The 72,089-nt window shown below is 40.3% G+C and overlaps 2 protein-coding genes across 2 annotated transcripts; one reads left to right on the forward strand and one right to left on the reverse strand.

The window, feature by feature from the left end:
• Positions 1-11,079: 11,079 nt before the first annotated feature.
• Positions 11,080-24,837, reverse strand: LOC149300272 (U2 snRNP-associated SURP motif-containing protein-like). Its single transcript, XM_089485378.1, has 16 exons — positions 24,791-24,837; positions 21,846-21,950; positions 20,987-21,053; positions 18,871-19,034; positions 18,322-18,484; positions 18,011-18,090; positions 17,562-17,649; positions 17,196-17,315; positions 16,329-16,485; positions 16,101-16,196; positions 15,924-15,990; positions 15,191-15,350; positions 14,727-14,837; positions 13,211-13,323; positions 12,354-12,530; positions 11,080-11,218 (listed from the first exon to the last, which is right to left on the reverse strand). Exons 1-16 carry the CDS (start codon positions 24,835-24,837, stop codon positions 11,080-11,082), a joined length of 1,854 nt encoding a protein of 617 aa, XP_089341504.1.
• Positions 24,838-49,617: 24,780 nt separating this feature from the next.
• On the forward strand, positions 49,618-50,670 carry LOC149300273 (membrane progesterone receptor epsilon-like). Its single transcript, XM_089485271.1, has one exon. It carries the CDS (start codon positions 49,618-49,620, stop codon positions 50,668-50,670), a length of 1,053 nt encoding a protein of 350 aa, XP_089341397.1.
• Positions 50,671-72,089: the final 21,419 nt, after the last annotated feature.

Here is a 72,089-nt window from a genome sequence, read left to right on the forward strand (position 1 = left end):
TGTTAAAAATAAAAAATAAAAAATTACTGCAATATTTAGGACAGACTGGCACTCAAATAGTAAAATAAAAAGTGTTAAATTGCCCCAAGTAAAATATTTTGGGATGTCAACTTTCAAAAAATATATACTTTTGTTGAGCAGTTTTTCTTTTTCTGGCCGCTATTGGGGCCCAACTCCCAGGATACCACATTTAAAAAAATTCTTGTTTAGAAAAAGAGATGCTCGTCATTCATATTTAACCCTGTAAGTAACAAAATAAATGAAAATACAAGGCATATGAGGTGTTTCCAAAAACAGGACAAATACCCAAATACATTTTTGGAGGTCTTTTTTTCCCATTTGCACTGGTTATATATAGTTTTATAATTTTGAGATATTTTTTATACTAAATGATGGTATATATATATATATATATATATATATATATATATATTATTTCAAAAGAAAGCCCTACTGAAAAAAAACAATGTATAATGTGTGGGATGCACTAAATGGGTTAGTGGGCAATCAGAGTCGTATAAAGACATAGAAAAAGCACAAAAACAAAAAAAAACAGGACAAATACCCAAATACATTTTTGGAGGTCTTTTTTTTCCCATTTGCACCGGTTATATATAGTTTTATAATTCTGAGATATTTTTTATACTAAATGATGGTATATATATATATATATATATATATTATTTCAAAAGAAAGCCCTACTGAAAAAAAACAATGTATAATGTGTGGGATGCACTAAATGGGTTAGTGGGCAATCAGAGTTGTATAAAGACATAGAAAAAGCACAAAAACAAAAAAAAAAATGCAAAAAAACCCCCCGGTCCTGAAGGGGTTAACTGGATCAAAAAACTTGACACACCTAGGGTATCCCTGACATTGCCAAGTATCTGCCCCCAGGCAAGAGCCCAGCCGACTCTTTAAAAGCTTGGGAATTCCGTGTGACAATGACAATTTCGAAATACTATATGCAGGCGTGCTAGCATTTACAATACGGGGTGTTATAGATTCAAGGTACGCTTGAAATGCTATCTGTAGTTGTGACGTAGGACCCAGTTATGAAAAGCTTCTATGAACAGGCAAAGAGAGAGTACAAAGAGTATGAATAACAAGCGATGATCCTATTCTAGACCTTGTCTTTTTCTGCTTCTTCCAGTTCCATTGATGGTTAATATAATAGCATAGAAAGATTGGTACACAGAGACAGGCAGGCGGACATGGATATAATATCTGAAGGCCTTTTTCCTATATGTGTGTGTATGAAAAAAGGGAGATGAGCATTTAGGTAGCCTTTACCCAGCCAGAATAGGGCTGTTTACCAAGAAGCCGTAATAACAGGAGCGAGGTGGCCCAGGCAATTGCCCCCCCTAGGTTAATCCTTGCCCCCCCTGTTGCCCCCTGCCGAATTTGGAATAAAGTCGCAATGCGGCTTTAAATCCCGTCTTTTTTTTTTTTTTCTTATGCGGAGGAGAGAGAGGGGCGCCAAGCAACCGCTCGGCGCCCCCCATTCTCCTCCACGAAGCCTCTACCTCCGTCGCGGTGCCGGCATTTCATCCTGAGCGCCGAAATATGACTTCATATTTCGGTGCTCAGCGGTGAAGCAGCGGCCACCGCAGCAGAGAACGAAGACAGAAGCCTCGTGCTCCCGTCGCAGGACCTAAAGGTGAGACAACTACAAAGGGGGAGGGTAGATAGTGAGTAGGGAGAAGGGGTTAGAAAGTGATAAAGGAGGGAGAGGGGGTTAGAAAGTGATAAGGGAGGGAGAGGGGGTTAGAAAGTGATAAGGGAGGGAGAGGGGGTTAGAAAGTGATAAGTTAGGGAGAGGGGGTTAGAAAGTAATAAGGCAGGGGCGTCCAACATGCGGGCCAAATGCGGCCCGCGAGACCTCGAGGTGCGGCCCGCGTAAGATCGGCAGCCAGGGCAACCGATCTTACGCGGGCCGCACCTCGAGCATGTACGGGCTGACTTGGCATGATAGGAGTGTGATTGCTAACAGCAATCAAAGTCCCATCATGCCTAGGTTCCAGCATTTACTGGTTGGATTTGTAAGTGCTGGAACCTAGGCATGATGGGACTTTGATTGCTGTTAAAAATCACACTCCTATCATGCCAAGTCAGCCAGTGCATGCCGAAACCTAGGTAGCTGCCCCCCTTGTGTATTGATGCTGCCAGCAGTATGGGGTCTACACATCACTTACAGCCACCCTGTACCAGCATGTACTGGCTGACTTGGCATGATAGGAGTGTGATTGCTAACAGCAATCACAGTCCCATCATGCCTAGGTTCCAGCATTTACTGGTTGGATGTGTAAGTGCTGGAACCTAGGCATGATGGGACTTTGATTGCTGTTAGCAATCACACTCCTATCATGCCAAGTCAGCCAGTGCATGCCGAAACCTAGCTAGCTGCCCCCCTTGTGTATTGATGCTGCCAGCAGTATGGGGTCTACACATCGCTTACAGCCACCCTGTACCAGCATGTACTGGCTGACTTGGCATGATAGGAGTGTGATTGCTAACAGCAACCACAGCAATCACAGTCCCATCATGCCTAGGTACCAGCATTTACTGGTTGCCTGGGTATGATAGCAGTGTGATTGCTGTGTGGGCAGTGTGGACGCCAGGGCTGGCTTTGGGGTGTGCAACCTGTGATCTATGCGTGTAATTTAGGGGGTTTTAAATATACCTTTTAATGACGTGTTTTCATGTGAATTACAATTGATCTATACCTGCAAAGCTGGGTTTGTGTGTTATTCTGTAGATCCATATCTGCTATGCTATGTTTCCATACATTATTTATGTATACCTGCAAATACAGGGTTAATATGTCTTATTCAGTTAATTAATACCTGCAATGCTGTTTCCATGTATTTATTTGATCTATACCTGCAATGCTACGTTTCATATACTATTGTATACCTGCAAATACAGGATTTGTATGTCTGATTCTGTTTATTTGAGATCACAAGTGAATTTCAGTTGATCTATACATGCAAAGCTTGGTTTGTGTGTTAATGTGTTGATCTATACCTGCTATCGGCAACTGGGGCTAATGTTAATAAATATGGGCAGCAGGGGCATCAATACACAAGGGAAAAAAACACTAAGGGGGGTATATATGACAATGCAGTGTGAAAAATCCATTCTGATGTAGACGTCTGTGACGTAGATTGTGTCCTGCTGTTTGTGTGTTTTGGTTATCAGTGTAGCAGAGCCTGTCCTCGGGTGTGTGTGTATAGGTGTTGGTGTGGCAGAGCCTGTCCTGGTGTGTGTTTGGGTGTTTGTGTGGCAGAGCCTGTCCTAGTGTGTGTGTTCGGTTGTCAGTGTGGCAGAGCCTGTCCTAGGGTGTGTGTTTGGGTGTCAGTGTGTCAGATTCTGTCCTGGTGTGTGTTTGGATGTGGGTGTGGCAGAGCCTGTCCTGATGTGTGTGGGTGTCTGTGTAGCAGAGCCTGTCCTGGTGTGTGTGTGTGTGTGTTTGGTTGTCGGTGTGGCAGAGCCTGTCCTGGTGTGTGTGTCTGGGTGTCTGTGTGACAGAGCCTGTCCTGGTGTGTGTGTCTGGGTGTCGGTGTGACAGAGCCTGCCCTGGTGTGTGTGTGTTTGGTTGTCGGTGTGGCAGAGCCTGTCCTGGTGTGTGTATCTGGGTGTTGGTGTGACAGAGCCTGTGTTTGTGTGTGTGTTTGGTCATCTGTTTCCTGGCACTTAACTTACAGTAGGAATTATTTAATTTATATTTATCCAGAGATAAAATGCCCTCTTGAAGTTGTAGTGACTTCAGGGGACAAAACATTCAAGGCCCTGAAATCACTTAGTGGAAAAGTTATTTATTGTGTTATAATATTTATTTCAAGGATTAGTCGCACTCAATTGTGGCTTCAGGCTTCCCATGTTATCATGTTGAATGATAATATTTTAGCCCAATAACAAAAGTATAATTCCATAGCACATTACTTTTGGAAATTATTAATGCCCCCCCAGTTTGACTGTGGTATCTTGTGTGCCCCCCCTATATATTGTTTATAGAGTCGCCACTGGGCCCAGGGAACAATTGGCCACTCCAAACTTCTTACAAACTTGCGAAGGCAGGAACTCGGCGGGATCACGTACAATATTCATACCTGTTCACCTAGCATTTCATTGTCTTCAATACTTTTGCAGTCAAAGCAGTGATCTGCAGGTGGGATGTTGACAAATCTTGCCTGATATAAAGTCACTCGTGAAAACAGGGCTTTGAAGTTACTTATCTTTCAGCTCCAGCTTTCATCTAGTCCTTATAAACCACGTCTTTAAATTTTATACGTCTCCTGCTAGCATCTTGACATATTATAAGCACAAAATAAATATAATAGCTCAAGACCATTACTGTGTCTGTAAAAAGACAATTATTTTAGAATCCACCCAGGGGAAAGATTTTACAAAAAATGTAGTGTTTTTCTAAAACACATATTTTTGTTAATCTGGATAAATTGTAAATAATTGTGATTTTAAAATATAACATTTTTGACAGTGTTATTAACAGCACAGATAGTCTTAAAAAAGTTACATTTTGTAAAATCAGAATTAATTTTAAATATTTATACTTCATATTGGTTTATAGTTAACATATGTATGTATGCTCAAAACCAGGACATTACATGGGATATTTGTGGCGTCAACATAGCATTTTGTCCCAACCAATTGTAAGCTGACGAAAAATACCTTACGCCAGCAAACTTGTTCACATCACGAAATAGCATAACACCAGCACGCGCTCTTCAAGAAGAAATGCAGTTTATTAAATCAAAGACAAGAAAAGGTCATATACTTAGCTTCAGGTTACTTGAGTAATGTGGGGAAGCTCGCCTCAGCCGACACCACATATACACAATAACTGGACTCAACGATGTTCAAGCAGAGCTTAACTGTACAACCGGTCTTTTATTACTCTGACAGGGCTAGCAACAAGGAGCCATAGAAAACCAACTCCCATCACACCAATGTTGACAAAGCATTGGCAGTTATGCCTATGGGCGCTCTTAGGTATGGTGGTAAGAATATAAGAAGATTAAGTAGCTGCTTGGCCCCTTCAGAAATGAAAGGAAGGGACCTGTACAAATGCATACCCCCAATATTACAGGTGGGATACCTTTGTTGGGGATGTCACTAGAAGTGGGAGGTGGTGAGGTCTGAGGCATGAGATGGGAACAGGACCAGAAGTGGGGACAGGACCAGAAGTGGGACCGCCTGACCTTACCAGTGCTCAGCTGCAGGGTGTCATGAGGAGGCCAAGCAGGAGCTGCAAAAGCACAGACCTCCATTGACTTTACAGCTCCCTGGGCGGGTAAGGGACAATGTGGCAACCATTATAGTGCTGTACAGTATTTTTCTTTGAAACTACTTTGGGGTTAAAATGTGTTTGTGTACAATTATTCCTTTTTGGGGCGGCTAGGGACTTAAAATTATTATTTTGTGTAGGACTCCTAAGAGATGCTCCTTTAACTTAAAGCACATTAAAGCTGAATAGGAGATATAACACCAGGCAATGATTCATATGCACCATGGGAAATCAGATAAAGTAAAGTCCAATCACAAAGCATAAGCACTTCTCTTCTCCATACCAAGAAGTTCCAAGGAAATGAAATCAGTCAGAAGGAAAATAGTTTAATATAGACTTCGTACATTCTTAAACAAGATCCATAAACAAAAGTGCAAGAATTCAGGCATAAATGGGACTGGGCAGCAGACCTGACTAATGCATCTAATCATCAAGTCACATACAGAGCCCAGGGGGGTTATGGATAAGTTTTCTCAAATAACATGTGAATCATATTGCTGAAATAGATGCCATGCTGCACGTCAATCTATCATCTACCTCTACTTGCTTTATCCTTGTCTTGAAGAACCTGTTGCTTACACTAGGCCACCTTGCTTCCCAGAGTACTTACACTAAAGGGTTGGAGCCTCCGCATAACCCTCTCCCCCGGTTGAAGTAATATCTATTGGATAGGTTTACTAAATAGGAACAAGAATCTTTGGTCTCCATTGCTTATATGGGGTATCATATACTGGGAAATACTAGAGAAAAGTTTTATTGTTTTCCACATGTCTGCACAGGCCACTTGAGTTCCTCCACACCAGACTGGTCATTATGGACCCTGCTTTGTGCACCGTCATGCTGGAATAGGAGACAGAAAAATTGGAAATATACAATTATCTAAAATGATGGCTGAATTCAATAATTGGGATGGGTGTCCACATACTTTTGCTCATATAGTATAGTTTACCGCATTTCCCCATGTATAAGACCCACCCTTTTTCGAAAAATGTGGGGTCTACAAACTTCTTATAAAGTGGTTGATTTTTTTTCTTTTCTTTTTTTCTCCACAGGGGCCCTGCTGCCTACCTCTGCGTTGCTCAGCAACGTCTCTTGTTCCGTCGAGGCGACACAGGAACCCAGTGGAGTCACGTGAATGTACATTACATCACATGACTCCGCTCCGTTCCTGTTCCCCTGGGCGGGACAAGAGAAGTTCACTCAGATTTCGAATAACGCAGAGGGAAAACGTGGCCCCCACAGAAGTCTGTGAGCGGCACCAGAATTTCTGCAGTTCAGGTAAGGGTGGGGAAGGATGTATGAATGAGTATGCGTGAATGAATGAGTAAATTAATGAATATTTGTGTGTGTGATAGCATGGATATGTAAGTAGGGGGCAGGGCACAGGGAGGCTGAAAGTCATGTGCATGATCTGGATGCCTGAGCATGATAGGAGTGTGATTGCTAACAATTGCTAGCAGCCAACATTAATCACACTCATATCATGCCCAGGCAGCAAGTACAATAATGTTATGTAATACATTTTTTTTCAAACGTAGGTCCCCAAAATTAAGGTGCGTCTTATACATGGGATAATACGGTAACTTGTCCTAGAAAAAATAAAATAAAGGTGTATGCTGTTTTATGAGGTGACAACCTAAATATACCTGTAGAAACACTAAGAAAACCAGCTTGTGGGAAAATGTGTCAGGACCCATACCATCAAACTGGTTAAAGTGAAGTAGGGTATTGGGACAAAAAAACATGAGTCATTTTTTTCTAAAGATCTGAAGCATTATTCTTGCATGATAGAACAAGACAATTGACTGAAATGTTCACATTCTTGTTGTTGACTTTTGGTTTAAAATCGCATTATTTCAAATTGTTTGAAGCTCCGCTGACACTAGCTAATAGTGACAGTGTATGTTCAGGTGTTTCTGTGATGTAGAAGGATCAAAAGTATAAAACAGAAGCATGCTGATCCATTCCATGTCTGAAATACCTGAAAAAATATCATGGGGACTCACTCACACCATATACTAGATGTCAAAAATCTACCTCCTGTCCCTAGCATTATTTCCAACGGATGAATTTGTAAAGGAAATTCAAACTCTTTGCAGATGTCAGGTTCCATATACTTAAGCATCTGTGCCTGTTGTATTAGGTTTCAAGTAAGGGGTGGTGTCTGATAAGGATAGGGGGGTGGTAGCTGTACCTGCTAATTTCATGAAATATTTTTTTTTTTTATCAGATATGCAATATGTAGGGCTCTGCTGGAAACTGTTTGAGAAGTAGTGTAGCCTGGATATGGTTTTAACATGTTCTAAAAGAGACAAATGAAAACAGTTTAGTTGCTTAATATATACATAATAAATCTGTATATACAATACAATCAAAGCTGGCAGTAATGGTCATCATGAAATATGACTATGATTTTATTGTGCTTACTGCTTATAACATGTCACCCGAAACCCGTTATGTTCACTTGACACTGTGCTCCAGCCATCCAGGATTCCTTCATCTCCAAACTGCATATTTAATATGACGAAGTATACCGGGCCACATTTTCAGCCAGGTAAAAAGGGGCAGCTTACATACCTGAGAACTTCCCAAAGCTCTCCCTTCTCTGGGAGTGTGGCTTAGTGCGGTTTACATTTATATTCGAGTGTGATGGGTGTTGGGCAGTGGGTGTAGCTAAACAAAACTCATGTGTACTCGGAGAAAGAGCAAAGTGACCCCCAGGGATGCTGCCCTTCAGCAGGATAGTTCCCAGCTATGGCAGCTGCACAGTACCCAAAGCTGACCATTTCTGCACGGAGTACCTTTTAATGACCTGAGAGTCATGGTGTGATAAGGGTCAAAGAAGCTGCATGGAAAGTTGGGTAAAACGGAGAATACAGTCAATATCCATCATTTCTCAAGTGCTTTCTCCCATGGACACTTCCTTTCTTGAATTGGAACAAAACAGGTTATCATATGAACTTAACAAAAACTAACACAATAGAAAATCGCAGCAGTTTGCAGCAACCCACCTATCCTGGCTGAGAACGGGGAACTAGACCAGCCTAGTGCTTTTTATAATAAATAAAAAAACACCCCCCACCCCTCAACAGGCCGTTTGAACTTGCATGATAGGGGCAAATAGAATTTACCTTTCATCCAATCCAACACTATTCTACTTATGTTATCGCCAAAGTTTGCACATTTTTGTGTGTGTTTTTTACCACACATTCTACTTTATGTATAAACCAACAGCGCTTAGTATCTGTCTGAGCCACATCTCCTGAGTACCGTGACACTCCCCTTGCGTGGTTGTCAGGTTATTTGGGAGGTGTGCATTTTTTTCTGAGAATTGACAGTCCGTGTCCTATTTTCCGCAAATCTTGAACCCGACCAATTTGATTAACCCCATCAAATTATATATATATATATATATATATATATATATTTTTTTTTTAAACTAGACACCCAATGCCAGTATTTTAACTCTTCATCTGAGAATGCTTGGGAAGATATAGCGACATCAGTGCAGAATTATTTTTACGTCTTTTTTTAAGTTACCAAGTTTTTCTTTTTAACCATTTTTATTTTACTTGGGATTCAAGAACCGGAGCCTGCCACCTACAGGTAGACTTGTGGCATCATGCTGAGTTCTTAGGGCCTTGTTATGTTTTGGGGAAGGAGAAGTGATCTTCTTTCCCTCCAAATCCCAGCGTTGATCCATTCCCCCTGATGCCACAAAAGCGCCAACAGTGCCCCTGGATACATTGCCCACCCTGTCACAACACACGCTTTAGTGGGATGATGGGCACAACCTCCGGGTGGAGCTGGAAAGTGTCTGGAGACCAGACAAGGACCCTGGGCGCATGAGGTGTCATTGATTGTTAGGCAGGCAGAACAACCAACTTAACCGACGTGAGATCAAGACCTGCCCTGGGGGCTTAGGCCACCCTAGAGCCAAAAAAAACCCAAAAAACAACGATGAGTCCTTCCTTCCTGAGGTAGGACAGAGACTAAAAGGTAACCATGAAGGGAGGAGTTTAATTCTTTACAGAGTTCTGCCCTATCTCAGGTACAAAGGAGGACCCTTTCATGTGTCACCAGGGACTGCAGGTAATACAATAGAAACGCCACTTCCTACACACAAATCACCCCTAGTGTGCAGAGGGATGGAATCCACTATCCACAGACAGGACGATCAATAGGAATGACAGTGCTAGTTTCATCTGACCATTAACAAAGCTCACTGCTTTGAAATATGATTACTATTATTCATCTTTTATTTACCGTATTGGCTCGGATATAGGCCGCCCCCGTATATAGGCCGCACCCTAAAAGTTTCCCACCCCTCGAGATATGCTGCCACTCTGCCCCCCCCCCGAGATATGCTGCCACTCTGCCCCCCCGACTTACCAGAGGAGACTCCCGGGTGTCTGGCGGGGGACATCTACACAATACGCGTACACAACTTCCGGTGCCGGTACTCAGCTGATGTGCCGGCCCCGCATGACACCCAGGAGTCTCCTCTGGTAAGTCTTGGGGGCAGAGGTAAAACGCATCGTGCGGACGGTCACCGGCTGCGGCGATGCGGGTAAACAACCTCCGCAGCCGGTGACCATCCGCACGATGCGCTTAGACAACCTCCCGTGCCGGCACCCCCCCCCGTGGAAAGTGCTGGCAGGGGAGGCTGTCTGAGCGTATCGGAGAGTAGGATGCAGGTCCCCTGCACCGCTGCGGGGGATCTGTATCCTAACCCTGCCCGGCGCCCGGGACTGCATGTCCTGGGCGTCGGGCGCTAGACTTAAAGTGGGGGAAAAAAGTGCGGCCTATATTCGAGCCAATACGGTATATAGCGCCAACAATCTATGCAGCGCTTAATACATAAATTCAAGGGGTATGATAAGACAAGAATTGGAAGACTAAGACAAACTGATACATTAGGTGGAGAGAGCCCTGCTGGCAAGCTTACAATGTTGAGGGAATGGAGTGACAAACATAAGGACCAGAGAAAGGGTGAGAGGTAGTGTGGTGGTTGTATCAACGACAAGGAGGATCTAGCAGCTAAGCTGGTGCGGCTTCTCTGAAGAAGTGGGTTTTGAGATGTTTCTTGAATGTTGGAAGGGAGGGTGAATGCTGAAGGTTCGGTGATGAACATTAAACTGCAACTGGTTTTAAAGTCACTTTAGGGTTACTAAACCCTGTAATAATCCAATACTGGGGTGCTGATGTTTCGGTATTTGTGTGCCCTGTATGAAAAGGATGTTTGCTTGATTTTTGGGAGACAAATTGTCAAAATCCAGTCCTTAATAATCCGTTCAGATTTTATTTGAAATCTAACGCAAATTTCAAAGCTACAAAAAAAAAAAACCCCAAAAATTAAAACAAAAAAAAAAAAACACGACTTCGTCACATCATAAAAACCAAAGCCATGTGAAAGGAAAAAAATAAAAATACATTACGGTCAGCAGATCAGACACAGCCGTGATGGTCTCCCAGCACAAAATTGTTTGGAAAAGGAGATAAGCCACACTGGACAAGTTTGTATTTTGTACAATATAAAACAGACAGCTCTACAGTTACTGTTATGTATACACATGCATTCACAGAAAAAAAAAAAAAAAAAATGTTGGAATGCTGTTTTTTAGGATTTTTTTAAACTTTTACTTATTTTTTTTTCCATTTTTTTTTTTTTAAACATTGTTCAGGCACGGAAAGAAAAAAAAAAAAATACATTTTCAGGAAATGACAATTAAAATAGCAAAAAAAAAAAAAAAAAAAAATGGAACGTTCTGTCAGTGTTTGTTTTTCTTTGACTTCTTGTGAGACCTGTGAGGGGATCTGGACTGTGACCTTGATTTTTTCACCGACTTTTTTGGAGACCTAGACCGTGACCTTCGAGATCTTTTAGGTGTTCTTGACCCAGATGGCGACCTAATTGAAAAAATAAATCCCAGTTCAGATTTATGCAACTGAATATTTCAGCCTGATAAATATAAGCATATTACAGCTGCACTTAGGTTCTGATTTGTTTCCCTTTCTACAAAGAGCAATGACACTGAAAGCATTGATTACTGTTCTGTTGACTGGCATATCAAGATAAGAAAATGGTAATTCCTGAACTGTTCAAAGGATGCCAGTTTTGGTCAATCTGATGCAGATATTTATTTAAATCAAATGATCTCTGCAACTGTCAAAGTCCATATTAAAAATAATCCTTTTCAATACAATGGCTGATTACGTTTTAAAAATTACTCAGAAGTTAATTAAGAATGTCTAACTATGCTCTTGTGTGAACTCTTGACTTAAAAAGAAAATCTGTAAACATTTAAAAAACCCACAAATTATTAGCATTATAAAGTTCTGAAGTTGAAACGCTTTTTATTAATGGTTACAATACGTACAATATTATATCCTAGGCACTAAACGTGGATTCTTCGAGATACATACCGAACACAAAACTAAATCCCCGAAGACAACAGAACCAGTGCACATTACCTCTAACCGCATGCAGACAATACATTTTCAAAACAGCATCACCTTTGTTGCAGCTAAATAACTGAACATAACCCCGATTACCCCCTTTCCTCTACAGACAGCACCCCATATGCCTCTTAAGGCTTTTTAAACTCCCATTTTTCTTCTTCTACTGGAAAATAGCCTGAAGACTTAATAACATCCAACAGTTATGCGAAACAATTCTGCTCAGGAGATAGTTTATCAAGGGATGTCAAGACGATTTCCTGGCTGCTAGGGCTTGAGGGCTCAAAATCGTATAATTTGTCCTACTTAAGTGCTTTAAGGTATGATAAATGAAACAAGCTGCGTATATAACGCTCCCAATAACATTCCACTGAAGATATTTGTAAATTCTTGCAAAAAAGTATTTACATGGAATTAGCGTGATGACAATTAGGGTGCCTTCCAGTGTTACAATGGGGCCCATTTATACTGTACCAATATACTACCTTCATCAATTCAGGTTTTTCTTCAATGTACATTTTTCATATTAGTTATTTAGTTGCTAGTGGAGATTAGGATATAGGTTTTTTTTAATGTACAAGCTTACCTTCTGGCCTTTTTAGTAATGTCCCTGGGAGAGTCTTTATGAGATGATCTAGATCGAGAGCTTTCTTTATGGGACCTTTCTGATCTCTCTGACCTCTCTGACTTTGGCGAAGGAGACTTCGCCCGTCTGCTGCTGCTGCTGCGTGATGGACTAACAGACCCACTGTGACGTCTTTTTCTATAAGGGAGTAATACAAATTAGAACAAGGAACGCCAAAACTTTCAATCATGAACAAAGGGTTAGCAGATGAATCACCCAAATTTGGTGCTATAACATCGCATAAGCAAGACAGACCAATTCATGGGGGGAAAAGTTAATGAACAGATGCATAACTTGTGCAAGAAATACTAAAGATTCTAAGTTTTCAAAAATGATGACTGATGCACACCTTCTAATAGTTTAAAGGAAAGTTGAACATAAGCTACTGTCCTTCAGTTTCTCCTTGTAATATTTAATGTATATTAACCAGTTTGAGCACTTCCTGAATTTTTTTTTTTTTGTTTACCGACAGATCAATGGTAACCGAGCAAGAACACACAGTGAGAAAATAAAACACGCATGCATTAGGCTTGTCCCGGGGAAAGAAAGTCTTATTTGCATTACAGCTGCTGATGCGAAACAAACAAACACTGGTTTGCTAGTAAACACATGTAAAACATTTTACTGTACACACATGCCCTCGGCTGAGAACAGACAACATGCTAAAGGCACGACTCCTGAATGTGTGCGACACTAATCACACGTAGTACCTGATCCATTTACCTCTGCATATTCTGTTGGGCTTACAGAGGGCAACGTAAATTAAAAAAGTCAAATATAAACAAATGGAGGCCACAAGAGTTTGTAAAATTAGGTACCTCTCTTTTCTGGTTGGAGTTACATCCTCTTTTTCTTTCTTGTCCTTTGAACGATAGTCAAACTTGTCCTTCTCTTTCTTATCTCTGTCTCTTTCTTGTTCTCTCTCTCTTTCCTGCAAGGGACATTAGTAAATAAATGTAAATAAATCTGGAGATTGTCGTAAAGCACATTACACAAAAGTAATGTTTATCCCAGGCCTCACATCTACACCCTACACGGTAAGTAATGTGCCACACACCAGATGGGTAAGCGAACAGAGTCGTAAGGGTTAAAGAACGGAAACATCGTAATAATTGCAGTAGAGTATGCATGAAACACTTAGCTCAACGCTGCCCTCTTCAGGTGATTTTTAGGCAAAGACTCTGAATTGTCACACATCTAAGACAGCAAGAACTGGAGGCTGACATTACGTTTACGTTAGTAAAAGAGGGGACTTAACGCTAACGAAAGGAAGCTGAAATGCAGGACCCCCCAAGCAATCACCAAAGGAGGATTTCTAATGCACAAATGTAATCGTTTAATTAATTTAAAAACTATATTAACCACATAGAGCTTAAAATCTAGGATGGAGCAGATCTGCTGAAAGCAAGAATTAGCATATAAATTCGAGCAGTGGCCTACTTGCCCAAACACATTCATTGGGGTTTATTCACTAAAACGGACAGTTAACATGAGTTATTTTTCTGTAAAATTATGAACAGCCGACCCCAGTGAGATCTTGGCACACCCTGTATAACGTATAGTGAAGTCTGCGAAAGTCTCTTTACACATTGAATTGTGCATTATACACGGTCCCCTCAGACCTACCTGCTGGACAAACATGGTAGTGTTGGCTCTTTATAGCGAATAGTAAAGTAATGAATATACCCCATTGCGAACATACTGATAAACATCTGGGAAAACTATCACACAAACATCATTGTTAATCAAACTAAAGTAAGTCTTTCAACACATTGGTGATTATGTTTAAATAATTTGCAACAACGTGGTAATATTGCATCAATTACGAGAGAAACATTTGTCGGTTGCCATGAAACAAAGGAACCATTGCCCAAAATTGAGTTGTTTTGAAATTTCAACAAGCAATGAGCATTTCATAGCAAATCAGCTCTGTAATCACCACCGGGAAGCTTACTCTACGAACACATTTCCATAACAGAGCATCTCTATCTGGAGGGATCATCTGGAAACTACAGAAAGAGGCTCTGGTTTCACAGATTGGGGGAATAGTAGCTATTAGTGGAAAGACATAAGGGACCCAGATCCAGGTGGTTATCAGATAAATCATCAACCTACAAGTGAGCTTTTGTTACAGATAGCCTACACTTTTTTTCCATTTGGCGAGTCCCTTGTATGAAGCAACATACACAGATCAGCCATAACATTATGACCGCCTGCCTAATATTGCGCAGGCCCCCTTTTGCAGGAATTAAACACATGCCACTAAAATACGTGCCACAAGATCTTTGATTATCGAGGGTAACACAAACTTATTTATTTATTTGGTCACCATACCCTTTGAAGCAGCTTGTCCCGATAGTGTTCTACTTGCTCTTGTATGCTTTGCCCAGGTTTCTTTGGCCTTTTTCCAGACTCCATTTCATCTTGGAATTTCATTACTTTAAGCTGATGAAAAAAGGAGCAAATACAATTCTTTATTTCATTTTTTTTTCTCCCAGACATGCACTGCCAGATGGTTTACATAACATTCTTTGAATTTCTGATTGAATATCGAGCCAAACTAATATTCGTAAGTATTTTTTCGCATTAGAATAAGTGACATGAATTTAAATGCAGCATGAAGACAATCCCACAACGTTATAGCGTAACTACGAATGCGCAGCAATTCCCTTCTTGTTAACTGCTTATATTTGTAAACATTCTCTTGCTTGGAAACCTATGTAACTACATATCGGTGTAGGTCCGATGGGAAAACACAGAGGTTTAGGCAAATGTAAAATAGTTATTTCATACTTTACCTCAATTTCCCTAAGTTTTGCACGCTTCTCTTCACTCATTTCGGAGTACTTCATGGACTTTGAATCAGAGAGGTCGTCTCGGATCGGGTTGGAGTAATAATGCTGATCCTCTGACTTTGAGCTCTGTGTATCATCCTCCTCATCGCTTTCTTCCCCTTGGCTGTCGAAAAACCATGCAGATATTAGAAATACATATTCCTCATTGAGAGTATGTATTTTTTCCCCCCAAGTTTCACTGAATGCCATTGCCGCCGTAGCCCATATGATTTTTAAAGTTGTGTGCAAGTAAGCAGCAATCTGCACCTGGACAAGACGGGGCTGTAGTAGCAGCGATTTGTCAGATAGCAGAAGCCATTGATTACAGAGTTGATGAACTCAACTAAACAACAATGCTGTCAAGGGGCGTCAAAGCAGTGGCGCCAATAATGTAGGAAGAAGCACATCATTACAAGTCGTGTCGTAGTGGACATATGAGCAGCAGAGATAAGTTCCAACATTATTTCAAGAGAAGAAATGTTAGAACAATTTAAAACTGGAGGGTCAGGGTTTTAGATGTGATGTAAGGATGTTTTACCTTACTGAGAGGGTGGTAGATAAGTGTGACAATATCCCTGCAGAAGTGGTAGAGACCAATACAGTGATGGGAATTTAAAAACGCATAGGATATGCATAAAGCTATGCTGAATCTAAGACTCTTAGTTCAGAAATCAACGAAAAATATGAAATGTCTTACTTTGGGTTTTCATCTTCCTCAGACTCCTCTCGCTGGTCAAAAGCTTCCCACTTTGAAGTGGTCACAGCTAAAGAAAAACAATAGGAATTTGTAAGACTTTGTGTATTTTTAGATTTTAGATTAGATATTTTGTAAGAAAAACAAGAAACAGCAAACTGCGTTTTATCTCTAGCAAACCTTGTGATTCCAGCTCAGCCTCATCTACTGCTTCCCATTTAGAGGGGGCCACTTTAAATATGGGCTCATTCTTCTTGGAGTCTTCGGAGATGTCCACTATATGAAAGAAAACAGAAGATTAAATACAATGCCAATGAAATCTGTATAAGAAACTAAAAAAGGGCTAAAAGATCATTACATGTGTTGCCCACGTAAAAGTACACATTGTAATTTACTTATTCGTCTTACATGGCACTCCATCCAAATCATCGTCAAGTGTCTTTATGGGAACACCATCGAGGTCATCGAGAGGAGCACAATCAATTGGAATCCCATCAACATCCTCCAACAAAGCCCCATCCAATTCTTCCTCAATAGGAGCGCCATCCAGGTCATCTGGTACTTCCTAGGTGGAGTGAGGCGTGATTTGACCAAAGTATGTTCATCCACACGTGGATCATTTAGCAGTAACTGAGGAACCCCTCTTAATGCAACTATTGGGGGTACCCAGTGAATTAAGTTATCCCCTGATATAATACAGGGGTTTTTTTTTGTTACATTTCAATTATAACTAACTCTGAAGTTTGCACTTACAATTCTGAGAATTAACTCTATTGAATAAAAAAAAAAAAATTAGCTCTGATTCTCTAGTACTTTTTCGAATGATAAAAAGGTTTTGTACCGTGTTAGCCGTTGAGAAAACAGGAGAAAAGTATAGTTAAAATGATACCATTTATTGGCTAACTGGGAGTTTAATAGCAAGCTCACAACTTGGTCTCGAAAGCTCACTATTAAACTCTGTTAGCCAATAAATGGTATAATTTTAACTATACTTTTCTCTAGTATTTTTTTAACGGACACTGGTTGTTTCTAATGAGCTAAATAAAACCCGAGGTGTTTTAAGCACGAGACAATCTGAAAGTCCACAAGGGACACTGCTAGGCGCTCTCTAGCTGGTGACACAGCTGTAATCTTAAACGGTGACAATTACCAACGCAAGGTGATAAAAAAAAAAAAAAAATACGGTTTGAAAAGTTCTTACACAAAAAACACCAAACTGGCATGATCTAACATTTCAGTAGCATTCTGTTTCCATTACTCTACCATTAGTCTCGCTTCCGGTTCTTTTTCTTCAACATTAACAAGTCCAAGGAAAATATTCTGTAACTTTATGAGATAAGGTTCTGGATAAATTGTCCAGTCTTCCCACGCTCGGAAACACGTCATAACACGTTGCTAAAGAGAAAAATTTAACAGGATATTCCTTAGGAAAATGGCTAAATATTTACATTATTATAACTCTAAGCATTAAAAAATATAAAAGGAAAAAAAAAAGGTATACATTGATCATTACATGTATGTACCAATAGCCAACGTTTTGACAGATAATTAGAAGCGAAAACAAACTGCAATACGGTAGTTAGCAAACACCATGGCTGCATGACATTTACCTTCTCCTAAACAAGGCATGCACCAACTTACCTTAAAGTTTTCGGACTGTAAGTGGCCTTGTATAGCTCTATAGGCTGCATTGAGATCAGCAAATATTTGGCATAACTTTGATTCAAAGCTGTATATAAGAGAACAGGATATTAACTCATTAATTGCTTTTTCTTGAGACATGTCGCATAAAAGAAAGTTGCAAGAGAACAAGTTCGTAAAAGAGCCACAAAAACGAAGGCCCTGCGGCCAACCCCATGTCTGACGGAACGTTTCCGCATGAAACACTCTGCTGGTACACATAGGGTTATGCCGGGGCTTTGGTGCTGGTAGAAAATGTATTATGGGCGTGTTTATGGGCACAAAAAAAAACCCAACAAACTAATTCAGGCAATAAATTGAATTAACAGCACATTGTTTTAAGGAGTCCACTGAAAACAATTATGGGGAATCTTAACTTGCCTAGAATACTTTCTTTCACAAATACTTACAATTTCCTGTAGTACGATGCATTTGCAACCTTAGCTGAAGAGTTGTACAACACGTCTGACACCAGATACAGCCTGGCAATCTACAAAACAGAGTATCAGGCAGGCATTCACTAAACTGATGACTTTGTATAAGGACTATACTTTCATACAGATTCAACACAGTCAGCAGCTTTTACCATGGCAAACAAAAATACACCAACTACTGTACATTTACAGTAATCTAAATCCTAACACACACACATTTTAGATATAAATCTAAATAATTGGAACAAACATCACTCATCACGACTGTACACACTATGTAATCTTACTTTTTTAGGTAGAGGGGTTTTTAAGATAGACAGTGACTCTGTAATGCAGTCTACGATCTCTTCTGCGGCCTCGGCATGGTTGAGACAGAACACCATCGCATCCCCAATGTCGTTCTTCCTTGGCGTTAACCCCCGTAAGATCTCCTCCAATTTGTCCCTCTGTCTAAAAAAAGAGAGAGACAACATTTACCCAGTTTAATGCTACCCAGCTGCTTTTTGGTTTAATGAGAAAAATATTGATTTATTGTACAGTTTGACAAGCATTACAGATTATTATATCTTCAAGAATTGTAATAAAATATTAATTAGCATTTGGCTCAATGCTGCCTCTCAAGCAATGTTTGGTAATGTCAATATGAACAGCCCACTAATTGCGTCAGCTTGCCAATGTATGTTCTGCTAATGCAGGACTTGGCTTTTGTTAGTTGGCCTAGAAATACATAAAACATTGTGTTACGTAGGCCATTACAAATAGGATGGTAAGATGCTTCAAAGGCAGATGTAATAGCTAAATTACCAGTTTCCTGAAGTGTACTATTATCCACTTACTCTTCTTTAAGGGATCCTTTTTTAATTGGCTCTTCTACAAAGGTCTCCGTTTCCTGCTCTTCAGTCATACCGTGCAAATAAGGATTCAATGGCGGAGGCCTCCAAAAGGAGCCATTCTTGAACATTCGGAAATCTTCAGTTCGCCATTTTGTTGGGGAATCTCCCTGCATGGTAAATAGCGAATGTGTAAAGGACAATGTAGGTAATGATGGCAAAATACGCCATTGAAAAATAAAAAAACTTTGCAAGGGATTACCATGATTTAAAGGAATACGTATGTTTGTTATGAAGTTCGAGCACATAAAAATGCCCAGTGAAGAAAAACATATTAGATAACCCATTCAAGTATTATTAAATCTCATGTAATAAATAATGGGTCTAGAATTCCATATTGGAGAGATGAGCATTGCTGTCTATTTAGTGGGGCAGCTTACTCCATCGCTCAACAAAACCCAGGTCACCACAGCCGGGGTCCCACCTGGTGGGTACGTGAACCTGCTCTACACGGGGGGCTCGTACCCAGAACACTCATTAGGCAGGAGTTCACAGTAGTAAGTAGAGCAACTTCTGTGTGTTGTGGCAACTGCTTGTGTAAGGTATTCATTGAGCCTTGCCTTAACCCCTTCGTGACAAAGGCTGATTTTACTTTTTGTACCCTTCGTGACAATGGCCGTTTAACATTTCTGCGCTGCTCGTGTTTAGCTGTTATTTTCTTCTTTCCCGTTTACTGAACCCACACAAGTTATATATTGTTTTTTTCAGGACAAGAAGGGCTTTCTTTAGATGACATTGTTTAGAAAAACTAACTTTTAGTTGAAAAATCTTTTACTCATCTATAAAAGGTAATGAAAAAACCTGCTAAATAGATTCTACTATTTGTCCTGAGTTTAGAAATACCCAATGGTATTTTTGCTTTTTTTCTACACGTTATGGGGCAATAAGTACAGGTAGCGTTTTGCTATTTCAAAGCCATTTTTTCCAAATCTGGTAATTCTTCCCCCCATGTGCCATTTCGGGTATGGAAAATCATCTCCTGAGCACAGCGATACCTCACATGAATGATTTTGCCTGGCTGTTTGGGGGCAAAGGGGCCACATTTGGGGCATGCGCATTTTCAATGTTGATGTACATCTTTGAGCCGGGCCATTTCAGTATGCCCAATAAAGCCATATATTTTTGAAAACTTCAATTTACCCCATCAAATCATAAATTTTTTAAAAGTAGACATGGGCATTTAATATGCCAGTATTTTAACTCTTTCCATGCGAGAATTGTTTTAAGCTAATGTGCTAATTTTAGGACTTGCTCACAAAAATATATTTTTATATATATTTTATTTTTTTTGCCTTTTTTAATTATTTTTTTACCTTTTTTTTTTTTTGTTTGTTTTTTTTAACTTGAAGGTTCCCCTGATAGTGACATCAGTGGGAAATTATTTTTACATTTTACTGTTTTTTTTTTAACTATTTTTTTCTAATTATTAATTATTTTTTTTTAATTTTTTTTTACTAATCACACTGATTAGAAAGCTGGGCTCCATTGACTTGCATGGTTGAATGCAGTACCTGTATTCAACCTGCAAGTGGAGCCAGAGTTCTCTAGAGGGTCTGGAGACCATCTAGCGAACTTTCGCATCTTTATTATTTTTTTTCCCCGGCCGCCGCCATCTTGCGGATGGTGAAGATTGCGCGCAGATGCGACTGTGACCGCTCTCCGGAGTGGTCACAGCCCGTCCTGGGGTAAGTATTTGGTGTCGCTGAATGCCTCCTGATCGAAGTATTCCAGCGACACCATTTAAGTTTAGGATGTGATCGTTGATCGCCTCCTAAACGTTTTTAAAATGGGCGTCCGCCGCCATACAATGTATGGCGGATGTTGACGCCCCGGGGAGAGGCCAGACATGGCCCCTGGTCCCGATCATGGCGTTTGGGTGCAGAAAGCAAACGTAGATCGCTTTCTGCACCCGTTTAAAGATATGACGGTCCTGGCACGTCAATTGTCGTAAACGACTTGTTTTTCCGTGACGTGCCAGAACCGGCAATTGTCATTAAGGGGTTAAAATAAACAAGCTACGTTAGGAGATAAAACCCACACAATTTTTATACAGAATACTTGCCTGTAATATCGAGTACAGTTTCCATCTGTAATACACGTGAGCTGGTGTTTGATTTTCAAATAAAAACCTGGGGGGGGGGAAACCCACAATTATATTAAAAGTATAGAAAATACATAATGACACTTGGGTCTGATTCTGCAAAATGCTATATCAGATACATGGATTTTGTAGCCTGGTTTAAATTCAACCCACTGAAGGCCATCTAATCGCAAATGAAAATTACACGACCGGATACTACTTCATTTTGCACTCCACCTCAACAATCTTTACGTAAAAACGAGCAGAACCCGAAATGAACCCCCCGCAACCCTATAGACTTAATATTACACACACAAAAGAATCAAGTTCACCCTTTCAATGTAATAGCATGTCCAGCATCTGAATTTTCCTGCGTCAGCTCTGGAGTAATGACGCTCAGAGTGAGCGCCAATTCATCTACATTTTTTAATTCCCTAACCAAATGATAGATGTCACTGTTGACACTGCTAAATGCAATGAGAAGATGAAGAGTAGAGAAGCGGGAGTGTCTGTCCAGACCCTACCTGGATCCTATATCAAAGTATAGGGAGTGCACCCCATAAGATCATGGGTTACACAATATATCCCCAGGGGTTCCTCAAGTCATGTTCTGGGAGCAGGGCAGAGTTTTTATAATAGATATATAAAATGTATAGGCCCTATTTGTGCTAGTAAAAATATGGAAAAGGGGTATTATGGATTTACAGACCAACGTCGTAAAAATTAAAAAAAAAACAAAAAAAAAAAAAAAAAAAACACCTGACCTTCAAGGGTATGAAAAACCCTTTGTCGTGAAAAGAAAACGTAGGTTTTTTTTTTTTTTATTTTGCGCCGTACTTACCGGAACATTGGATTGTTGATTTCTCGGTTCATAATCATTGCTTCAAACATTGGGCCTTCACGCACCACAAATTCGATCATTCGATGGATCAGAGCAAGTAAATTCCTACAACGACAATACAGTTAAAGAAAATGTATTCAGACCCTACCTACTTAGCGGTCTTCCTCTTAACACACCTATACTGATCACTAGTGGAAATGCTGCACCGCAGTATGAAACTACTGCTAATATTAAAAAAAAAAATGTAAAACCAGACAAAATGTGATGTTCCTACAGAATTAAAGGGATTGACAAAATTAGGGCATAGCAAACAGACCAATGTGTCCTCTAACAGGGATGTATAGCATGGTTTGCAAATCTGTAATAAAATAATTTAACACTATGTTAAAATGGGGTGGGGTGGGGGATTTAAAACAGAAGCCAAATGATGCCATGTCATCTGCGGCTAAGTGAGATTATAAAAGGAATCAAGAGTTTTGAAGGCTGCAGACCAGAGTTTAACGGTGGTCCTTAAAAACTCTTAACACCGTGATTTCCTCGGCTAAACAGGAGGTAGTAATGGTATTAAGAACCAACATCTACAAACTGGTCTAGGTTATGAAATCTTAAGAGCATCATTTTTCTTGTGTAGTTAAGTCTGGTGTATGAACAAGTAGTTTGTTTTACATGTTACGAGAAGTATAACAGCAGAAGGCCAACAGAATCAAAAGTTTAATCACAAACTAAAACTTTGGTGTTGATTGTACCAGATCGTGGGATTCTCGTAACAAAAAGTCAAGACGATATCATCACAAATACGACTAACCCAGTAATTACACCCTTGTGAGCTTCTGGCTTAATTATGGAACTATACAGTTAATAGAAACAAAAATATCCTATAACAGACCCTTTAGGTGTATATTAATATAATCTTCAAACTAATCGTGCTGCACAGTTATATATGTACTTGCACAACTAAGTTATGGAATTTCCGGGAGTTCTACACTGATCAATAGCTTCCTTTTTTTTTTTTTTTTTTAAGGGGGCATTTAAAAGCAAGAATTCAGTGTAGTACAAATGGATGTTCATCAAAAGTGCATTAGTTTACAAAAAATATATATATAAGTGAAAAATTGGCCAGAAATTATGTTTGAATTATAACAACAACTACATTTATTGGAGCCGATCGTACCAATGTCTGGTCAAAATACTTTCCCAATCCATCCCTTGATGTTTTCCTGGTCCCCCGCTGCCGCAGACAGTTCAGCTGTGGTGCTGCTCACCAAGGCCAATGTCAAAGCTCAATGGGAATTTTAGTTTTTGGGGTTTTTTGTTTTAAAGAAAGGCTGTCTTTGTCTTGAAGAAAAGTCTGTGCTTGACTGAGCAAGAGTCATACATGACCTTATCCATCTAAACACGCACACATGAATACTTTGATAACTTAAGCAGGAGATAAACCGGTTGCCAAGCGCACGTTAACAGATCTGCTATTAAGGATGGCCCTACAGTTTAAAGCAAGGGTCCATATTTGATACAAGTGGATGTGTTGCTTAATAAGCACTATTTCTGCACTTGATGATTAAAATGCAAACATATCTGTTCAGAATCCAGAAGACCTCCTCCCACCCTTAGTCCTGACCATACAGTGCCGTAGAGGTGAGGAACAGGTCGGTGAAAGGGAAGAAGCCCACACAGAGAAAAATCGAGATGTTACCCGTATTCAAGCAAAGGAGAAGTAGAACCACAACCTCGGCCTTTTAATAAGTGTACCTCGAATTCGGGGCTAATAACTAGTAGAGAATCTGCTAAACAGTTGCTCAGAAAAGCTGCAGCCACCCCTTCAAGACCACCAGCCAATTGTTCAAAGTTCCGAAGGGGATATTTTCTAAATTCATATGAGTAATAATAAAGAAAAAAAAATGTACCTTTCTGTTGGGATAACCACTTTGACTATGGCTTGCGACAGAGTCTGTATATGAAGTCACATCAGATAATAAACATAGAATATGTGAGTATTGTTAACAAATAACAAGCAAAAATATACATAAGCATAAAAACACTAAACATCTGGCACAAGTTTGTTTTTTCTGTCATGTCATACACAAAAAAAACTGAACAGTGTATAAAGTGCGTGTAATAGGATATTTACTGAGTGATATATATGGAAAAAAAAAAATATATAAAAATCATAATGCACGTCAAGGCACCGATAAGGTACTACACCGGAAATGAATACGGTATGCCGGATTTACTGAGCTCTAGCTCGGCGCCCCCACAAGGTCTAATATGAACGCGTTATAAAACTAATGCCTTGCGCGAAGGAGGAATTTTAAAGGCGATATGTTGGGGTTTTTGGGAAAATAGATGACTGATAGGGGTTAAAAAACAAACGTTCAGCTTAAACATAAGCAGGGGCTTACTACTGATTGTCAAGGAGAAGTTTCAGTTTACCACAACATATCCCCTTTAAAAGTCAGCATTATCTACAAACAGACATTTTGCATTCAATCATGTATTCATAATGAATGCGCCACAGGGGTCTTCTCAGATACAACATTTGGGGCACACCTGTAATATAGTTTTGTATAGTGATTGAATTAAAAGTTAACTAAGTGCCAGAGGGGTGTGCAACTCAAGAGGCTATTAAAAATGAAAAGAAAGCTAGTAACGTTTTCTAATATGTCAACTGCCAAGGTAGGCCCAAAGCCCTGCTTTACTAATATATATCATAACATTATATTAACAATGTGTATATACATAGCTATCACAAGATTGTTATGCGGGCATAAAACAAAAACACTCAAGGCCCTGAATTACACAGTAATACATGTGAATGTGCATGCATTAAAATTAAATGAGAATAGCCTCGTCCTATGTATGAATTATACAGTTCACATTGACAGAAACTGGGCTATAATCCCGCTGAAATACTCCACCACAGAACTAGGTTCAGTTTCTTTAATTACCTTCTCAAAATCCTCCTTATTTTTTGGCGGTGGCAGCATAGGAGCATTAGGGTTCTTGAGTCGTTCTCTTGGTTGGGCATTAAAAGGAAGACCAGAAGGAGGGGGTGGCAAAGTGTGTTCCATCATAGACGGAGGAATATATATTGGGTGAGGAGGGATAGGGACAGCTTTTCCCCATCCCAACTTCATTTCAAATGACATAACCATTTTTCCTTGGGGGGGAAAAAAATCAAAATGTGTAAACGTAAAGACTTGAGATACGGTCCGTATTAAATTTAGAGATAAATGTCACCTCTAACAATCCAACAATATAGAATATGAGCAGACAATCAGAAAAGGATCAGACATACAGAGTACACGAACATACATTCTTCTCTAGCAGGGGTGTCAAGCCAAATGCTTAGAGTTTCACAAAAAAAAAAAAAAAAAAAGTGTTACATACAATTCTAAAACATGAACTATCAGACACATAACACACCATGACTGGAGAGAAAAAAAACCCAAAACTACAGAACACTATTTTTACCATTTAGGTTTTTCAAAGCTCTTTCTGCATCTCTTCTGTTCATAAACGCAACAAAACCACAATTCCTCTCGCGTGCCCTCTCCTCATCTGTTCGTGGCCACATAATTTTGACGCTGGCCAGTGGCCCAAATCGACCAAATTCCTGGCACAGCATTTCTTCGTTCATCTGAGGAGAGGAAATTGAAAACATGAAATCTGATGGGCATTGAAAGACAATTAACATCATTATAAGGCAGTGGCACAAGAAGACCCGTGATCTCTATGAGTTACAATGGAGAGCAAGAGAAACGGAAGGAGAAAACATTAGAAAAGCAATCCTATTTAACATTGAGGATTACCTGAGGGTTGATGTTCCCAAGGTACAAGTTTGTAGTGCTTGGATCGCCAACATCATGTGACCCAGGAGCATAATCGTCAAGAGCTAAACAAAGGAAACCAAAATGTTAATGGGCCACAATCCAAAGACGGGTCTTTATATGTTGTCGAGAAAAACATTTGTTACCAGAGGATCTGTTCCGTCTTGATGGAGTATCCGCTAGAATGAAGGGGAAGAAGAAAAAAATGTGTTAGTTGAAAGCTGTAACTTCAACGGAAGCTTCTTGATACAATGCAGCATTAATGTCTGTACTGGTAGTCTTATATTCATGACACGCTAAATGAAGCACTGAGCTGATAACTGGTGTGGAAAGATAGTCGCCAACACCAGCCTGGTTATCCTGCATTTAATTGCAACAGGATCTGAAAATGCAAATTCAATGCAAAACCGCAAAGTTCAGACGAGTCCTGAAATCACGGAGAACAATAAACCTGAAGTTGATGGGGGGGGGGGGGGGGACATCCCAGCAAGCAGTTAAAGTCCAGCTTGGTTGTACTGGGTGCTGGCTACTAGAATATTTAGTAGCTTAATATGTCTATAAACCTTTTATGGCTCTTATACAATACAGTTTATAGATCAATGCAGGAAATGATTTTAAGCAGGGGTAGTTTTAAAGTACCAAACCTCTACATTTCCATCTTACAATTTGGATTTCTGCATTAAATATATTTGTGTGCAATTACACACACTAATGTATAAATAAATAAATAAATAAAAATATATATATATATTTACATATATATACACACATACACACAAACATATGAATATGAATTGTATACATGCGTAAACATAAACCTTTATCCATAGCCATATAAACACATGCATGTAAACTAGAGAAATATATTACTTACTTGTGCGTCGCTGACCATCCCCCTCTGCTTGAGGGGGTTCAAATCTACTCATTCTGCCTTTCGTTTTGTGACGTTCATCCCTCTCCTCCTGTATTCTACAAGGAGTATGTCAAATGTTAACACGTGCTTCACAGATTAATACTGAATAAAAAGAACACATTTGTGATAGCCATTTACAACGTGCAGTGAAATAAAACGCACGCTAGACCCGATACGCTCCCTTTATATATTTGAAAATCATTATACTTACTGTTTCAGCTCTTCTTTGAAAAGTTCCAAGTTGCTTTTTTTCTTTTCTTTCTCCCCTTTTTTCAAAGGCTGAAATTTACAGACAGAGAAACAGAATATCAGGCACAATATCACACACATATCTATGTGCATGCACCCGCATAAAGCAAATTCCAAAGAAACTGGTTGTGATCTGGGCAATATCCCAAAAAAATACAAAAATGAAGCATGAGCTTTTCATCTAAAAAAACCCAAAAAACTGCTCCTTTTTAAAGAATAATGACAGTTTTCAATTATTTCAGCATTCATTGAACAACTAGACTTGTGTGATTTGAGAAGCCTTTTCATTTTTTCTCTTTAAAACTTCATTAAACCCTATATTATAGTAATATGGCAAATGGCTCAATGTACAGAATGTAAAAACACTAGGATATTTAATGGCAAACTTTTGGGGGGGGGGGGGCTTTTAGTAGCACACTGATGTGTACACAAAGGCTGTTAAGAACCACTGCAGAATGTTGTGACCACTTCTCCACGGTGTCATCTTTTCTAGTGTAGGATCCAGATAGGTGGGTGGCAGTCACATGATCATTGTGATCAACCAATTAAAAGCTTATATGCATTTGCTTTGCCTGTAGATTTACTTCTCTCCCTAACTCATGCTCATGGAGAAACAGAAAGACACACTAGGTTTGGATGGTACAAAAATATTTTATATTAAAAAAAAAAAAAGTGTCTTTTCAAACATTAACTTCTCGATCACCTGTCCCAAGAAATAGTTAATCTTTTATTGCAACTTTATTTCTGGAGGTTTAGAGGGGATAGTGTTAGTTTGCACGTGAACAGACTTTTCAGAAATATCCAAAGAATCAACATAAATATGGTGTCTATTAAATTTTGCATTTTACCCACTTTCTAAAGACACCTTAATATAGAATATATATGACTTGGAATACGGAGTTCCGTGAAGTTATTTAAAAACAAGTCCCATGAGTGCCGGCAACCTCTTTCGGAATTTATGTACCGTATTGGCTCGGATATAGGCCGCCCCCGTATATAGGCCGCACCCTAAAAGTTTGGTGCTTTTTTAAAGAAAAAGTTTTTTTCTTTAAAAAAGCACCAAAAAAACATGCTGCCACTCTGTCCTCCCTCCCCGAGATATGCTGCCACTGTCCTCCCTCCCCGAGATATGCTGCCACTGTCCTCCCTCCCCGAGATATGCTGCCACTGTCCCCCCCCCGAGATATGCTGCCACTGTCCTCCCTCCCCGAGATATGCTGCCACTGTCCCCCCCCCCGAGATATGCTGCCACTGTCCCCCCCCCCGAGATATGCTGCCACTGTCCTCCCTCCCCGAGATATGCTGCCACTGTCCTCCCTCCCCGAGATATGCTGCCACTGTCCTCCCTCCCCGAGATATGCTGCCACTGTCCTCCCTCCCCGAGATATGCTGCCACTGTCCCCCCCCCGAGATATGCTGCCACTGTCCTCCCTCCCCGAGATATGCTGCCACTGTCCTCCCTCCCCGAGATATGCTGCCACTGTCCTCCCTCCCCGAGATATGCTGCCACTGTCCTCCTCCCCCCCTGAGATATGCTGCCACTGTCCTCCTCCCCCCCCGAGATATGCTGCCACTGTCCTCCCTCCCCGAGATATGCTGCCACTGTCCTCCTCCCCCCCCCGAGATATGCTGCCACTGTCCTCCTCCCCCCCGAGATATGCTGCCACTGTCCTCCTCCCCCCCGAGATATGCTGCCACTGTCCTCCTCCCCCCCCCCCGAGATATGCTGCCACTGTCCTCCTCACTTACCGGAGCAGACTCCCGGGTGTCTTGCGGGGCCGGCGGGGGACATCTACGCAATACGTGCGGACGGTCCGCACGATGCACTTAGACAACCTCCCGTTGGGAGGGGGAGGCTGTCTGAGCGCATCAGAGAGTAGGATGCAGGTCCCCTGCACCGCTGCGGGGGATCTGTATCCAAACCCCGCTGCGTGCCCGGGACTCCATGTCCCGGGCGTCGGGCGCTAGACCCCGAATATAGGCCGCACCCCCACTTTAAAGACTTAAAGTGGGGGGAAAAAGTGCGGCCTATATTCGAGCCAATACGGTATATATAATTATACATATACAGAAATCCTCCAACCTCAATGTAGAATACGCATCTTTAGGAAAGAAAGGCTGCCTTTTATGGCTTACCGGTTTTTTAGGCTCCACGAGTAGCAGAGGTTGGGGAGGGGGTTGCGGTCTTTCACTGCTAGGCTGTGGAGTTTTTGGCTCAATAAACTTTGAAGGCTTGTACAGTTTGCCTTTCTTTTCATCTGCTTCACTCTCCTCTGTTAAAAGAATGAAATAAAAATATGCAATATTGGAATAATAGCAAGATGTAATCATTCAATTAATATCATTTAGACATTTTGCGTAATATTAATGACCTTTTATATGTAGGTAAATGGATGCAGTATTTCTCAAACAGAGATAAGAGTAAAAACTCCACCAAACCACAGATATTAAAGGCGATTTTTGGGGTCAAATCACAGACAGACTAGGTAATGCTTACATTTGCATAAAATGTCCATTGTGCACATATACTTTTAAATGAACACAAAAAAGTAAATGAGAAAACCATGTATGTTTCAAAGTGTTTAAAGTTGCTTTCCCGTGGCTGGGAAATAGAGAGGTGCACGATAAGACACCTCTAGTGTGTTCTCTTACGAACGACTATTGACTATGTGGAAAGTACGTTATTGTGACTTAGTGGTAACAGAAGGAAAGTCAGAAGCAGTTACCTTTCGTGGCGTTGACAATTCCTCCTCTGACAAACGTTTTCACTTTGCTGACATCACCTCCTTCAAAGGCCGCTAGGAATTCTTCATATATCTCTGCAGCTGCTTTCTCATCTTCCTGCGCATTAAAAACAAACCTGTGTAATACTGGAGACCAGAATTCAGGCCAAACAACTTTACAGCTAACTCCCGATTACCTACGACCACAATGTTCTCATGACAGAAAACCAGGCTATAACACTGATCATATTGCAAAAGTCATTATTTCGAAGTAAATCTTGCCATTAAATTCCAGAGCTGGAAAACCGCCTAAACCAGGGCACGGGATGTAGATATGTTTTGTAAGAATAACTGTGTAAAATAGTTCTGATTTTCATTAGCCATGGGCCAACATTCTCTGCCTATATGTTTTACAGTTTCACCATACTAACAGGACCAATACCCCGACTGCTTTTAAATAGCGTTTACTGGGTGTGCCCTGACATCTTGCTTTATTGTACGTACATTTCTGCAGGTTCTGACCAAACATTATGGTTAGCGGCCCTTCAGGTGCCTTATTTATATTGTCCACAAAAGGCTTTCAATCACTTGAGTCTCGTGGATTAAAATGTGGTGCAGTCCCACTGATCCAGCTCCTTGGTAGGAAATCTAATCATGACTCGCCTAACTTGAGATACTTTGACATAGCGGGGAGCTAAGCAATATATGGCCGAATAATGGGACCAAATCCTTAATATTTATTCAGATAGGCAAGTATTTCCTGGATGTGTGCCGATTGCTTGATTTAGTGTATGTCTTAGCATCAAAACTAGGGCTGCAACTAATGATTATTTTAATAATCGATTAGTTGGCCGATTATTTTTTCGATTAATCGATTAATCGGATAAAAAAAAACAATATGCAAATTTTGTTTATTTAAAATAATTTAATGAACTGGATGTTAAACAACTTAAAATTTACATTCTTATTTTGTTATGATGTAATAAAAAACAATATTTTCAAAGTACAAGAACCCAAACACAATATTTATGAAACAAAATAACCCCAAACATTCTGAAAAGAGGTGGACTATTACTGTTCAAGAAACTTTGCCCCAGCCCTGGCACTTTGCACCCAGCACTTTGCACCCAGTCTCCAACTCTGCCCTGCACCCAGCCCTGCCCCCACACTCTGGCCTGCACCCACTCTCACACCCTGCCCTACATCCCCACCCCCACTCTGCCCTGCACCCAGTCTCCCACTCTGCCCTGCACCCAGTCTCCCACTCTGCCCTGCACCCAGTCTCCCACTCTGCCCTGCACCCAGTCTCCCACTCTGCCCTGCACCCAGACTCCCACTCTGCCCTGCACCCAGACTCCCACTCTGCCCTGCACCCAGACTCCCACTCTGCCCTGCACCCAGACTCCCACTCTGCCCTGCACCCAGACTCCCACTCTGCCCTGCACCCAGACTCCCACTCTGCCCTGCACCCAGACTCCCACTCTGCCCTGCACCCAGACTCCCACTCTGCCCTGCACCCAGACTCCCACTCTGCCCTGCACCCAGACTCCCACTCTGCCCTGCACCCAGACTCCCACTCTGCCCTGCACCCAGACTCCCACTCTGCCCTGCACCCAGACTCCCACTCTGCCCTGCACCCAGTCTCCCACTCTGCCCTGCACCCAGTCTCCCACTCTGCCCTGCACCCAGTCTCCCACTCTGCCCTGCACCCAGTCTCCCACCCTGCATCCCCACCCCCACTCTGCCCTGCACCCAGTCTCCTGCCCCCCCACCCCCACCCTGCATCCCCACTCCCACTCTGCCCTGCACCCACACTCACACCCTGCCCTGCATCCCCTGAAACCCCACCCCACCCCCGCGAACCGCTCTGTGCGAATGGAGCCACTCGCACAGACATGAAGAATACTTACCTCCGGAACGCGTCACATCCGTCACGTAGCTGAAAGAAGGCAGAGACTGCAGAGCGCGTAGCAGAAGCGGGGAACGCTCGCGGAGGTAAGTAAAAGGAGCCGAGTGCTCCAACGACGAATCGATCACTCGATTAATCGATAACGGAAATCCTCGACAATGATTTCCGTTATCGATTATCAATTTTATCGATTCGTTGTTTCAGCCCTAATCAAAACACAAGAAGGAGGGGAATTTAGTTTCAAATAATATTTACCTTCTTTTTGAGTTCTTCTTGCTCCTTTTTACTTAAAGTTCGTTTTGCAGTGCTCATCTTGCCAATGCTAAAGGCTTTCAGTTTACTTTCCAAGAGCGGTTGCTGTGGAAGAAACAATGTAAATAAAAATCGTTACGGTCATTGAAATGTCGATACAAGAGTGCATGTTATAAATGCCCCGGAGGCACCGAATTCAGCTATGCAAAAGGCCAAATAGTGCTTTTCACTACAATAGCAGTGATTGTCCACAATAAAAAAGACATCTGTATTCCTACTGTAAAAACGGCCAGTGCCACAAAAACAACATAAGGCTAGCGGAATGACAATTTATCGTGGATTCTCATTTGTTGATTATGTAGCATAACATACAAATAAAAAATATATGCACCTAGTGTCATATAGGGGATACGAAATGTATACAAAGAACAGCAGTGTGTGTGAAGACTAAAAATGAACTGAATATTAACAGCGATTATTACTGAAAAGGCAAGCGTGGATTCCATGGAAACCAAAATGCATGAATTTATGGTAATATAACATAAAAGCTATCTGCGGCCTATAGACATAGATGACAAACATAGCTTTTATTCTGGTTTACAGCAGGAATTCGGCGATTCACTGCGGCCCCTTGAATGAGAATGTATGTACGGATTGAGAAGTAGTATAAATGGGGCTCTCGAGGAAACATTTCAGCACGGGACACCTCTCCTTCTTATCCCAAACATTGGGATGTTCATAAAAAGTTAGACATCAACCTAAATGGAAATGATATCGTTCACAAACATATATTTAAATGAGGTAGGCATCCTATGCTTGAGTTGGCGTTGTCTAAAAAAGTGATTCTGTGCCCTTCGCATAGCTGTAAAACTAATCTATACGGCGTTGACGGCCACTAGAAAAAAATTACTGCTGTGCCTATCCATGGCCGGGGATAAGGCGACGTGTTTCGACGTTTAGCATAGCTTTTGTCAGGGGACGTGCACATCATGGCTGGGAAAAGAACAGTGGATTGTATCTTCAACGGCCCCATACCTTTATCTTACGCAGCCGGATAACTGAAGTTCCCGCGGTGCATTCCCAGACAGAATCCACCCGTGGGCTTATGTGAGATAGTTAAGTACAAAAACAGGAAACAATCTACAGAACTAAACCAGCATAGGACACGGCTTTAACCGCACACTGTTTGCTAGCAGTCCTTTACCCCGGATATAGCTACGCTTCACCGATTTAAACACCAACAGCTTTATAAGTCATACATAAGCAAACCCAGGCATTTGGCAGCCCTGCGCTCCTGATAAGTACTGGAGCAAATTGTTCATGGACTCCAACGCATTTTACGCCATGAAACTCTACGCAGGAATTCTGTCACTGAAGTTCAGTCTCATTTAGCCCCTCCCCCAGCTGCCTCCACCGAGAGCACGGAGCGTACAGAGGAATGCTTCTTGCGCATGCTTGGTATCCTTGTGCAGCTACTTGAGGAAACGGAATTTGTATGAAAGTGAATCGTGAAAGACTGACAAATATGACTTGAGAAACTATTAGCATAATTTGTATTTGGTTTCTAAAAATAAAAATCTTTTTACTCATTTGACCAGGACCTATGTTTGTATTCTGTGATTGGGTTATGTGATGTACAACTCCATGCACAGAGCCGTGGAATATGGTGCTTTATATAAACGAATGCCAAATACCTGGTTAGAGGGGAAACTGGGTATTCCCAACAGTCAGGTTCACGGCTGTGAAAAGTAATGTAAAAAAAAATGTATTCTGCCCCCACGAAGGCAACGGAGGCACCCAACCATAAGACGTGGCAAACACAAGACATTATATATAACCACTAGAATGATTTCCTTTAGGATGTCTAACTGGTAAATAACATAAGTGGTGAAACAACATTAAATTACTGCCCAACACTGTAAAGGCACTGCAGTTGCCATAGCAACAGCACTGTCTACCATGCATAAGACTTTCTGTTTGGCATAACTCCCTTTGAAGTTGATTCACCAAAAGCACTGATTACAGCACAGACTATAATGCAAGTAAACAGCGCCTACATTTCAAGCCACTCCATCACTTTCTAAAATCGCAACCCATCTTAGGAGCTTCTTGGGCGACGAGCAGCCAACACGATGTCCTCGGACCTCCCTGTAAATGGAAACCAGCACCAGGCATACGGAAATAGCAGCGCAGCATATATCCTCGCGTCTGGAGTTACGCGCCGGCTACAGGAAAATGCCCAAACCGCGTTTCACTCCGACCTCAGCGTCCATCTCACCGAAAAATAAAAAGATTGCTGGATTTATCTCTGTAAAATATAAAAGCAATCCAACCGGCGGAGGGAAAGTTTTACGGACCCTGCTCTGCAATGTATTAGGCGTAGCGAGTCCTTTATGTTAACGCACCGGCCGTCTAATACCGATTATTCTCGCTTGCCCAATAATATAGGGATTTAACCCAAAATACATGCAGGAATCTCAATTAGAAAGAAACGCACAATACAGCGGATGCCTGCAGTTGGTAAGAATTATACGTGGTATTAGATTAGACATATACTTTACATTTCCATTACAAAATAGGATTGCGGAAAGGTGTACTTTAGTCTCCCAGATCATGGTCACAATGGCTTTGTATACAGAGACGTATAATCTAGATTGTAAGCTCCTTTGAGCAGTGCCCACGTCACCTTTTATGTCTAAACTATTATGCAATAACTATATTTGTTATACCTCGATCGGCCATTATACTGCAGCGTTACAATATATATAATAATCTGCCCCGTGATACAGTTCTAACCATACAAGACATCCGAGGAGCGCAAGTAATGGATGCTTCTGGGCTTTAAACTCACATAGGTGGGCTTTAATGCAGGGCTCATGCACAGTGCATATATTTATATAACATCCCTGCTTGACCAAAGGTGAAACCGTGTAGTGTGCTCAGTGTCGAAACCCTACAGCAGAGTGAGGGCGAACGCCCCTTAGATGCGCTTTGACTGTTATAAGCACGGTCGTTCACAAATATGGTGAATACAAGGTTAACCGAACCGGTTACGGCTTCTACTGCGGGTTATACGCGAATGCATCATGGGGGTGACTCCATGTACGTGCAGCGGTGTCCCATACACTCGTACAAGCTTACGGTGCCTTTATTGATTGTAAAGGCTGGCCTGCTCGGGCCCTTTCAGACCCGGGACACCGTGTGGTGGAGTATCGGCAGAGCAGGCCCAGGCTCTTGCGCACCTATGTAAGAGCCGTTCCAGGCAGCCTCTCACCAACAAACGCTAAATAGTCGTTGCCTCCATATCATCAAGTCAGCAGCGACACCACGTTACATGAGGCCAGACCCTGCGGCTGAACGGGGAGCTCACCTTAGATCCCGCTCTCTGCGAACTGCTAGACATCTTGTCCGCCATCTTGCGTCTCCCCCACTGAAGGCTAGTTAATCGAGAACCGAGCGGAAAGCGCAGAAGGAGCCTTAGCGGCAGGGGGCAGGTCAGGAAATTGATAACCGATCAGCTGAGCGCTCTTTGGGATGTGGCCGACATGGCACACTATTGGCCGGGTTTTTCTCCACTTCCTGCAAAGTTAAATACCTCAATTACACGAGTGGATTAGCATTGCCTGTTCCCAGTTATACATTCCAGTACATGGGCACTAGCCAGGAAAATAAAATGATAGCAACACATTGCTCGGAATGTGGCTGTCTTGTATTTTGGCGCCCATTCCAGGAATTTAAAATGATTGCAGACATTTTATGCATTAGGTTATTTCACGCTGGATACTGTAGTAAGTCATTTAGGAGCACATTTTGCGCTGTTTAAATAGGAAGTGGTGAGTGTGGCTGTTGGGGTACTGTGAGCGGCTGGGGGGATATACATATTCTGTATTGCACGCATATACATACTTTCTGACACAATTATACATGTTTCCATAAATAAAAAAAACAAGTCTCTTGGAAATCCGGGTGAGATACCTACAGTCATACGATGCATAAAGCATCGAGTCTCAGACAAGACCAAGGACCCATTGAGAGCTGAGTCTTCACATCAGGAAATAATGGTTGTCTACAAGGGCCGAATGGTTCATTTGGTCTCCATATTTTCTAGGTGTTCTGGATGTGTGCTGAGTGTACTAGAGACCTAGAATCACAATAATAGGTATAGAAACCGCCGAAGATGTATTTGCTAATTGAACTTTGTAATTAAAACACTTTGGGCTTCTTCTAAAAGTCTTGCCCGGTATCAACAATAACTATCGATATGCTGTTTATCACATAAATTGTTGATAAAGCAGAGGGCAGGCTATCCGGGGAAGCAATTGCCCCCTTGGGGCTGGTCCTATTTCTCCAAACATGGCTGGCCCGAGGCCCAAGTCAAGGCACCCTGCTCATGCTCAGCAGTGTCACTTAACATGTGATTAGTAGCGCAGGTAAGTGAGCGTCACAATAAGTGTATGTGGGTTAGTGTTTAACACCCCCAAACTTCTACCCCTGGCGAATTGGGACCCCAGGGGGCAGATATGTGAAGGTACGTCACTCAAGCTGCGCAGTATGCATTCTCCATGTCCCATGCTCTTCAGGTGTCTCATGCTCTTCATGGCAAAGCTAATAAGATCAGGACCTAGCAATTCTATTTTTCCCCACAGGCAGTATCATACAGAGTCAGTGTGTTTGTGTAGTAGACTGAGTTTCACTTTTCCGAGAGCTATATACCGCTCTATATTGGCATATACCGTTGTGCTCAAAAGTTTGCATACCCTGGTAGAAATTGCGAAATGTTGGCATTGGCTTTGAAAATATGACTGATCATGCACAGAACTGTTTTTTATTTAAGGCTAGTGACCTTATGAAGCCATTTATTATCACATAGTTGTCTGGCTCCTTTTTAAATCATAATGATCAAAAGTTTACATACCCTTGAATGTTTGACCTTGTTACTAACACACAAGGTGACACGCACACAGGTTAAAATGGCAATCACTTATAAAGAAGTGGAGAATTTGGGGAAGAATTGTTCGGGATACAAAGAAAAACCCACAGGTAACCTCAGGAGAAATACAGGCTGCTCTGGAAAAAGATGGTTTGTTTTTTTCAAGGAGCACAATGAGACGATACTTGAACAAAAATGAGCAGCATGGTCGAATTGCCAGAAAGAAGCCTTTACTGCGTCAACGCCACAAAAGCCCGGTTACAATATGCCCGACAACACCTTGACATGCCTCAAAGCTTTTGGCACACGATAACAAGAAGTGGCAAGACCAAAATAGAGCTTTATGGCCACAGCTATAAGCTCTGCGTTTGGGGAGGGGTCAACAAGGATATTATCCCCATTGTGAAGTATGGTGGTGGCTCACTGATGTTTTTTTTTGGGGGGGGGTGCTAAAGGCACAGTGAATCTTGTGAAAATTGATGGCAAGATGAATGCAGCATGTTATCAGAAAATACTGGCAGACAATTTGCATTCTTCCACACGAAAGCTGCGCATGGGACGCTCTTGGACTTTCCAGCATGACAATGACCCTAAGCACAAGGCCAGGTTGACCCTCTAGTAGTTACAGCAGAAAAAAGGTTAAGGTTCTAAAGTAGCCATCACAGTGTCCTGACATTAACATCACCGTGCCACTATGGGGAGATCTCAAATGTGCGGTTCGTGCAAGACGACCAAAGACTGAAGAATGGGCAGCTATCCCACGTGCAAGAATTTAGGGCCTCATAGACAACTATTACAAAAGACTGCATGCTGGCATTGATGCTAAAGGGGCCAATGATAGTATTAAGAACAGAGGTCATTTCATTTTTTTTCTGGAGGTAATTATATAAGGTGCAGTGAGATGTATTTTGAGGATCACATCTCCTGCAGGGCACTTATCTGGGCGGTGGGGTATGAAGGATTCTACATTTTCAGACAACATGAAAACTTAAAGAGACCATGCAGTTATGTTATGCATTAAAGTGCATTTAATGGCTGGAGTGTCCCTTTAATTGTGATCTAATATATGGTGCAGTATTCTGATTTACCACGAGAGGGCAGACTAATACCAGGATTGTTTCATTTTTATATTGGATTTTATATCTCTAAATATGAAATTAAAAATTTCCTTTGTTATTATATGCTCATCATTTTGAAAATATTGCTGCATACAATGAACTTTTCACCATTTAACAGTTGCTTTTGAACATTTGCAACATTTGTACACATAAAGTTTCATTTTTTACAGTTTTATTTTTGGTTTAGCTTATGACAAGCCATTTGGGTGCAGACAAGGGCAGTCTTAGACATTAACCCTCTCCATTACCAGACATGAGCTGTCTCAGACAATCAACTACCTCCATTACCAGTCGTGAGCAGTCTCAGACAATTAACTCTATTACCATATATTACACACAGTCACACAAACAGACACATATCACACACACAGTGGGTTTCTTACCTGGTGCTGGCTGCAGCTTACCCTTAAGGGAGAGACTCAGCCAATCAGGAAAAGCTTGCACCTCTTCCACCCCCCTCCAAGTGCAGAGCTTTTTCTCCCCAAAGGACCCCAAGGACAGCCAGACCCTTTACAACTGCAAAGGTTGCACCCACTAATGGCGGCCCCGTCCAGCCACGTTACATAATAACTACAAACACATTTAATGGAATTCTCGTATTTGATAACCTTAAGGGAAATTGTCTTCACTTCCGCTGAAAGATATGTGATCTGTATTTATTTTCACTTCAGGAGACAAAGAGTGCATATTAAAGTGCTTTGTAAGTACTTAAATAAGAATTGTTCAACCTGTTAACAAAAAAAACCCACTTTACAAGAAGCTGCAGCTCCAGCGCTGCGGAGCAAGAACCCTCTCTGTGGTACCATTCTTTTACCACTAATGACTGCTTGAAGGTGCAAAAAATGTTGCTTATGAAGGCTAGAGAGTGTCCCATTAGGTATCCATAAATAACTGCCTTGGTTATTTTTCACTTGTGCTGTGACAGGTATGTTGTTGTTAAAGTTGCTGATCATGAGAATAACTTTACAAAGTATCTGTGTGGATGTAGCCACTAGGCGGTCTCTAGTGCCATACATACATGTAGATACAATGTATAAACCATGCTAATTAAGCACATCAAACAGGTTACTCGTTATTGGTTGGGTAGATGGTAGGATTCCAATACAATCTTCACATAGGGATGATGGGAAGTGAATGACAATTTGCACAATGCCTTCTTGCTTGCAGACATTCTGCTCCTGTCTGTTCTCACATCAATTTCTTCTTGATTGCTTTTGGCAGCTTGTCAGTTGGTCTTTAAGTCAATTTTCTGAGAGATATGGACTAATTCAGCAGCTTGCAGGTTGTCCTTCATGCCAATGGTTTCTGAGTTCTGCTCAACACTCAACAGCAGCTTGTGAGTGTGACAGTACCATTAAAGAAGTAGTGAGAGTTCTTCAAAATCGCTGCCCTTTGCCCCTGCTTTCCTGGCAGCTACATCATACACTAACTTTCTGCCACGATATAGGGCTACCAACCCTGTCGCAAATTTTAGATTTGAAAAAATATAATTTTGATAAACTTAAAAATGGCACGTAATTGTAATATTCTGTGGTGGATTCTGCTATACATTTTTGAGTTGTATACAATAATTATATACTTTTTTGTTATCTTCATATTATGCCTGTGCCATCTAAGGGATCTTTTATATAACTCCTCATCCAAACATCAGTCAAAACTTGAAGGGTGAAAACAAGGCTCAGGTTTATTCAGCAGGACTCTCGTATTTATAAGTGAAGAACTAGGTGAAGAACTAGGTGAAATACAATAATCTGCATAGATAAAGTCGTGCATCCTGTAAAGAGAAGTAAAAGAAAGCTATAGGTCATTTTGTCTCTTAAGACCTGGGTTGAAAAGATTATTGACAAACTACAGTTGCCTTGAAACAGAGTGCTGACACGCCTTCAAAGCCCTCTCCTATGTATTACATCACAGAAAATACTGAAAAAAAGGAATAAACTTATTTAAAATCCATACCATAGTAGCACATAAAAAAGTGAGAAAGTTGGGGGGAGAGTATTTGTGGAACAGAACCTTTAATATGAACACGAGAGGGGCGTGCTTTACAGTAACATAGAATTTATGCAGAACAAATGAACGTTTTCAGAAATATTGGAAATTGACCACCCTTTTCATTTCTTCCTCTCCTGGTGGTCTTCCTAAAAACAGGAAGTGCAAGCAGGAAGCATACCTAAGTGGCTGCTTTGATGTTTAGTTATCACGCATGCGATTGGCTGCTCCTACTCCCTTCGATATGATTGGGAGCTCTGGAAACTGAAGTAAAAGAACCCCTATGGAATATTTAAGCCAATCCGTGCGCCAGGAATTTGGAACATATACACATCAACATACATTTTAAGATATTTTCCATAGCGGTTTTGTGATTTTTCTCTTATTAATTACATTGCAGAACTACACACGGTGTCTGAGGTGGGGTGTATAATATATATCATATACACTGGCATTTTTTTAATAACAACAAAATCTCCTGTCTCCACTGAGGTAAATGTTTCTGGCTGAGTCTAAATAAAGAGACTTGGATGTTATGTTTAATCAGCTTAAGCGTAACTTACCGTAATAGATTTAAACTAAAGCAACACTTGTCAAAAAATGGCTGTTTCTTAATATCAAATTTAAACAATGGACGTCTTACTATTATGTAGAACAATAAGCAGAAAAAACAACCTAGTTGCTCGGTGCTACTTAATTCACTGAGACGTAACGCAAGACTATTCTTGAAGATCTGAGCCAGTGTTTCAGCTCATGAAGGGTCTTTGTCAGGGCATTCAACAAGAAGAGTACGACAAAGACCATTTATGTTATATTGTCTATTAATGTTATATTGTCTGTGTGTGTGTTTTATGATGCAATACTAGTATTTTTCTGCACGTTTACTTGGTGTGCACATCTATTGTTAGTACCTGGAGATCTAAGACAACAGCTGTCATTTTGGTCAAGGAACCTTTAACTCTATACAGACTAGTACTTAGAGAAAGCAAACCCAGAGCATACAGAGAAGACACGCTTTACTCCACCCTGGTTTGGATCGATTTTCGTCAAAGCACTGATCTGTAGGGTCATCCACAAGAGAGGGTCATCTCTAGATCGATGTCTTAAATACATAATTGAACAGCTAGTTAGACTCGTTAAGTCCTTTGTGTACCATACAAATCAATCAATACTGTTTTACCTCATAATGAAAACATAGAATATTTGTGTTTCTAAGCTGCATCACCAATTGTGCTTATTTTGGACTAAAACTCATCTATTTCTTGGTCAGATAAGGTCTTGTCCCTACAGAATATAATACGTGTAGCTAAATATATGATATATGAAGACTTCTGATTTACAGCAACTGATTCCTCAAGAAACGAAATATTTCAATGTAGATGGTTTAACATGACCTTCCCAACCGTGAGGAACTTTGAAGGTTTTAGATAGAACATATATTATAGTTTATTATTACGGAGTATAATCCAACAAATGTATCACTATGACAATGTCTGCAGCCGATGTTGGATATGATTACATATCGATAAAGACCTGCAGAACATTCAGTCCATAATAAGTTATTAGATTTGAGGATTTCTTACAAGTGATAAAAATACACAAATATTAATAATTATGCAAATTAGTTTATGTGGCAACAACTAAAAGGGTCTGCTTTTGTGTCACATGATAATTTAGGTTCGTGGCAAAAAATGTGGAATGACAAACTTCTACTTTACTTACAGCACAATAAAATGGGCAAATTAGATGAGCCAAATGATTCTTATCTGCTGTCAAATTCTATGTTCCTATGTTGTATCAAATAATTATAGTCAGCAGAGTTGATGAAACAGCATCTTTTTAAAATGTAAAGGCACCAAAACGCCACAATGATTATGTACATTATTCTAATTGACAAACTGACAACCCCCACTAAACCCATCAAAAACTCCCCAAAGATGGACTTTTGGCTGGACTTCTAATTAACCTCTATAGTGTTAATAAAGATAACTGTTTTGCTGCATTTTTTGTAATTTTACAGCTGGGAAATTTTCATAAACACAATCTAAAGTGGCAATCAGCAGACATAATGAGAAGCTGACCCTGTGTTAAAGCAGTGTTTGTGCATCAGAGCATGAATGCTATTATAATACGCAACATTTACTCACCAGAAGCTTCAGATCATCCACTGTGTAATTTTAATGTCATCACGTGGCCTCAATTCCTTTGGCTACAAAGAAATCTAGACCAAAAGTAAAATGCCAGTTATATATGTTCTAGAAAAATGTGTGGCTGAAATATATAATGGTATAGGTAATTTTAGGTAGGAAGCACGGTTGAATAACTTTTTATTATCTTACAATCATTCTGGAAATGAGAGGGTACAAGATACATTATTACATTTAGGGATCGCTTACAAATGATAACAAATATACAAATAGGAATGAATGTAATTTCCCACTTTTTTTATTAATGTTTAAGGAAGAAAAAAGTGAACATATTTTCATCCAAATCCCTCTCCCATTTGAACAATTTCCCAAAAGGTATATTCATGATAGGGGCATTAAAATCTGTGTATGTTTTGTATGTATGGATCTGTATGTTTTGTTTATTTGGTAAGATGCCAACCCGTTATTTGTTGTATTGAGGATATATTTTTTTCAATGATGCATCTGCCACCCTCTTCATGTTTGACTACTTGGGTTGTATTGGTACACACATCACTAAAGTGAGGGGAAAATATGTAACTACCCCAAATACTTAACTTATTCAATAACCAATGGGTTGAAATTCAAAAAATGTAAATGTACTGCTTGTTGGACTCTTATTTCGGAGACAGATCTACTTCATTCCTGGGAGCATTTTTTTGGAAATGTATGTGTTTCCGTTGCAGATATCACAGAATGGAAGCTATGAAAAAACACATAATTAGCTGGGATTCTGGGTGATTTGTAGTGTTGAACCAAACCTTAATTAATCAGTACAGTACGTCACCAGCTGTCTGCACAAGGAAAATGATCAATTTAATGGATCAGCTTGCAAAATGTCTAATTCCCTGAAGGCCATTTAACTGTAGAAGACCATTATCCACCTACATAATGAAATCCCACGTGTCCACAGATGGTTCATGGACAAGTCTTAGAAAAGCAAAGCCATTTTTGCACACTACGAGTGGCAGGTGTACATTATGTTTCCAATGGCATAGATAGACCAAAACAGAAGAAAGGAGGATAACATTTTCTGGATCAATTTACATCATCTGATCAAGGCTAAAAAGATTAGTAGGAAAGGTATAATAACGAAAAAGTGTATGATATTCCTCAAGCATACAAATACATTTTGTTTTCTTGCTTACTTGGGGTGATGGAACTTAAAACAGGATGGAGTCAGCTGTGTGTCAAGTTAAAAAATATTCATTTGTACCAAGAAAACAAGATAAGTTTTGGGCTTCAACCTTTTGTGTTTACTCGTAAAATGGAAGTACTCCATATCTGACACTCTATTCATCTTCCCCAAAACTATGGCCAGGGCATTTCATGTAAATGTTCCTCCGTTATCCTAATCACTCTTGTATTATGGTTTACATAAACAACCTTTCTACATCTGCAATATCGTGACATAGGATGTGGATGATATGCTCCACATATTTTTCCACATGGCCAAGCAAAATCACAAAATATCGACAAATTTGAATACTTAAAGACAATTGTACAACCGTCATGCATACCCCTTTGTTTTGCAGACTCCACATTCAACTCCAGCAACTGAAACTGTCTACAACCTTTCCGTGCTTCAGTATAGCTACACAAATCAAATGTATCAAAAACAACTTGGTGACCGAAAGACAGAATGCTAGCTTGTAGTTAGCTTTAATAAATTAACTTATGATAAAGCACTTGAGAGTGTGTTTGGCCCTTTATAATGTTAAGTCAATGAGCTGAAACGGCAACTCTCCTGCCAACCCTCTCTTTAGTGAATAAAAAAACAATGTCTCCCGCAGTGCTTACACTTGCATAGCCCCAACATTTCCTTTGTCCAAAGCAGGGCAACTTTATTGAGAGGTGGGGATGAGGTGTGCTTGAAGCAGGACTGCCCTATCTGTCCAACTTGTGACTCTCAGCTTCCATGTTTCACCAGATTGTCCTTACTGAGCTGGGATTAAGGTCTGTTCTGCAACATTACAGATCCTGATCGATTTCACAATCTGTTGTTTGCTCAGGGTATCAGAGGATCTCTCCAGCTGGCCCATGGTTTGCAAAAGCAGGACAGATGGGGTGATCGGCAGAGCACTATCCTGCTTGAATCAGAGAGATTGGAAGCTCTGTCCTTGCATTCTAACACAAAGAAGAACATGGTAGTGGTAGTAAGTAGTAGAAGTAATAATTAGTAATGATAATTAGTAGTAGTAGTAGTATGTAGTAGTAGTAAGTAGTAGTAGTAATTAGTAGTAGGAAGTAGAAGTAGTAGTAGTAGCAATAGTACTAGTTGTTATAGTTAATACTAGTACTTAGTAGTAGTAATTGTAATAGTACTAGTTCTAGTTAATAGTTTTAGTATTACTTGGTGGTAGTAATTAGTAGCAGTAATTAGTAGTAGTAAGTAGAAGTTGTAGTAGTTAGCAGTAGTAATAGTAACAGTACTCGTAGTTATAGTTAATATCTGTAAGTAGTTGTATTACTTAGTAGTACTAATTAGTAGTAGTAAGTAGAAGTAGTAGTAGTTAGCAGTAGTAATAGTAACAGTACTAGTAGTTATAGTTAATAGTAGTAAGTAGTAGTAGTAGTAGTAGTAGTAGTAGTAATAGTACTTTGACTATATGAAAAGTCCAGCCATGGAAAATTGCCAGTTTGGAGACACTGAATTTAATTGATTAATGTTAGTTTTAAAATGAAATAATGTGTCTGTGAAATGTTCTAAACATTCTTTTACAGAACCAAAGGGGATTAAGCATGGGGATATTTAGGAATATGGCCGTTCCTCTCTAAACTGGAGAGCGTGCATTTTCTGAATACCTGTTGCAGTTAGGATGCATAGCTAAAGAAAGTTTTAATATGGCTTGTGGTGTTGGTGGAATGCTTTAAACACCCTGTTACAGACTCACACAGGATCCAAGTGCGCCAATTGCCTTTTATCACTGTGACATTGAGTGTGTTTATACGTTGCTAAGCAACAGCACAAGCATTTACATAATATGCAGAGCAATACTAGTGTTTAAAGTAAGGAATTATTTAATAATATCACTTCAACCAAATTAAATGTGTCCTCAGTAGGTATATTTTAGTTAAATACTGGATAAGCTCATGAAAATGTCATTGTAACTTTGGAACCTAACTACACACATGCAGATGTGTTGCTAGGGGCTACTAACTCTTCAGGATCCGGAATACAGGGAATATAAAATAGAGGAAGATAAACTTAGAACATGTCACCCAACATCCACGAGTCCTTTGTTGGGGGTTTGACCTTTTTCAAAGTCATGCTGAAGCCATTTGGCCTAAAGGCTCTTTAGATCTTCTCTGAAACTAGCAACACTGTGGCCCTAAGGAGAAATTCTTTTTGATATATCGATAGATGGATCGATTGATAGATTGATAGTTTCTCTTAAAACTGACCAATCAGTGTGTCTAGCACACATCTGCAACTTGCATTCTGCACATGAACCCATGGGGGCATAGAAGATCTACTAGCCAACATCAGCTATAACGCTGGTACAAAGATAGACGAATGTGTCAGAACATTCCTTGTTTTGGCTTGTGATGCCATTTATAAATAACAATTACAAGTTCAGCTTCTGGGATTTTCATTGCACTAGCAGAGTGAGTGTTAATAAAACAGCAGGCTCTTTTACTCTTAACTATCTCGTATGTGAGCACAGCTCATGCTTCGGAGATGACATCAGGTCCCTTATTAGAAGGCTAGATGACATACGGTTATTTCAGGTCACTCAAGTATTCTAAGGATGATTCTCCTTTAGCATTGTAGTAGGGTTTTTTTTATATCCCATAAATTTGTTTCCTGCATTAACGTTGTGAACAGCAGATTTTGAAATCACCTAAGATCCCAGCCATTGTCACATTTATGAGAAATATGCTCTTATCTGGGTTTTTTTGGCCATGCAGTAGGATGTCAGAAGGTGCTAAGTGGCAGTTTCTGCTCACTTTTGGAAGGACACCAATTACCTTATGGTTAAACATTGTGGTAGGTCAATGAATGTAAATCCCAGATACTCCAAAAACAAAAAGGCTTTATTTTTGTTTATTTTAGTAAATAGATCACTGTTTTATTGTAAAAGGTAAAGGTCATCCTTACTAGGTTTCATTTATCTCCTGAGCTTGGCTCTGATTTCAGGTTACTCTCGTGTTGGGGTCAACATAGCCTAGATTTCCAAGTAAAACTGAATTGGTTGCTCAGAAATGTTTCCACTGGCCGGTTGAAGAGTATTTTATCTTATCTGTTTGTTATTCCATGATAGCAAACTGAACAAACCGCTAGTGTGCTCAGTAAACACGACTATGAACTCTCTGGTGTGAGAGGTGCTTTGCTCACCTTTTTAGCAAATTTCTATTATAGTTTTGTCTACATTCTTGCCTGTCACACATTCAAAGAATTTACTCCATCACACAGCATAGAGACTGGAAATGTACATGTCAGGACATGATGGATTTTTTCAGCATGGAGTATATATTAGAGCTCCGTCCAACATTATCAATAGAGCTAATGCTGTCATAGGTGAAATCTACGATACACACTGATTATGGCTCAGGATAATAACGCATCACGGACAGTCCAATATCAGAGGGCTTTATTCACTTTAAATCAAGACACGTTTCTGCTGCAAGTATAATGTGAAGAGATTAAAATTTTCATCTCAGTATGACTCTTGGGAAGCAAAGGAGATGCGCCCATCAATTCATTGATATCCATGGGCATCTGCTGGGGGGCAAGGGGGCTGCAATCTCTTTCCCGATTTTGTTGTCTTATATTCCTCCATTCCTGGTATCTCCTTTCCCCTATTTATCTTATATTCCTCCATGCCTGCTATCTCCTTTCCCCGATTTATCTCACATTCGTCCATGCCTGCCATCTCTTTCTCCCTTTATGTCAGATGGAAAGAGATGGTAGGCATGGAGGACGAAAAGAGGGAAGAGATTGCAGGGGTTGATGAAGAAAAGACATAAAGGGGAAAAGAGATAAAAAAAGGGGAAAGAGATGGAATAAATGTAGGGAATTTGGGTGCAATCTGTTGCTGTGGGTTTATATCAATTGTATATTGTTGTATTGTTGTATCTGGTGCTGTGGCATTATGTCTAGTGATCTGGATCTTTATGTGAAGCCTTGGGTTTATATCTTGTACTGTGGGTGTATAACTTGAGCCGTGGGTTTATATCTGGAGCCGTGGGTTTCTATCTTGTACTGTGGGTTTATATCTGGAGCCGTGGATTTATATTTTGTACTGTGGGTTTGTATATGGAGCCGTGGGTTTATATCTTGTACTGTGGGTTTATGTCTGGAGCCGTGGATTTATATCTTGTACTGTGGGTTTATGTCTAGAGCCGTGGATTTATATCTTGTACTGTGGGTTTATATCGGGTGTGGTTTTATATTCTTCCATGCCTGCCACCGCTTCCCCCCATTATGTATTATATTCATCCGTGGAATATAATTGACACAGTAACACTAAATGCAGATTCGACATGTTTTTTTTATAATTCCGTTGTAGTGCCTTGATCATGTGTGTATGAAAAATGTGGAGCATTCAACTGTGTTACATAAAAACGCTCAAATCAGACAATGGCAGCTTGATACTTCTATTCGGCTTTTGCACCAGGTTTTCCAACCCTTTACATGCCTGCGCTTAATGTGATAATTACTATGCCCCTCCCCTTCATGACATGGTAAAAAGGGCCCGGAGCATGTATGACATAAAATGATGCCCCCCTCCTTGAAAAAATGTCTGCGGACACCCATGTTTATACCTCCTACAAAGTAATCTGACAAAAGGTATTTCAAAGTATTCTAAATGATGTATCAGCCATACACATCACGTTGTGCTTTTAACCGAAAGATAATCACTACTAATAGCATCTGGCGTGGAAAGGATTAAAGCATTCGAGTCATTAGAGGGATATTTGGTGCTGAAGTGGTTCTAAACTGGGCAGTTGCGAGCAGATCTGAGATACAATTAACCAAAGTGCCGAATGAGTTTATTAGTGAACCGATATAATCAAAATGTCTGCCCCATATGTCCCAAACATGACCTTGGACGGGGAAATATAATCCAGAGCACAGGGCTCAGGACAAGATGAAATCACTAAATCGTTGCCAAGTAAGTTCACGATACGCTGGCGGAAACCCTAGTTGAATGTGTCTTACTACTAAATAGGCATTACTACAACCCTTACTTCTAAGAAATGAGATACTCAATGTCCGTCGGAGGAGAAGTATAAGGAGATATGTGCAGGTATAAAAATGATAAAGAGAAAAAACCTTTGCCCGGAGCTATGAAATCATTAACAGCAACTTTATAGCTTCGGGGTGCAGTGAGATCAGGGCAATAAAGACCAGGGGCTCGATTCAGTGACCCATCGAAACCTTGACTGGTGTTGATGGAGGTGGCTTGTGATTCACTTACCTGACTCTGCTCAGATATGATTTCCATTGTTATAGTAAAGATTCTAAATGGCGATTGCTGAAAAATTCGGTATTGATTGCAATAGAAAACCCTTTGACCCAGAGATACGATGGGCTGCGCAGGGTCTTGGCACGCCTACGATTGGATATATTTTTACACATATATTCGAGACCGTAACCAACTAGAACTGTTTAGACACGTCCAAAGAAATGTAATGCACCATAGCAAGCTGAGACAGACGCTCCGCCTCTACGCAGAGGGGGGTTAAAAGCACAGTCTGAAAGTGACAATTTAACCCCTTCAGTGTCCCTTCAGCTTTTATAACATGACCACGCTATATCAGCACCTAATACGGTTACAGCATGCTACTTATTTAATTTTTATAATTGAATAATCTTGCACATTTTAAACTTACTTGGGCTTTAGGGCGATAGGTGGAAATGTTAAGTCCGTGTAGTTATAACACAACTCTACTGTGATCTCTGCACATTTACGTCTCACCAGTACATTACTGAACTTCCTATGGATATTTAATTCATTTCATCGGATGCGCAGTGCTTTGCTTTAATCTGAGCACATCTGAGGGGTTAGCCATCATTTTGTGGATTAGTGCACTGGGAGTTGGACAGCTTTACTTGCGAGTATGATTTTAAGGTGAGCATTTTCTTGAAAAGTCTGCGCTTTAGACTATATCCCACCTCTATCATTAGAATGGTATAACGTCAAGCTTCTCTCCTTTCTACATACAAGCCTTCTTCGTTTCATCAGGATCGTCCCATTACATATATCAATTACGTACAATGGAAAAGAGAAATCAGCCACCTAAATTGCCCCCACCCCGTACTGCACTGATCACTCCCCCCCCCCCCCATACTCTCCTATAGTGTCAGCCTCTTATCTAGCATGAGCCTCAAGGTCAGCACTAACACCCACTCTGCAGGAATAATGGGGTCCAGCTCCTGAAAGATCCCCTGCCGGTTGCCCTTGAGGGGGTTGGAGGAATCAATAGAGCTCTGCTATACGATCCAGAGGACGATCAGATCCTCCCGGCTTTGAACTGCTCAGTTGTGCAGCCTCTGCATTACTAAGATCACTTGCTGCTGCGGCTGCTGCTGCATTGATGCTGAAGGAGCAGAGGACCTCCTTGCAGCAGACAGAGCAGCATTGTGACTCCAGCCTCTGCAGCACAGATCGGACAGCCACCCCCTGCCCCTCTACCACTAGCAACATACCCCTGGTCAGATCGCCGGGATGCCCCTGCAGCCCTACACCAGAGACAAGGAGAAGTCCTCCCTCCTCCGCTGGGACGAGGTGCCCGATGATTTCGTGGAGTGCTTTATATTATCCGGCTACAGGAGGTTGCACCTCACCGCTCAGGAGTGCCTGGCCTCGATCTTCCAGCCCACCAACGAGACTCTGAATTTCTGGACCCACTTCATCCCCCTGGTGCTGTTCGTTAGCAAGTTTTACCAGATCTTCTTCTTGACCACGGACCTGCCCTTCCACCACCCTGCCCTGCTGCCCCTGTGGTGCTACGCGTCGGGAGTGCTGCTGACATTTGCCATGAGTTGCACAGCCCATGTGTTCAGCTGCCGCTCCTTGCGCCTGCGTGCAGCCTTCTTCTTTCTGGACTATGCATCCATCAGCTACTACGGCTTCGCCAGCACCGTGGCGTACTCCTACTACCTGCTGCCCAGGCTGAGCCTGCTCGACCCCGCCGTGATGACCCCTTACTTGCAGAGCCTGGGCTGGCACCGGGTGGATTACAGCATGCTGATGGGGCTGTACGGGGAGCTGGTGCTGCCGGTGGCCTTTGTCCTGGCGGTGACATGCACGGTGGCGTGCTGTAAGAGCCGGGCAGAGGACTGCTCGTACCCGTTCGCCATCCGCACCTTCGTGTTCGCGATGCCCCTGAGCATGGCGTGCCCCGTGATGATCGAGAGCCTCCTGTTCGACCTCAGAAGGAAGAACCCCATTCTCTTTGTGTATTTTTACCGGAGGTATTTCTGGCTGCTGGTGGCCGCTTTCTTCAATGTCAGTAAGATCCCAGAAAGGATCCACCCGGGGCTCTTTGACATCATAGGGCACAGCCACCAGCTCTTCCATATCTTCACCTTCCTCAGTATCTATGATCAGATGCACTACGTGGAGCAGGGTTTAGAGCAGTTCCTGAAAGCTCCCCCGACCTCTCCAACCTTCCCAACCTTCTATGGAACCATCGGATACATGCTGCTCCTAACCCTCTGCTTAGGGCTGGTAGTGAGGACCTATCTAAAGGGACTGGCCAGCTCCAAACAGGATTAACCAAAGCTGCATGTGACAGGGTGCAACCACCAAGGATCTTCACCATCCTTTATCTGATGTCCCCCTAGCAAGGCAGGGTAACTACACCATTCACCTGGGATGCACTTTCACAACCCTGCAAAACAGAGGGATACTCTCTACCCTTTGTTTCAGTAGGGTGTAAATGCTTCACCATATCAGTGTTAAATACCCCACACCATTCTTGGTGATTGTGATGTGCAGCAGATAGCTGTTCATTCATATGAACCTTGAACACACCAATGATGGCTGCAGCACACTGTTTGTGGCTCTGCAGAACCCATTGGTAGCCTTGGCCTGATTTCCTTTACCCTCTCTCCAAGGTGGCTGCATCCCCTATGTGGGATCAGAAATCTCAGTCTGAGTCAGCCTCTTAAAGATGCATTCACTCTGTACTACTGCTTATGTTTCTGGAGACAGATACCAAAAGGCTAGTCTTCTTTTTGCAGTTCTTGAACCCATACAGGGCTTCCAAAACCTCAGGACAGCTTTAGAAAGAAAATACCATTACACAGCCTACAAAATCACAATGTACGTTATTATTTTCTTAAAGGTTACACTGTATTTAGCAAGTGACCAGAAATACCAAACATTGTGTGGGTATCAAATGGTACCAGATGTTCGGTCCATGACAGCTTACTGAGTGCAATAAAAACAAAGTGCTGTATGGTTCCTGTCCATTGAACTGCATAAAGACCTCTATTCTTGATTATTCTGTATCCCCCCAACATACAAAGGGCTCAATCAAAGCCATTAGCATGACATACCTACCTTCAATCACAGCCATGTCAGAAAAATAATGTTAACAAAAGAATCACCCCCCCCCTAAATAATCCATGTATTTTCAAATGAGCGATTGTATCTTTAATTGGTTTAAGTGCAATCCCTAAGGGGCATTAATAGCTATATTTAATTAGGATATTTTAAAATAAAACATGGGACACAAACTAGTAAATTATTATTGTTATTATTATTATTATTATTATTTTAGAAATGCTTACATGAATTTTAGGTTTGTCTTTTTCTAGGTCATCTGCACTGGGATTTAGTTCTTTCGATGTAAATAGGTTGGCAGCTGCATTATCTGCCTGCTAATGCGTTCTGTACTGTGCAATACCTAGATTCCAGATTCAACACACAGCATGGGCTGCTAGAGCCAGACAAGTCTTCAATTATGCCTGGCCTCTTGTTCTCATTCATAAATAGATTATCCTTTCTAGGCCAGCTGCTAGCGCACAATGTGATCCAACTGCAAAGAGCGGTTAACCTCAGCAGCGCTGGAACTGGAGTTTCTTTGCATGTATGGAGATGGTGTTACCACTTTAACCCTTTCGAGGTATTTGTGCTGCATTCTCGATACACTTGACACATACACTGCCCAAGGATTGAGCATCACATTCCAGTGTCCTGCTTAGCGGGTCCCTTTGGCTATGTATGTGTCATGTAGGATTTTTTTTTTAACCACCCCATTGCTGGGCTGTGCCTGTATTTTATTTCCTTTATTAGATTTTCATTTATTTCTAATGTATTTTTACTAGGAACAAAAACGTTACGGTATATGGACTGAGATTTCTCCAATTGGTGCAAGACCATAATGCCCAATTGCAACTTCTTTAATAAAAAAAACCTTTATGGTCTTTGAAGGTAATGTACTGTTAACCTATTCATCACACAGGATGTCAAACAGGCTGCTACTTGCAATTACAGATGTTAATGGAAGTATATAGTACTCAATGTCACCAACTTCCAGATACATACATTGTCTTTAAATAATAACCAGTTATTTAATTTTTAATTTCTGGCTTTTGTCTATTTCTTTCGGTAATGCGTGTTTCGCTGCTTCTGGTTGAATGCTAATCTGAGAGTGGATCTATGTGGTTATATCTTGGGTCAGTCTTGTTAGCTTGCTTTGCTTAGTAGCAAGTATCTAAATTAACAGCCAAATGTGCCACACACTGATATGGCTCTTGTATGGGACAAAGTGGAAATATATGGAGCTGGTGGCTGGAGTGTTGGAACCTCAAATTTATGACTGGGGAATCCTATAGTGTAACATGCTCTTGATTTGTCTGTCCTGCTGTTGGTTGCTTTTGTAGTAAATGTATGAATGGATTGGGTCTGATGTCCCCATCTTCCTGGTATCTACTACCTTGGCTGCTGTATTTTGAGTGAATTGACCCTCCTTGGTCATTTACAATAGCTTGTCAGTGTACAAAACCATTGCCTACTACAGATCTTTCTAGAGTCTAGACAGAGACCAAAGGTTTCAAGAACTACAGTATTTTGTGGTTCTACATTGTTCTTTGAAGGAAGACTTTTCAGGCATAAAAATGACCTTCTTTAGATACAATCTTTGGGATCTTTGGGATACAAGTCCCTCTTTCCTCCCTCAATTTAAGTAATTCACAATGTTTGCAGAGTGTGCATGCACCTTGGTGTTCTACAATCCTAAATGTCTAAATACTCTGAATACAAAAAGCAGAAAATTCAATTAAAATGTATTCAAACTAACGCATTATTATTCCTCAAAGTCATATACCACAATTCAATTAAACATTGTCACATCCCTAACCACACTTCTCAAACAAAGTCTCTTCTTTGGCCGTCTGGAATCTTGAGAAGAATGTCGGAATATGATGGTGCTAAAAAATCAATAAATAATAATAATCATTCTGAATCTAAGTACAATAAAAAGTTCAGCCATAGATGATGACTTGTGGTTTTCCAAAGCCTACATGCAGTTGAAGTGTTAGAGTAGGCTTGATGCCTAATCCAGAAAGAGGGCAGCAGAAGCATCATTAAACACTTATCTACAGCCACCAGACAAGCCAGAAGGCTCACACAACCACAAGGGATTCTGGGTATGCAAATAGGGTTTACAATGATCACCTTTCGCCTCTACATCCACTTTACACAAGGCTCGGGAAAGAGGTCCAGTAACCAGATCACCACTCGTGGACAGCTGTTTGGTCCTTTATGGGTCTCGTCAGCATGAGGTTGTGATACTGGCTTAATACTGGAGGCTTGGAGAAGCACAAGAAATACGCATAACAAAAGAAAGAATAATTTATTTCACACTTTAAAATCAAAAATTCTCCAAACATAATCCATACTACATAAAAGAAAACATAAAGCAAAATCAATAGTTACTAATACTAACATCAAAACATTTACTGAAGTGATTTAGCAAACAATGTAGCGGTTGTTTGAGATGTTGCAGTGTTCTTATTCAGCATAGTCCGTTTCATTCCATTTTACAGTCAATCGTATTAAACAGACTGGGTGGATGTAAAATAAAAATGTGAAATGTCAATAAAAGAAAACAGCAGACACCTTTGGATTTTTGTACACAGAAATAAATAGATGAAAGATAGATTAAAGGTCGTGTTGGGACACACAGTTATTAACGGATTTTGCCCTTGCCTTGCAACGTCAATCGTTAAGCTTGTTCAGTGGAAGCTCAGCTATATCGATTATACTCTGCCTCTCGATTCCACAACAGCAGATGAAATAATATGGTAGTAATGGACACTCGACTAATGCAGCAGGATTCATTAAGGCGTAATACTAGAGCAATATATGGTTTAGCCATAGTGTGCATGTCCTGGGATACACCAGTATGGTGTACTGGTTTAACCTCAAGCAGGGCAGAATCCTGCATCATAAACAACTCCAGAGGTTCACCCTGACCCATGGAAATGTTATTTGTACACAGCCACATTTGTTTAAATTTGTTTAAATCCTGAAGCTGCTATATCCTCTAGAAGGCAAATCTTTAACTCTTTCAATGAAGAGATGGAAGGAAATAGATTTAAATCTGGAGATGTCAAGGAAAATGTATAGGTTTATCTCCAATAGGAGTCACGGTCGTGAAGGTGTTAATCACGTTATGTTAATCATGTTAATGCAAATGTATAATCAGTCTATCTTGGTTTTTCTTCACTGGGATTTTTGGTACATATACTGCATTTCTACACAAGTGACAGGGTGGTGATTAGTTCAAACAGAATTCAGCTTAAAGACGTGGAAGCTTAATTGCTTCCTGCTTGAAGCCCAGACATGTGCAAATCGGTGATAATCAAAATCCACTAATTCTTCTTTAACATTTATTGCTTTTTGCATTTTGTACGCTGTACAGCTTGGTCACGTTACCATGTGTATAAAAACATGATCACTAATTGGGTTTCGGGTTTTTCTGCCTAAAGCTGGAACCGTATAATGGTGGGACACATGTAATAGTTACAGAAGACCACACAAAGTCAATATGCAGCTTTTAGTTCAATGGATATTTCAGTTTAGCTGCCTCAATTCCAGTAACTGTGCTTATATCCTGGCATTTTCTGGGGGGATAGCAGCACCACCAGTGCTACTCCACTGGGGCCAATTACCCTATTGGGGCAATTTGCCCCCCTAGTATGCTGTTGCTCTTATGGGCCAGTTGAGGAGATCAAATATTGCCTTTGAAACCAGCCCATTCTACTATGGAGGTCTTTGTAGAACTTAATAGCATCTTTTGTATGTAAACTAATGCCAGTGCTCTGCAGTAACAAGACCCCGAGTGACAAAGGAGGAACCTCACCCCCCACCATGGTAGGTATGAGGGTGGCTATCTCACTGTGCATTTCATCTGAGCGGGATGTGGTAGCCACATTGGTAAAATAGGCCCCCACCCCTGTCCCACCTCTAAAGACATTTGGGCACCAGAAATGTTGGTGTGTATGCTATATTACCATACCTGGGCAAGAAGTCCATGCAGAGCTGTTCTGTTACTTGTAGAACTTGTCTACTAACCTGCTTCTCACTCTTTCTGTGAGTCTCTCACTTTCTGACCCTTGGTTTCTTTATCTAGTGCATGCGGGAGTCAGCTATTAAACAGATGCACTACTAATAACGGCATCATTTATTATCTGTTATCTTATCATAATGGTGTATGTAGCGCTGAAAATAAAAATTGCACAAAAACCCAAATAGTTCTTATGTTTATATCATTAGGATCTTAATTGGATTTTATTTGCTTTGTAAAGTGTTAACAAGCAATGAATAAATGAATATAATTATTTGGAAATGTATTAAAATGAAGACAAACAAATGCACCATTATTAGCAGGACTGTCAATGGTAATAATATATAAGTGGTTTCATGTTGCAAGAACTGGTATGCCCACCACGTTTTAGTATTTATTTTGCCTTTTACATCCATGAGAGGCATGGGGTTGCAACCTGTATCTGGGCTCTTGCTTTGGTTCAGATAAGCCCCTTTGTGAGGATTGGGGCCTGGAGGGCCATTTCTGGACTTTGAGGCCTAGTGGCCCTTTGTTGCCAGGCAGTGGGAAGAGCAGAGGGCAGGGTAGCGGTAGATGCATTTGGTGGATGGTAGAAGGAGCATGGTGCAGGGTAGTGGTAGAAGCATGTGGTGGGTGGTGGAAGGAGCGTGGGGCAGGGTAGTGGTAGAAGCATGTGGTGGGTGGTGGAAGGAGCGTGGGGCAGGGTTGTGGTAGAAGCATGCGGTGGGTGATGGAAGGAGCATGATGCAGGGTAGTGGTAGAAGCATGCGGTGGGTGATGGAAGGAGCATGATGCAGGGTAGTGGTAGAAGCATGTGTGGTGGGCGGTGGAAGGAGCATGGGCTGGGACAAGGCATGGGGCCTTGTCTAATGGTGGCCTTGCACACAACCTAAATGGGCAACCTGGAAAGCACATTTTGATGTCTAATTATATTTATGTATAACTGCGTTTTGTATTGTATTTCTAATTTCTCAGTTTATGTACTAAGAGTCATAGTTGCGCTTCTATGAGACTGACTATAGTAAGAAACAGGCAATGCGTCTGTAAGGACTCTTCTAACTGTGTGCCGCCTGCATTTTTGGAAATACAGTAAATAGTATCTCATATTTTAGATCTCTCCCCGCATTTCCAGGCTCTTGCCACATTTGGCTTTCCATCCCCTGGGGTAAGCTAGAAGTCAGCCAAACAATGTGTAATGGAACAAGAAGCTCTCCAGGGATCACCAAAACTGGTGATTACATGCAACAGGCAGCTGATATATTTTATGAACATGCAGCATTTATCTGTCTGGGAGGCAATTTGTCACGTCTTTCTTGCTTAACCCGTTGGGAGGAAACCTCTATTATTACCTGGAGGGAAACACACCTTTCTGATTCTTGTGTATCATTATGGCTGAGAGTGATGTGAATGCAGATGTTAGTCCCAGAAACTGTTTCTCTGACAAAACATGTAGCTATTAAATACCAGACTCCCACATATGCTTTCATATCTCTGTCCTGACAACACCCAACACCATCGTCGAGATACATCCACGGTGATCCTTAGTAATAGCTGTCCTGTTCTCAAACCTTTCAGAATAACCCACTTATTGGGCTGGTTCCAGGACAGAGGGAAAGCAGGGGCCACAAACTGAAAGCTCATCTTGAAATGCACAAAGTAAGAAAGAAAAAGGAGTATCTAAATCTGTTGGGGGAAGGGACCACAGACTATCACGGAGCTAAACAGTGTCAGGACACGGCCCTACAGTACAGTACCATTCACAGGCATCACTGGGCTTATACAAAACCTGTATAGCAGGGATGTCCAACCTGCGGCCTTCCAGTTGCTGTATAGGTTTAAAGCACTTTAAACTTTAACAATAAAGTAGCAGGCAGCCATGTTAGGATATAATAAAACCTTAAAATACTTACGAAGAAATTGATGTAGCAGCTGCCTTAGCAGAGCCTACATGCTAATGTGTAAATGCAAGTCTTCAGTTTTTCACATTTAAACACGAGCCATCCACATGTGGAGGTATGAGATGGCTACTGATCAGCTTGGCAACCGCTTAGAAGCCTCAATACATTACAGCAATTTTTTAAAATGTGGTTGGCTCCTGGGGTCTACGTCATTCACACATTCCATATTTAGTTTACACTGTATGGGTCAAAGTGTCCCCCCGATACCCAACTGTGTTTCCAACACATCCACGCTGACACAGTTACACATACACATCCATGCTCACACACACATACACATCCATGCTCACACACACATACACATCCATGCTTACACATACATTCACATGCAAGCTCACACATATAAACCAATTCTCACTCACATACAAATTCATCTTAGCAGTGGGGTTTGGATATCATAATAAAAAAACAGCAATTATGTCCATACTGGACCAGGACCAGGATGTTAAAATTGCTGTTCCCATGGTATATACATAGGAAGGTAACATTGTTTTTATGCATGTTCAACTATTTTGTTAATGTCATTGGATAGAAGTTGCAGCTCAAATTTTCATTGCTAACTGAATCTGATGTTTTTAATTCTAAATGATTGACTAATTATACTACTACTCTATATTTCAGAAGCTAACTCCACTGGACTTTAATAGCTAAATTTTTTTCTTTTGGCTTCAAAAATGAGGACCAGGCAGCGTCTTTTATAGAATAAAGCCTGCTCTTTCCCAGCAGATCAATATTGTACTTTGCTTTGTTAGAGTGATAGGGGGTCACTCTCCTTAATAGCATTAATGCTTTGGACAAACTATTGATTTTCTGTTAAACAGACCTTGTGTGCTGCCCTTCTGTCAGTATGAAGTCACCAGAATCTGACATAACAGATGGTTAAATCAGCAACAAAAGAAGTATACCGGAAAAACCACAACTATCAGCTAAATAAAGGAAAATATAGTGGTAATTGGTTTGTTCAATGGTGCCGTCTCTAGATATTCCAATTAAAGATAAATAATTTGCGGCAATCACATAATTTCAACAAATTAGTAAATCCTCAATTTCAAACTTCCAAATGGAGTTTACCATATCTATAAGATCTTAACACAGATATAAATTGATATCTTCAGAAATGACATGAGAGAGGGACTTACTTTTTACAAGTAGATTATAGTCCTTTTTGATAATGTCTCATTTAAGGCATATGCATTTGTTCATTCTGTGCTACTGCTGACAAGTATTGTTTACTGGATAATTTGCGTGAGAGGCATATATTTACTCAGTTTCAGGTTTGAAATGTTCATAATTGTATGAGATTATTATATTAGAACATACAAAATCTTGTAAGTGTACAAAGCTACCAGTTTTTATGTAGGTGGACGATTTAAACTATTTAGTATGTTAGCTATAAATGTTTATTTTTATTTTTCGGTTCTCATAAAAAATAAAGATAACAGAAAAAATAAAAATGTATTTGGCAACATATTTTCCTTTTATATAATGTGCATTTTTTAGTATACATCATGGGTCTGCGGTGCGGCTAAGACAGTCCTGAATTTATAAGGTGCTAATTTGCCATTAAGATCATTTACATCACAGCTATTCACTACTACACACGAGAACATTATATCATCATCATAGTGTCTGTTTTCAATGATATTATATAGGATGTGTTTCAATCATGATCCTTTAGCATATTTTTTGCCCAGCTTGTTACTAGTACAATGTGTTTGCTGTAGAATCATTTTAGATAGCAATTATATGTACTGTTGGGTAGACTTTGGCATTTAAAGTCTGACAGTATGTAATTTTCACATGCCGGCATAGTTAAATTTAATTCTGTCTCTAAATTGTATATATTGCTAAGTAGCACTCGGCAAAGGCTAGCCAGAATAGTTTAAAATAAAATGGCCATTCTGGTAACCCACTATCTCTTCGTCATAATGAGATGGATAGATCTTTGTGGCTCTAAGCTTGATTGTTATTTATAAAAGATTACATTTGTACCTTTGTTTGATAAACAGTAATTAGTGAACCAAACCTATTATTTTACATTTGCAGGCAGTTTAGGGTAATATGTGGGATTATTTAAAATGTAACATAATTTGCAATTGAGTAATGGAAGAAAGAAAATCAAGACTCATTATCTGCAGGTGGAATGAATAGATCAACACTATTAGTTTTAATTTATCTATACTTTGAAGATAAAGATACTGGACTATACCTCTTGTCTATTAAATATGGTGCTCTACTGATGGTGACATTTTGGAAGGTAGTGAAGCCAGAACAGGATCATCCAAAAGCAGCAGAGATACGAATAATATAATAACCAGCTTGTTTACATGAAAATTAGATATTAAATCCCACCCAATGATAGGCAAATATATATTGTTGGACTGTTGAATCCTCTCAATCTGAGGTGGTGGGACGGGAGATAGCCAGAGGCGAGCCAAGGTGAGAAGCAGGGAGGTCAAACCGGGTTAACAGAGTCGAACTAGCGAGCTAATGAATGGGGCCTGTACCAAGACAGACACCGTGGCTTGGAACAGGGAAGCAATAACTGAGGTGAGAGCAGGGGTTATATAGGGTCAAAGGACAATGTCCCACCCCCACAGCCATCCCTACCTACCATTAGAGGGATCAGCGCTGAATTACCAATCAAGAAGCAGCCTAGAACCCTACAGTGGAGTGCGACGCACGAGGCACGTGATGCAGTGGAGCAGGTAATAATGGGGGAGGGTAACAGGGCCTGGCAGAGGGGAGGAAGTGTGTGTATGTGAGTGGGTGTTAGAGTGAGTTTGTGTTAAGAGAGACGTACCCTGGAGAAATACGGCAACCAGGTGCCATTAACTATAAGCTCACCCCTGATGCAATATGCCGTATGTCAAAATTAGTTGTAGGCAATGCAAACGGTAACTTTTCTGAAAACTGACATTTACCATTTAGTAAACGTAATATTTTTGTTTAAATCCCACGCACACGCTATGGTATCTAGTGATCATATTCTAAACCTAGTATGACTAAAATATGTTTTTATCCAACACACTTTGTACGAATAAATGTATGACCTATTACTGTACAAGATACCAGCAAAATATTCCAGTCAGCAGGTCCCTAAGGCCTCCGGAAGCTTTCTACTTAGAATATGCACAGAACAAGTTGCAGAATGTCCAGAGATACCTCCAGACACCTATCTCATGCAAAAATATTCTCAGAATGTCCAGACGCTTTTCAGTCAAGTCAAGAAAATTGGCCTTTTTTTTGCTAAAACATCTTTCCAGAGATTGTGTTTGTGATTTTTGAGGTGTGCTATGGAGTTTTAGAAATGTTTTGTAAAAATTAAAATAAGTGAGTTTTATAGAAAATTTTCATGAAAACAAAGGTGTGTGATGATGTCCATATGGGAGGTGACACCAAAATCAAACATGGAGGGAATTTTCCCAGTTTTACCTATATTTCATCTTTTCTCATTGATTGAGTTATCGGCCTCTTACAACACTCTATTGTCCTTTCCACCGCATGCTTCAAGAAGCCCAATTGCTTTACTCCAGCTGGCTCCCAACAGTAGAAGCGTCTCTGCATTGGTCAATGGTCATTATTCAGTTGAAGAATACAAATTTAATATAAATTGCTTTTTTTGATGAAACATATCCAGAGATTGAACAAGTTCAGTCAAAGGTAAGGCATGACGAAATACAGAAAACAGCACAGTTACACCTAGGATGTCGCAAACAACAATGAGCAGAGTGGTTTGTTCACCTATAGCATCTATATACCAGCACCAAACGAGAAGATATCCCCCTGATCGATTGCCAGGTCACAGTGTTTACTGCAATTTGTGGCACGTGCCATTGAACTGTTGTTTAATAATTTCAAAGTAAAAACAAAAAAGCAACAAATAACATGATCATATTCTTCCAGGAACCTTCTAGTTCTATAAACTCCCTGGGTTGAAGGCATTTAATTGGTACTTCATCCAATTATAACATTGTATGTTTTATTTAGTTTGGATCTAAATTAAAACAAAGGTAATACAGTACACATAAGAGTTTTAAGGATGGTTTTAAATCAAAAGGGAACTGCCACCATCACAAACTCTAGAAATAATTAGATTAATTTGTAAAAACTACCCAAAGCTTTTGGTGTCAACCGGTGTAATCTGTTAGGAGATATTTTGTTTAACGTTTTCTGACGCAGCTTGTGGGAAGCTGAACCCATTCACTTACTGCTTTTATAAAATATTAACACATCTGCTTTGTTACTAATACATCTTTTTGGACATTGGCTGAAATTTGGCACCAACCCAAACTTGAGGTTCAACCTCTTTGGCAAATGTCCATTTATACAGTGAAGCCTCATATACGGGGCTAATAAAGTTTAGTGAATAAACCAATTTGTCACAACAAATGCTAAAGCTATTCAAATGTATCATTAAGGTTTCTTAGAAGTAAGCGTTCTAGCTCAGAAACATATTATTTCTTAATACACTTTTCTGAGATGAGACCAGCTGGCACCTGCCATAGAACATGCACTTAGTAGTTGTATTGTGTGGTTTGGATGGTGCTCAAATCAATATGTAGAGAGATTTTTTGAACGTATTGTACATTTTTCATCAGATTGGTGCTTTGAAGTCTGGACCTGCTCTCTGGTTTTGTCCTCTATTATCCCTCGGACAAAAGTCTTTTATTTTTGGTTTGTTTATTTGTTTCATGGTGACTCAAACAATTAAAGATACTGCTGATTGTTGTACTACATAGTTGCATATGATGATGTTCACCAATCTGGTTATTGTTAAAGCTTAACCCATTGAGTGTCTATATGGGGTAGAAATTTATTATTTCCAAGGTCTCGGAAGGTTAGTATTCGAACAGAGTTTGATGTTTTGTACCTTGGTTCACATATCCATAATTGGATGGAGACAATATAGTTGTTCCTGCCACTAATCACTATCAGTCATAAGTGATTGTATTTTATGGAGACATTGACAAGAATGCCACAGGTTTAGTCTCTGCTCTACATCATGAAAGCACTAGACTGTTCTGTTAACACTAGACATGCTAAGTCTATTGATTTATGTTTTCATTACATTCTGGTCCCATCATTAGCATAGAATAATAAGACAATACATTTTTTGGACCTTGTCACATCTTTCAATCAATAGTTGACCAGAGTTGATGTTCCAGTACATACTGCAGTTGACCTGTGAAACACAAATTAGGTCATCTGGTGCCATGTCCCATCAGTAATAAGAGCTAAACTTGTGTATGCTCTATAATGCCTCATTGTGCGGCCCACCAGCAGCTTTCTTTTGAGGTGCATAACCACAGCCCAGAGTTAAGCAGCCAATTATTATTATTATTATTATTATCATCATCTTTTATTTATATAGCGCCAACAATTCATGCAGCTCTTCTTACAATACATACAGTATATTCAAGGGGTATGACAAGACGAGAACTGACACACTAAGACAAACCGACTCATTAGGTGGAGAGAGCCCTGCTCGCAAGCTTACAATGTTGAGGGAATGGGGTGACAAACATAAGGCACAGAGAAAAGGGTGAGAGGTAGAGTGGTGGTTGTATCAGTGACAGGGACGTTCTAGCAGCTAAGCTTGTGCAGCTTCTCTGAAGAAGTGGGTTTTGAGATGTTTCTTGAATGTTGGGAGGGAGAGTGAAAGCTGAAGGTTCAGTGGAAGTTGGTTCCAGAGATATGGGGCAGCCTGAGCAAAGTCTTGTAGACGGGAAAAGGAAGAGGTGATGAGTGAGGAGGAGAGCCTTAGCCCACGGGAAGAACGTCAAGATTGAGTAGCATTTTTTATGAGGGCAGAAATGTATGGAGGAGTTATATGTTAATACAAGGATTTTAAATGTAATTCTTAAGGTAATAGGGAGCTAGAAGTAGAGCGGCATGCAGAGGAGAGTCAAAAGAGTGGAATGCCAACTAGAAGAATGTTGCAATAGCCAAGACGGGAAATGATAAGGGAATGAACCAGAGTTTTTGTGAATTCTTGGGTGAGGAATGGGCAGATGTGAGAGATGTTTTTTAGGTACAAGCAGCAGGATATGAATGGGAAGAAACTTAGAGATTAAACAATTATTTTTGGCTAGGGACTGAGCACCTGAAAGTAATAGGGTGATGCTCTATTTTGTGATAAAAGTATTACGGTAAAGATGGAACATCACCTGCAATGGATTGTTTTTTAAGGTCACTTCTAGGTGGCAGAAGAGAGGATTTTGAGCTCCATTAAACCTTAAAGTCTCTCCAGTGTTACTAATGTTTCAAGCATGTGCGTGATGCCCCATTTCCTCTAATAAACATCCATATCTTGAGGTTAAAACACATGCTCCGTTGCACTGATCTAGTTGAAATTGTCTGTGCTAAGCAATGCTTTGATTTAAAAACAGCCAAAAAATGCACAATTTTTGGCTCACGTTTCCAATAAACAGGTGCTTAGTGCTGTGATCTTTTAATAAGCTCCAATGTGTGAGTCAGAAAAAGCAAAGCCAACATATTTCTATGGATTTCATTTTCTAAGGCATTTTTTATTAATTCTTAAGTATTTAAAAAATCAACACAAACGAAGGGGACGCAGTTGATACCAGCGCTTATGCTTGATATTGCCGTTATTGGCTAAATGTTTAGGAACTCATTTTCAGGTCCCTAGGGTGTTTTTGGGGAGTTCTTTTTTCTTTTGAATAATGAAAACCTGGTTTTGTCCCAAAACGTTGGCTTTAGATTACAAAGCAACTCACGTATACACTCTTCATTTAGATGGCCTTTTCTGATTGCTTTTTATTTAAAAAAATCTTCAGGTACAAATTATGTATAAAATCCATCATTAAATAATTATTATACTTTATGTCACCAGTGAGATATTGCCCAACTTGCCAGTCCTCATTTACCGGCATTTATCCTTCTGATGTATATTTTATTGCACGCAGTGAGATGTTAACTCCATCCCTCTTCTTTGATGTCTCACTTTAGTGCATCTACCCCAAAGTGTTAAATCAGACAAAGGGCTAGGTCAAAGTCCTTTTGTCTGACTAGAACATTGTGGGTATACAACGGTATTAAATCTAGGTTGAAAAATCCATGTCTTTTTTACGTAGGCAATGAAATTGATAAAAAAAATCAGCACAACCATAAGTGAGATGAACATTGTGCACAAACAGAAAAATAAAGTACTTTGAGGATTATTCTTCAATCTCTATAATACAATATTGTGACCTTTGTGTTTCATATAGATGATGGGGCTATAGAATGAAAGCCTCGGCAATGCTGGTCCTTCTGCTTTAAACATAATATTTGGTATGATAAATAGGCATGGATAACCTGAAATAATACAGCATTATAAGACTTAATATAAATGGTTATTCTATACCATCAGGAGCCAATGGCAATTCTTAAAAATGTAATTCATTTTTTTCAACCTGTTATTCTTTGAAACTGGGACATCCTTCTTACAGACGTTATAGAGGTAAATACAGTAAGATAACTTAAATATGTATGCACATGCCTAGCTGGAATCTAAGATGAGACCAAGGACTGATTAAGGAGTCTTTACAGCAGGAAAAAGAGAAAACTAGATGGACAAATGGTACCAAATTACATGTTCCCCCCAAGTCATTTTCGAAAGGTCAACTGGATAAGACTATGAATGTGAATGAAAGAGATACACCAGATGGAGTGCTCTGAGGGGCATTTAGGGAGCTTAGCTCAATAATTGCCAGGCCTTTCATGACACTTTTTTGTTTGTCAGCATTCTGAGGATTAGCATAAAACAGATGCAGTACCATTGTTCAAAAGTCTATCAAGATCCCTACATAGAAATTACAGTCTAGTGAGTTTAAGGGGTGTTAGTAAGGGGTTAATTAATTCAGAAACATGGTCATAACACAAATTATTGGTGCTCCCTGCATTTCTGTGGAAGGAGACTCTGTCCATTGCTCAATATACCTTTCACAGGTTTCACCTGCCATCCCCCATTCTTAACTATCTCTTTTAATATAATCCTCAAACCCTTTTTTTGCAGACCCATACCTTTCAATATAATTCCCTGACCCCTTTTGATGCACCTCTGCAGTTTTCTTAATCTAATTATTTTATGTTACCTTAGGTTAAAAGAAAGTACCAATCTTATAAATCAAGAAATTTAGGAGCAGATGTGCAAGGTTGAAAATAAGAATGTTAGAGCGAGGGCTTTCATTAGTTAGTATGATGTTGATGACGCATTCTACTACACTATATGGCCAAAAGTATGTGGACACCTGACCATCACACCTATATTAGCCTTTTTGGACATCCCATTCCAAAACCATGAACACTAATGTGAAATTGCCCCCCACAAGATTTTGGAGTGTTTCTGTGGGAATTTTTGCCCGTTCGTAGAGCATTTGTGAGGTCAGGCACTGATGTTGGACGAGACGGCCTGGCTCGCGATCAGCGTCCCAATGTACAAGCCACTCAAGTTCCTCCACACCAAACTTGTCCTTATAGAACTTGCTTTGTGTACAGGGGCATAGTTATGCTGGAACAGAGAAGGGCCTTCGCCAACTGGTGCCACAAAGTTGGAAGCATACAACTCTCTAAAATATATTTGTATGCTGTGACATTAACATTACCCTTACTTAAACTAAGGGGCCCAAACCATGAAAAACAGCCCTAGACCATTATCCCTCCCCCACCAAACATTACAGTAGGGGTTATGCATTCCAGTAGGTAGCTTTCTTCTGGCATCCGCCAAACCCAGATTCATCCATTAGAATACCAGATAGTGAAGTGTCATTCATCACCTCACAGAACACAGTTCCACTGCTCAAGACTGGACGTCTTTACACCACTCCAGCCAACTCTTGGTATTGCACAATGTAATCTTAGGCTTGTGTGGAGCTGCTAGCCATGGAAACCTTTTTTTAAGCCTTTGACGCACACTGCTTGTGCTGATGTTGTTTCCAGAGGCAGTCTGTAGTGAGTGATGCTACAGAGGACAGATGATTTTTATGTAAAAAAATATGAATTCAACCCCCCACCTTACCAACCCAGCCCCGCCGCTGTGACAAAGCGAAGCCAAAAACAAACAACCCAAAATTCAGGGAGGAAGGGTGGGACAAAAACAGGTAAGCAGCTTAAATTAAATGTAACACTCATCTAAAATGTCTGTCCATTTGTAGTATCCAAAAAGACCCCACCATGTTCCTAGTGCCTGTGTGCATGCATGAGCAAACAACTATTCCTCATGCCAGGAGGAAGCCACGAGGTGAGAAACAGAACAAGGTTCCTCAGCCCTTCTCCTTTAACCTCTGTAGAGCTAATACCAGTAGTGCATGACCATCCTTAAAGTGTAATAATATAGGGGATATTACATTTTAGGGAACTTAGATATTTCCCTGGCTTTATATCAGAGAAGGGATGTAGGCAGCACATGTGCTTTATGACCCTTTTAGTTACCAAATAGAACAGCATCATCATTGTTTGCAGGCTTTATTTTTCAAGGAACATTGCAAGCCAACAAAGGAACAGGAAGCACCATGGAGAGCTCTGAAAACAATTGGTCTCAACGAGTGAATCTACAGCACAGTACATCAAATATGAATGCGTCAGCAGCCAATCAATCGATAATGTGAAGAATTTTATTTATCTTGCTATTATGTCTTTTCAAAAAGGTAGGAAAAATAACCAATTTTACTAGTAATTGTCAGGTATGTCGGTGGCGGAGCACAGTGCAGAGAGACACCATGTACAACGCAGTACTGAAAGGGTTAATCGAATAAGCAAAGTCCAGAAAGCCAGCCAAGCGTCAAAATCCGTGAAATCCAAAATAGCAATGTTCAGCAGCAAGGGTTAGGGGATACGGCAAGGAACTTGAACAACCAAGTACTGAATGTACAGGGCTGCAGGTTTAAATAGCCCGTCAAGCTGTAACGCCTCCCAAAACCCCTCCTTCCCCCTTCCAGTACTGGTGACTGTCCATCACATCCTAACCCCGCCTCCCTGGCTGCCCACAGCAGTGTTAGACGGCAGGACACGCCCCCCCATCATCCCACTTGTCCCGGCGCCTGCCGGACGCGGCTGGCGCCGCAACAGAGGTCTGGGATGTGGCCTGCAGGTTGTGGACGCGATCTGTGACCGCATGGTACGCGGCTGAAGATGCGGGTGTCCGGTGGAGTCCCCGCCTGGCGAAGACGCCCGTGGATGGCAGGGAGAGCAGGGGACCTGGATCCTGGATAACCTTCCTGTGCTCCACCATAGAAACCCCAGCGGAAGTGCCGGCAGCGGAGGTTGTCTACGCACATTGCACAAATGTTCACCGGCCACTAGAGAGGAGGATCCTGCGCTGCGGGGAATACGGTATATTTATAGGCTAACTTTAAAAAAAAAAATTATATTTTCATCACTTGCATGAGTGATCATCTATGGGTACTTTTTATAGGTAATTTCACCTTTCAATGTCTCATTGTAGGAATGGAAATCCAGGAAAATCTTCTACGCAGCTGCTTCTGTCAAAATCTCATTGCAACGTCTGCTCCCACCACTAGCTATTTCTAGAACTACAGCAGTTCTGTAGGATGTTTTGCTCGTTATAAAGTAGGCTTAGGAAATCAAAACATAACTATTGTTCTGTACATTTCCAAGACATTATTCCTTTACTTACTACATATAATTTACAAAAATTGAATCTGACCATGATGTCCTCTTTATCAGATGGGTAAACCGTAAGCACGGACTGTAATGGAATTTCCGCAGGCCCATTGTACATGCTGCAGTTATATTCTGGTGGTAAGAGGACAGCCCAAGAATCCAGAGCATTCCGGATCTAATCCTGTGTCTTCCAACTAGCTATTTATAATGGTTGAGAGGCGTAATCTAGGGTCATTTAAATTTAACTTCTCTTTCTTCTTGTGTCTGTTGACCTTGGCAGTACTTTGCATTGTGCAACATATGAATGTAAAGCAACTGCTATCATATTATATATATATATATATATATATATATATATATATATATATACTGAAAAATCAAAGAACCTTTACTACTACTGTGAATCAATACATTTCATCTGATTCTTGTAATACCTTTTATAGATTTGACATTTGCTTAAAACTTTCCATTTCAATTTGATATGCTTATTGCTTAAGTCACTGCGTGAGTGCGCACGCTTTTATAGAAGCACTGTTGGAGATCTTTGCCTATAGGTAATCTTTTTATAATTAAATATTTCGCTGTTGCTTAAGACAAGTATTTGGCTTTAGTACCAAGATTTTTTTTTTTTACTATTCGAATTTCAAATACCGTATTTGCTCTATTATAAGACGAGGTTTTTTTCAGAGCAAATGCTCTGAAAAATACCCCTCGTCTTATAATCGGGGTTGTCTTATAATCAGACCTCAAATAGGTCTGACTATGAGACGACTAAGATCCAGATCCACCGCAGCTGCAGGGGACCTGGATCCTTCTGGCATATCATGGGGCACGGTGGCATATAGGGTTAAAAGGCATATCATGGGGCACAGTGGCATTTAGAGGGTTAAAAGGCATATCATGGGGCACAGTGGCATATAGGGGGTATAAGGCATTTCTGGGGCAGATGTGCATAACTGGGGGGCAGGTTGGAAAATAGAAGGAAATAAAACCAAAATATATTTCCCAATCATAGCTTTTATTAAAAAAAATAGTTTAGATGAATTAACATTTACTGGTAAAACTTTTTTCCTATAGGGTCGTCTTATATTCAGGCTTTTTCTTTTTTCCTAAATTAATATTCAGATTTGGGGGATCATCTTATAATCAGGGTCGTCTTATAATCGAGCAAATACGGTATCATGTTTTATGATGGAAATATCCTAAATTACAGTATAATTTATATAAAATTGTATTTCATCTGGATACCAGGTTTGTATGTTTGTGATATTTGCTAAATTTGATAATGCAAGGATTAATTAAAAAGTAAACCCTTTAAGAGTCAATGACAAAGCTTATGTTTAGTCTAATCTGGAGGTAACACAGCGAAAGGGCACGTTCTCAGAGTAGAACATCATGGAGATGACTCCTTGATAATTTGCTTTGATATAATGATATCTGGCCGTCCCATATAGTAATTTTGACACTGGTGTATCACAGCTAAAATCCCTGCTTGAATATAGGTGACCTAATTGAGAATATCTTTACTCTTTTCCTTTGCTAGAACGGTTTTGTTATTACTATTTGCAAGTCACTTATACAGAATTAGTGTGATGGGCTATTAATAAAATTTCAAGGAATCTTAGAGTCAGCTTGTCAAGTTCTCAGTTACACTTGTGATTGCATGTAGAGGTATTCATTTGGCAATGGAACTGCATGCGTGTGTTTGCGTGATCCTTGGGCATTTTAACACGATCATTGTTGGATCTGTTGGATCTATGCACTGCTTTCTATAGCTGTAAACGTTATCTACAAAGTGTTATTTTATCATGTGCTTGAATTGCTTTCATACACAACAGAATTGCAAGCAGAGCCTTTGAGGACATCAACAGATTTATTTGTTGGTACTAGTAATGGAATAAATCCAATTGTTTCTTTAAAGAAGTGCTTATTTTTTAGATCTCTTTCACTCTGGTAGGAGAGGCCATTCAAATCTACCATGACTGCATTACCAAAAACAATAGAAAGCCCAGAAAAATCTCTGTATATTATTGCACTTTGTGTAAAAGCTCTACAGAAGCATAGATTCAAAACAAGGTCAATCTATAATTTTATTTTTATTTATTTGAAAAAAGGAAGAACTAGTAGTCATGTTTTTTTCCCCCATTCCTGTTTTCTCTATAGACACTAAAATAGGCAATTATATTGATTTATACTGACGTAGGCAAAGCCACGTTCATTAGAAGCTATTGTGGATCAATACATTTGATTTGGTTCTCATAATATATATGACATCTGCTTATATATTTCCTGGCTTTTGATGATTCAGCAGCATATAACCTATTTACTCGTGCGTTACTAATACAAAGAAAGGTCACAGTTATATGGATACCTGGCCGGAGTTCATTATAGAATGCAGCCATACTGGTTATACGTTATAAAGAGGGACAGGAGATCCATACTTTAGTTTTTATAAGATCATTGGAAGCTCTAAGAATCTCACGTTAAAGGGCCTTGTTGCATAGTTCATAGCAGCGCCACTAGGATCAGAGAAGATATCAAACAGCTTTATAAATTGTAATGTATTTGATAAATATCCCTTTTAGTCCACATGGTCATCTCTAAACATAGACAGTTATTTTTAAAGGATAAATGTACTCAACTAATCATAACTGTATTAAACGGCTAAATAATGAAACCTATTTATTTTGGTCAACAAAACAAAAGATTCGTTATAACGTTTACACAATATTTTATGCGATTTTAGTAAAAAGTTTGACCAAAGCCTCACATATGCAGCTTAGAACATGATCTATTCAGTGTGTCAGGTTAAAAATCTAAATCACTGTGGAACAAAAAGATCATCGATCTTCACATTGATGTCCACAATGCACACACGTTTCTGATATACAATACACCGCAGGTGCGTTTCTATGCCAGAGTCCCTTTATGTTGAGCAAACCTTAAATTCAATACACTCCATTCGCCCTTAGGCGCAAAAAATCTCTTTGCTAAAATGCATTAAAATGAGTAAAAAGACGACTACCTAGCTGCTCAGCATTTTCTCCATCCTTTTGCATTTACTATTTTTGTTCACAGTGTCAGCATCCTGATATTTAATTAAGTGTGACACGGTCTATAAAAACAATATGTCCTCTCCAATAATTCTTTTAGATATTTACTTATTGACTTATTGGATATTTTTATTCAAGGCTGGTCTTCCAGTGGTTACAGCATTGTATTAAACAATAAATATTTAATTTAAAATACAATACATATGTCTGCCAATACATGCCTACAAACTAACTCATGATGATGTCACTCATAGCGTTCAACGGCCAGAGCTTTAGAATTTCAGATTAAAATCACTAGCAATAATATGTAATTAACAATCATTATTCAATAACATATAATCAGTGAACAACATGCTAAAGCCTGGTTTGCTCTGTGCTTTGAGTACTGAAATTTGACATCTCGGTTTATCGTGTGTAAAATGATTCATTATTTGTAACTATTTTGGCTTGATGATGCGTGATCAAGGCCATTATTTTTCCAGCATGTCCCAGCCATTCACACTCTGGATTAAAATGTTGATTTAATGTTAACTGTATTAAACAGAATATTTAGGCATAGGCTGATTAGGCCCAGGCGCGACAGCCCCTCTTCCCTAGGATTAATTGGAATTAATAGGAAAAATGGAGGTGAGTCCAGGGAGTGGGCTGGGGGAACTACCTTGGGCCGAGCCTAATGCAGTGTCCGAAGCAAATACATAGCCGGTCGTGTACAATTATTTGTATTTCAAGGTTTGTGAATAAGACCAGTATACCTGGTTTAATTATTTATTCTCTCACCAGCTGGCATGAATAATTCATGTTGCTCTGAATAATTAAATAGTTGATTCATTTCACTGACCTGAGATATTCTGCTCAAAAAAGTATAGCAAAACCAAGTCGGTAACGGACAGGCATAAATAATCAATGCTTATAGATTTCCCTGCATAAAGAGACTAGCGTGGGGTATCCAGCACACTTTAATCTAAAATTACTGGCTTAAAC

This window comes from Sceloporus occidentalis, unplaced genomic scaffold, assembly GCF_023333645.1.
Source record: "Sceloporus occidentalis isolate IW3139 unplaced genomic scaffold, rSceOcc1.0.p SCAF_25, whole genome shotgun sequence".
In the NCBI taxonomy this organism is placed as follows: Eukaryota; Metazoa; Chordata; class Lepidosauria; order Squamata; family Phrynosomatidae; genus Sceloporus; species Sceloporus occidentalis.

Excerpts from the sequence above, each read along its gene's own strand:
- LOC149300272 (XM_089485378.1), bottom strand. The coding sequence starts at position 24,837 with ATGCTCCTATGCTGCCACCGCCAAAAAATAAGGAGGATTTTGAGAAG. Across the intron at positions 17,316-17,561 it reads TACAGTCCGAAAACTTTAAG|CAACGTGTTATGACGTGTTT; the intron begins GTAAGTTGGTGC and ends TTTTCTCTTTAG. Across the intron at positions 15,351-15,923 it reads GAGGAAGATGAAAACCCAAA|CCAAGGGGAAGAAAGCGATG; the intron begins GTAAGACATTTC and ends GTTTTTCGACAG.
- LOC149300273 (XM_089485271.1), top strand. The coding sequence starts at position 49,618 with ATGCCCCTGCAGCCCTACACCAGAGACAAGGAGAAGTCCTCCCTCCTC.